At 39.7% G+C, this 62,950-nt stretch overlaps 1 protein-coding gene and 1 long non-coding RNA gene across 2 annotated transcripts; one reads left to right on the forward strand and one right to left on the reverse strand.

Moving 5' to 3' along the window:
* Positions 1 to 19,615: 19,615 nt before the first annotated feature.
* On the forward strand, positions 19,616 to 22,852 carry LOC124260082. The gene is made up of 3 exons (XM_046694331.1): positions 19,616 to 19,985; positions 20,069 to 20,326; positions 22,326 to 22,852. Exons 1-3 carry the CDS (start codon positions 19,616 to 19,618, stop codon positions 22,850 to 22,852), a joined length of 1,155 nt encoding a protein of 384 aa, XP_046550287.1.
* Positions 22,853 to 30,937: 8,085 nt separating this feature from the next.
* On the reverse strand, positions 30,938 to 60,406 carry LOC124260122. Its single transcript, XR_006894002.1, has 4 exons — positions 60,372 to 60,406; positions 33,374 to 33,464; positions 32,129 to 32,275; positions 30,938 to 31,253 (listed from the first exon to the last, which is right to left on the reverse strand). It is a non-coding gene; the product is annotated as an uncharacterized LOC124260122 (long non-coding RNA).
* Positions 60,407 to 62,950: the final 2,544 nt, after the last annotated feature.

Consider the following 62,950-nt stretch of genomic DNA (forward strand, 5'->3'; position numbering starts at 1 on the left):
TAACGTAGTTCCTGGTGCTGTAGTAGTTGTTGGTACTAACGTAGTTCCTGGTGCTGTAGTGGTTGTTGGTGCTAACGTAGTTCCTGGTGCTGTAGTGGTTGTTGGTGCTAACGTAGTTCCTGGTGCTGTAGTAGTTGTTGTTACTAACGTAGTTCCTGGTACTGTAGTGGTTATTGGTGCTTAGGTAGTTCCTGGTGCTGTAGTAGTTGTTGGTACTAACGTAGTTCCTGGTACTGTAGTGGTTGTTGGTGCTAACGTAGTTCCTGGTGCTGTAGTAGTTGTTGGTACTAACGTAGTTCCTGGTGCTGTAGTGGTTGTTGGTGCTAACGTAGTTCCTGGTGCTGTAGTGGTTGTTGGTGCTAACGTAGTTCCTGGTGCTGTAGTGGTTGTTGATGCTAACGTAGTTCCTGGTGCTGTAGTGGTTGTTGATGCTAACGTAGTTCCTGGTGATGCAGTGGTTGCTGGTAGCTAACCGTTGTTTATGGTCTTGTAGTGAATATTGGTGCTGACGTAGTTCCTGGTGCTGTAGTGGTTGTTGGTGCTAACGTAGTTTATGGTGCCGTAGTGGTTGTTGGTACTTTCGTAGTTCCTGGTGCTGTAGTGGTTGTTGCACCTGCAAAGTGGAGAAACACGCATTTTCAGGTGCGAGAAAACAAAGTGCTTCGTTAGGACAATTCCGGAGATAAACCGAACATACGTATATGAATAAGAACTGAAAATACTCAGCTTTTTCCGTACTCGGAGTAATAATGCACATTGCGGCAAAAATCATCAGCTATATATCTTACGCCCGATAGTTAACACTGCATGTCGGAAAGCTCCAGTAAACATCGTTTACAAAGAACGGATGGATATTAACGAACTGTGTATTTTAGTCGAAATGCGTAAAACGAACTACGCTGAAACAAACAGAAATGAGTGGCCCCTTCGAGTAGTTTACCGTAGGTTACTGTACATTATGTACTACAATGATGTAAATTACCAATTGAATGTTCATCTGTGAACTACTCGTAAGACACAGTGGACAAACGCTCTTAGACATGGCACGTCTGGGAATACGGAGAAGGCTCATAACAACGTGTTACGTTATACCGGACAGCAAAAACAAACACGTTTCAGGACATATCACACGATATAGGCATGTCTTCGTTCTGCATTCTCAGCCCGACGGCCCTCATAAAACCATGTTAAAGAATTGGTTGAGACTATTGTAGCGCCAAAGTTGCTGCCTGAAAACCGCCCAGGGCACTTGGACTCTAGAGTGAGTGAGTTTACGTTTGCACGGCCTTTAGCAACATTCAAGCAATATCACGGCGTCTCACATTGTACCCATGTGGGGAATCGAACACGGGACTTCAGCGTGACGAGCGAACGCTTTAACCACTAGACTACACCACCGCCCCTGGACTCCAGAGTAAACATTCATAGTTTTTCACCACACATCAGACCGTTAAACGCATCATTAAATGACGAAATGAAACAGACTTACAGTCAGCCTGACAGCAATAGCCAGGTGTTACACACTCTGTTCCATTCCTACAGTCATTGTTGGTGGTACACCTGACCGGCTGACCCTTCCTACTTCCGGTCAGGTAAACAGCGGGATCGCCAACGATGCACACATCCGGGGCTTGGGCTGAAATAATACAAAACTGCAGTTGGTCACCAGCCCGCACAAAACGCTTCACATTGGGTTGATTATTATGTGGACAGTCACAGCGATTTCAATACATAGTCGACATTTTATATGAACATTCTCTCTAAGAATTACATTTTGGCGAAGCGAGTCGTGGGCAGCAAAAGGACCGTATTTTGTTTTACGGAGTGGTTGGGGGCTCCTGGCACAGTTTGGACTCATCATAAGCACGGTTACCCTCTCTACAGGGAATTCGGGCAGCGAATGGGATTTCTCCCAGGACGCGCTGCCTTGTCGAACCCATCAAGGTTTGGGTTGGTTGTTGTTTTACGCCGCACTCAGCAAATATTCCAGCTATATGGCGGGGGTCTGTAAATTATCGAGTCTGGACTAGACAATCCAACAGAATGAGCATCGATCTACACAATCGATACGGATGACATGTGTCAATCAAATCAGCGAGACTGACAACCCGATAGTCGCCTCTTACGACAAGCATGGGTTGCTGAAGACCAGTTCTTACCCGGATCTTCACAGGTTGAACCATCAAGAATGATAACGAAAGCATCCAACGAGTGATCGAGTGCTACAACCAACTGCTGGAACTTAACTGCAGGCTGAAGCAGGCTGCAGTACTATGGCGGATTATCTGTCAGCTAACACGTGGAATTCCTCGATTGTGACAGGTGTGATGTTTTGGTAGTTGTTGAATGGACCAATTAAGAAATGTTCGAGTTGTACTAGACTGACGCTTAGGCCCTGAATATATCATTTTGATTGTAACAAACAAACTCATTTAAATTGAAAAGGAGCCCAAGGAAAACCAGAGATTAAGAACCGGAACCTGTGGAAATCTAGACTTGCTTCATTTAGGGCTTTAGCACTGCTGGGAGGGCTAAGCTGCAGGGAAAACAATGTGGTTCGGGGACTGTGAGACTGACTAGAGTTGTACATGTACGACCCACCTGTAAGTACCAGATTAATATTGCCGACGTTACATAAATGGTCATCGCTCAATATCACTGGGATATGAGGACACGCATCAAATAATCAAAGAACACTAACCACATACTTACATTCAGACAGACCGATAAACAGATAGACATACAGACTGACCTATGTGGCACTTGTCAAGACACCTAACATCTGTACTCTCCAAGGGGTCTCCACTAACTCGGCATGTCAGCCATCGGGTGCATCGGACGTTCTGAAATATCATTTGCGATGAATACCCTATAGGATGTGTGATGCATTTCTTATGGATGTGGAAAGTGTTTTGTGGCTTCATTTCATCATTGAAACTTTGAAAGTGAGTGAGTGAGTTGGGTTGGGTTTCACACCGCTGTTAGCAATATTCAAGCAACATCATGGCCGGGGACACCAGAAGTGGGCTTCACACATTGGACCAATGTGGGTAATCGAACCCGGGCCTTCCGCGTGACGAGCGAACGCTTTAACCACAAGGCTACCCCACCGCCCCAAACGTTGAAAGCTACTCATTTCGAAACTTATTATGTCAAGTCTAAGCGCAGTAAACGAACTCAAATGGACCACTAATCTTAGCGGATGTCAACAATTAGGCGGAAGTAAGACTGAGGATATGAATTAATTGTCATCAACCTATGCCCACAGCACCTGCCCCCGTGTCTTTGCAAGGATTAAAGATTTTTATTAAATATATAAAAAATTGAGATGACCCCCCGACTCGAAATGTTTCACAGTTCAATACCTACTGACAAGGCCGGACACTTCGGTGCACCCCCACCCGCCAGCTTTGCCGATTGTAAGCAATGTTAATTGTTACCCCAAAACAATTGATACTGATGTTTTCATCTTTCCGTGATACATGAAGTTCATCCTCATGAGTCAACTGTGGATTTAAACAGAATGGCATGTCTGATTACCTGCAAAATGGCTTTGTTTGTTAGTTGTTTAATGCCGCACTCTGCAATATTCCAGCTATGTGGCGGAGGGCTGTAAATAATCGAGTCTGGACCAGACACTCCAGTGATCAACAGCATGTGCATCGATCTACGCAATTAGAATACAACTGGGAATTGACTTTTATGAAACAAGTCAGCGAGCCTGACCACCCGATACGGTTATTTTCATAAAATGTATTATCTTTATACATCATACAATCTTGCCTGTTTGTACGTACCTCACACAGATCGCAGCCAGCCCATGTGGTCGCAATGCCACACTGAAAGGGATGTAATGCATAAAATAAACTAGTGCTCTAAAGAAACTATACACAGCAACCTATTACTGTAACAAAAATGATAAAACCATACTGAGCCATGTCAGGGAGCAAAGGGCGAAACAAATTAACGAATCGCATAAACGTCGCCAAAAAATACCCAAACCAAAACGACTTTTTCTGATGTAACGCGTAATGCACGTACATACTGACAGTATATAACAGCCTACAGGACGCCTGAGGAAAAGAACACAAAAAACATGCCACGTTTGAGGCAAATCGAAAGAAAGAGAGATGTCGGAAAGTCCCAACAAGGAGCTAACCACACCGTCACTGCCAGAACCTTCGGCTGCACCCGAGCAACTGTCATCTCACTGATGCAATGACAACAGGCAATATACGTCGGACAGGCCTAGGAGTGGTCGACCACGTGTGACAACGCCCGGTGAAGATCGCCACATCCGGACAATTCCGGGGTATTTCGAACGCTGTTGTAATCCATTTGGCTATTCATCAAATAATACTTCATCATCTGCATATAATAAGTCTAACAACTTTATAAATATCACCAAATCTTCGTCTTCAATATAATTCAGATTTACACCATTACAGTTTAAAGTAAGTAAATGAGATTCAATATCATTTATGAAAATGGACAAAATTAATGGTGACAGATTCTCCCCCTGTCTGATACGGAAGCGTAGTAGGGCCACGGTGAAATCTGTTTGGGTCTTACTATCTCCTACGTAGTACTTACTATCTCCTACGGAGGACTTAGTATCTCCTACGGAGGACTTAATATTTCCTGTAGGAGATGATCGATATGCGTTTATATAATTAATCTGAAACGGTCGACTTAAATCCCCAGACACGCACACAATCTCCTGTTTCACTGTTTCAATCACTGTGAGAGTCTACAGTCATTCGTTTCCTTCACCATAGAGTCTACAGTTATGTGTTTCCTTCACTATTAGAGTCATGTGTTCAACGAATTGTTACACATTACTGTGTTGGCCCGACTCTTATACTTTACTGCCTTGCGTTCAGTTTGCTCTACTATTACGCGTTGGATATTTCAGAGGTCGTTGCACATGACTCATAATCTGCGTGTACAGACGTGTCTTAGACTATCGGTGGCAATCTATGTGTACGTATCCCCTTATAATTATACAAACAACTATAATGACGATTCTTTGCCTTTTTGAATTTCGTATTGTTTTACGCCGCACTCAACACTTGTCCACCCCAGTCAAGTCAACCTGTGAAGAGCTCTGTCTGTCTGTCTGTCTGTCTCTGTGTGTGAGTAGATGTATGTATGATATATTAAACATAACCATACCCAAACCTCCATAAGTGCAACTAGAACAGGGTCTACGTCACCTAACGCAATACACACACAATAACACTGTATAGTAACACTGCGTTCGTGTCATGAATATTCACTGACTCACATTTCGATTATCTAATGTCCTGCATAGCCAAACATTTCTCAACTAAATAACCATACTTGATAATCCGAACCTTAAAAAGGATATATTAAGTCCTACGTAGGAGATAGTGACCCCCAAAAACATTTCACCCTGGCCCTACTACGCTTCCGTAGTCTGACGCCAGTGTTACATGGAAAGTAGTTTGACACACCATTATCACATTGTACAAATGATTTGATATTGTTATACATTGATTTAACAAGGTTCAGCAATTTACTCTCTATACCATTTTTGTGTGCATTTTTCTCCACAATCCCACTCGCCAAACAGTATCGAAAGCTTTAGTAAAGTCTATGAAGGCACGATAGTTTGTTTCCTATCTTTCAATATTTGCATCAGATTATAAATTATAAATACATTGTCAACAGTGGAGAATGACTCATTAAACCCTGCAACCCAGCTTTGGCAGGTGTTAAAATATTATTAACGTTTAAGAATTCTACAGGCGGTTGTTTCATATTTTAGTGAACAAATTTCCGAAACAACTCGGTAAAGTGATTGGTCGATATACGTTAGGATTAGATTTATCACCTTTTTTCTTATACACTAGCAACATAAAGAAACTGTGCATTGTCAAAAGATTATCCCAGTTGATAAGTACGATAACAATGTCAAAGGTACAGATAAACTTTATTCTACCATGACTTCAGTAAACACTGGATCGTGATTGGTTAATTAAAGTCATTCAGAGGTATATAATCACGTTATACAGGTCTCTGATTTTCCGTGCGCAATCATACATGGTTTACGGTAATGCACTAATTTTGTCTGCCCACCAACATGGCGGACACCAAACAACCTACCGATGCATCGATAAATTACGGCGATTTTGCTGTCGGAAATTACACATATTACATTTATACATATGATAACTTCATTTCAGGCCTGTATGTCTAAGAGGTAGATTCCTTTCTCGTGCTTATGATGTTGCTAGTATCTTGTTCATCATATTGGCAAATGTTTGTACTTAACTGACCTCTCTGCCGAATTCCTTTCATTACTTAACCTGTACAAAGGTACCATCTCCCCTCCGACAAGCTGGCAAGTGGGGTGGGGTAAGTGGTGAAGGTGTTAGCTGAGCGTGTGTACGGTCTGGGTTTAATCCCAAATGTGTGACGGCCTCTCATGATGTCCATGTTATGCTGTAGAGGATTTAATTTGTATGACTGGAACTCACTCAGCCTTTAACACATAACTCTCAGTATTTGTACTGGATGTTTTGCAATACCGTAATGTATATAAAGATGACATGAATGGTGATGGTCACTCAATTAGTCCTTGGGTTGGGGGTTTGTGATACTTCTATCGGCAAATCCACTCAAGAATATTTTTGTATGCTTTGTTTTGGGGCTTAAAATTAGTTATCTCTGAACATGTGTATTTTATACATTTGTAATAGGTTTTGTAGGAGTGTTTTTCAAGATGTGTACATTCCATGGAATAAACTGTGATACATCTAAAAGTCTGGTGTTGCATCATTTAAACAATGAATGATCTCAATCATTCAAGTAAGTTCAGAGAGATATGACAGCAGAATATACAAATATAATCGTACAATATGGAAAAAGGAATATTAGTGAGTGATTTTAGTTTTACGCCGTTTTTAGCAATATTCCAGCAATATCACGACGGGGACACCAGAAATGGGCTTCACACAGTGTACCGATGTGGGGAATCGAACCCAGGTCTTCGGTGGGACGAGCAAACACTTTAACCACGAGGCTACCCCACCGCCCCAAGAGGAATGAGAGACGTGGCAGTACACTATGCAGATAGAATGAGGTCTGGTTGTATTATGTACAGATACAATTATGAGGTCTGGTTGTATTATATACAGATACAATTATGAGGTCTGGTTGTATTATGCACAGATACAATTACAAATACATTTGGGGGATCTTGTATGACATACAAATAGGATACAATTGCCAATACATTTGCAGGATTATGTTGTATAACACACAAATAGAAGACATTTATTTTAGCGGTCTTGTATGACATATAAATAAGATACAATTACAAATATGTTTGTGAGATTTTGTTGTATAACACACAAATATGATTATTAGATCTGGTTGTATGACATACAAATATTATTGTGGCCTCTGTTGTTCTGTTATTTTTTCATTTAAAGTTTTTCTTAAAGACATTGTTTATTCCTACCAGAGCTTGTGGTACCACCGACTGTTTGCATCCACTTATATGGTTGATTTTAGAGGTGGAAATATATTTGCCCATTTCATAAACTGATATTAATTAAAAAATATGAAACCAAAACAGCACATTGTTTTATGTTTTATTAGTATAAAAATATGAATAAAAAACAAAACAAGTAAATTGACAATAAGAGGATGAGTGATGGCCTTCATTGTTGTACTGGAACATGAGCTGGCGTTTAAAGTCAACCTGGATTGCTAATGTAACTTCTTTCAGAGGCATTTTTAGAAGTTGTATAGATGAAGGAAAACCAAGTTCTATGGATAGTCAACTTCTTTATTGCAATGAGTGCGACGTTTTGGTGTAGGTACTAACACCGTTATCAAGCATGTGATACAAAGAGTTGTAACATGTAGAATAACTGCATAGTGTGTATATACAATTGAGTGAGTGAGTGAGTGAGTGAGTTTAGTTTTACGCCGCACTCAGCAATATTCCAGCTATATGACGGCGGTCTGTAAATAATCGAGTCTGGACCAGACAATCCAGTGATCAACAGCATGAGCATCGATCTGCGCAATTGGGAACCGATGACATGTGTCAACCAAGTCAGCGAAACTGACCACCCGATCCCGTTAGTCGCCTCTTACGACAAGATAGTCGCCTTTTTATGGCAAGCACATGGGTTGCTGAAGACCTATTCTACCCCGGATCTTCACGGGTCGTATATACAATTGACAAGGTTGATATATATTGCATTGCATTCTTGAAGAGATAAAAATCCAACGCTTCAACCCCACCATGAACCGGGATCAAGGTTATTTTATCTCCTCAGCCTATCACCACCTAATTAAAGATCACCAGTAATCCACCCATACCTCCTCCAATTGGCTTCTATGCTTCCCGTTGTGCATTGTAATCATGAGCAATCAATGTGTACATCAACCTACACTCTTCAGCTCACATTACCATCTAAGTGTACATCAATTCATCTATTGTATAAACTCATCTTGCATATTGTTTTAATCACTATCACTCTGTACATCAACCTACTCACCATTACCATCTAAGTGTACATCAATTCATCTATTGTATAAACTCATCTTGCATATTGTTTTAATCACTATCACTCTGTACATCAACCTACTCTGCTCTCATCACTAATTAGTAATGCAATATATACCAACCTTGTCAATTGTATATACACACTATGCAGTTATTCTCCATGTTACAACTCTTTGTATCACTTGCTTGATAACGGTGTTAGTACCTACACCAAAACGTCGCACTCATTGCAATAAAGAAGTTGACTATCCATAGAACTTGGTTTTCCTGGATTGTTAATGGTATCTGTAACAGTAGCTGTGACACTTGTAATGGATTGACCATTTGATATTTAGGTGATTAGAGTTGGGTCAAAAAATATATTGTCCAAGAAAATGTTTCAAAAACATCATCATTCAACCTGGTAACAAAAAGTAAATCGACTGACTAAAAAAAATACATTGTTGCATATATTTTTTGTAAAATAATAATTTCAATTAAAACAATGTCTGACTTTTCAGGAGATAAAGATATGTTTTCTCAATACAAAATCCCAGGACACCCATCGCAACCTTCTTTCCCTCTTCTCTCCCTCCCTCTCTCTCTCCCCCTTCCCCACACCCATACATACACACCTGGGAATAGATTTTCGAAGCTCTCTTAGCGCTAAGATAGTCGTAAGTTAATGTTAATGTATTGCACTTACGACTATCTTGCCGCTAATAGAGCTTCGAAAATCTAGGCTCTGGACTTGGGTGATCAGTAATGACACCAACAGCTGGTTGGGTATTTACAGTATGTAGCTGATCCTATTGCCCACCATTATAATTAGTGGTATGCTAGTTGCTCATTTCATCAACCACTGGTATGACTCGCATACAGGCTGCAGCGGAAATATTGCTCACTGCGGCATACAACAACATTCACCCACTCAGCTGCACAAGATAACAGTAAGCATATGATACAAACGCATAAGTTCAACATAAGCCATTTTAGGGCATTAGTAATGACAGCAGCTGGTGAGAACAGTTCAGAAACAAACTATAACAAATCGTCATTTGCATGAATCTGGTAGTTTCAAAGGAATTATGATATAGATTTATGGGATTAAGCCAAGTTCATGAAAGGTATGAGTAATCAGCAGGTAGGCAATATATAATATGAAACTATATCTATATCTTTAATATGCAGATAAGCTAAAAGTTCATGTCAAATGTTAAAAGATGTCTTTGTGGTCATCAAGTTTCCAGTCCACACGTTCCAAAATTTTCTTCCCAAAACATCCCGTGAGTACAGGGGTCACTCCAACCTGAGCCCCATTCATCCGCAGACCAGTTGACCATGGGGTTGGGAGGTTTGCACTGAAAGAAAACACTTGTACATTTATTCACTGCATTTAAATACCCAAGATGCCGCTACAACATGTAAAACGCAATTTTTACGCGTGTTGTCCACGCCGCAATATTCTAGCTATAAGACAATGCCTATAGGTGATCGACGTTGTAAACAGCAATTACAGTACAACCAGAAATTATTTAGAATTTAAAGATTGTAATTTTTTTTTTTTTTTTTTATTTTATTTTTTTTTACTCATTACTCACGTATTAAATTTGAATATTAGCAGAACATAACTCCAGATTCAAAGACAGGTGAACAGTTAGTATTTTGTCAAGTCATCATGGGCAGCAATGCAGGCTTCAATGCGGCGGGGCATACTACTGATCAAAGAAGTTAGAAAGTCGTGGTCCATGCTGTCCCATTATCGGACCACCTCTTCTTTCATTTCAACAATATTTGTCAGATTTTTCTTATTGACACTTTTCTTCATAGGTCCCCAAACATTTTCTATTGGATTTAGGTCAGGGCTATAGCTTGGCCAATCTAATAATGTCATATTTTGGGTTCGAAACCAGGCCTGTAACTGCTTTGAACGATGTTTTGGGTCGTTGTCCTGCTGGAAAATCCAAACATTTCCATAGAACACGTGAGCAGATGGAAGTAAATGTCCCTCGATAATATCTGTGTACCGCTCACTGTTCATATTCCCTTCAAATACACATAGGGGCGTTGCCCCTAACACAGATATGCCATCCCACACGTTAAATTTCGGACTGTACTTGGGCGCTGATACAAAAGTTTTTCAGTTTGTTTGGTCCAGAATTTCAGTGTATTAGGAAACAGCAACACAGAACTTTCATCTGAGAAAATCACATTGTCCCAGTTAAAATGTCTATGCTGTAAGCACCAGTTCAACCTTCGCTCCTTTTGCTCAGGTTTCATGATCGGTGATGGAATTCCTCGACTTTTCTGACAACCCATTGCATGCAGCTCAGTTCTAATTTTCTCCTTACAGACAGCCACAGTTCCTCTATCAATCATATCCAGCCTTAAGTTTTCTAAACTCCTTCGTTTGTTTTTAGAAACAAGACAGTCAATTTTCTGGGCCTACCTGCGCCCCCCTGGTGCTCAATGCCATATCCATTTGCAATATTTTTCAAACACGATAAACAGTGGACAAAGGGATGCTTGTTCTACTTGAAATCACTTTAGCTGATCTGATGTCCTTGTTATAATACTCTAAAATCAACTTCCTCTTCTCTAAATCATCCATACTGAGGATCACTGAAATTGTCGTCTGCTAGCAAGTAAACAAAGGGGGATAACTCTTCACAAACTAGTGAAAAAGGATTAACGGAGTTGTCTCTCTTGAATGAAACCAAGCACTTGATAGCTGGCCAAGGTTGTTTATACTAGAAATCCAATTGAACATATTCCCAAACTTCTCAATAAATTCTGGTCATACTATATGAACACACATAGTGAGTATGGTTTTACGCCGCTTTTAGCAATATTCCAGCAATATCAGTGATGCTGAAAGCAGCGTAAAACCATTCTCAGTCATTGTAAACAAAATTCTGAAGAATTATACTGTAACATTGCTTGGAATACTAACCTGTCTCTTGCACTGGAACGTCATGAGGATGACGTCGGTCAAAGTTCACGTGCTCAAAGGTCTTGAGAGCCAGGAAAATAATTCCAGTCAGCACTACGCCGGACAACATCTCGGTTATCTTAAGGGAAAACCCTACAAACAGAAGGCAAACATAAAATGTTCTTGTCTGTCTATGTCTCTATGCACAGCGTAGGACATCTAGCCAATCAAGAGTAAGTGAGACAATATTAGACAAAGATTCTGTCTAGATAGCTAGTAAACAATTGCATACTTTTAAGAAGCGACTAACGGGATCGTATTCCAATGCACCGGTAAACAAGATATAACTAGTCGTGCAAACAATGTGCACATTCCATTCAGACCACCGGTAAAAAATAGATATAATCAGTCATCCATACAATGTGGACATTCCATTCAGACCACCGGTAAAAAATAGATCTAATCAGTCATCCAAACAATGTAGACATTCTATTCAGACCACCAGTAAAACAGATATTATCAGTCATCCAAACTATGTCGGCATTCTGTTCAGACCACCAGTAAAACAGATATATTCAGTCAACTAAACAATGTAGACATTCCATTCAGACCACCAGTAAAACAGATATTATCAGTCATCCAAACTATGTCGGCATTCCATTCAGACCACCAGTAAAACTGATATGATCAGTCATCCAAACAATGTGGACATTCCATTCAGACCACCAGTAAAACTGATATAATCAGTCACCCAAACAATGTGGACATTCTTTTCAGACCACCAGTAAAACTGATATGATCAGTCATCCCATCAATGTGGACATTCCATTCAGACCACCAGTAAAACAGATATAATCAGTCATCCAAACAATGTGGACATTCCATTCAGACCACCAGGAAAACTGATATGATTAGTCACCCAAACAATGTGTACATTCCATTCAGACCACCAGTAAAACTGATATGATCAGTCATCCAAACAATGTGGACATTCCATTCAGACCACCGGTAAAACAGATCTAATCAGTCATCCAAACAATGTGGACATTCCATTCAGACCACCAGTAAAACAGATATAATCAGTCATCCAAACAATGTGGACATTCCATTCAGACAACCAGTAAAACTGATATGATCAGTCATCCCATCAATGTGGACATTCTAATCAGACCACCAGTAAAACAGATCTAATCAGTCATCCAAACAATGTGGAAATTCTATCTAGACCACCATTGAACAAGATATAATCAGTCCTCCAAACAATGTGGACATTCCACCGAGACCACCAGTAAAACAGATCTAATCAGTCATCCAAACAATGTGGACATTCTATTCAGACCACCAGGAAAACAGATCTAATCAGTCATCCAAACAATGTGGACATTCTAATCAGACCACCAGTAAAACAGATCTAATCAGTCATCCAAACAATGTGGAAATTCTATCTAGACCACCATTGAACAAGATATAATCAGTCCTCCCAAACAATGTGGACATTCTATTCAGACCACAAGTTAAACAGATATAATCAGTCATCCAAACAATGTGGGCATTCCATTTCAGACCACCACTAAAACACACCTGGCTGTTCCTCTCTTTGCACTCCTCTCTCGTAACAAATAGTGAACTGTGTCACTAATGAAAGTTTGTTAAACAACTTTTTCATTTTTAGGACATACAATCTGAAAAAGACTCACAGAGTTGGTGTGACGTTTTGATTATAATCAGCGTTTCGTTGAGTATTATATGTTTATTAGTTTTCGAGTTAGATTGCCATTCATCGGACCGCTTTTGAACCAAACGGACTGTAGTAATAATTTTGCTAAATTGTCCCTACGCCTTACTAACATTACAACTATCAATATGATTATAATACAGCTCAGTATCGATATCTGCAATGGATGGCCATTTATCTGTATAGTCACGGCTTTTGTTCCATAAATATCGCGGCTACATACATATTGTGCATTTTTTTAATTAAGACAATTTAATAAGGATTGTTGTATTTGTTGAGGTTAAACAGCTGATGAAGACAATGCCTTACATTAGAAAAGTCCATGATGCGTCAAGCTAGGTAGAAACAAGAAGACAACTTTTAAAAACTCTTTGTTAGTTTAATTTTAGGAAGTTATGGTAGGGCGGTCAGTTGTCCAACCACTATTCACACTCAACATTTCCTATTCACAATCGATATGCATGAATACATGGGAAAAAAGACACTTACCGATATCTATGAACGTGGCTATCACGATGCTTGACGCATAGCGGATATCTATACGAAAACGATCTTTCACTTTCGGATCGGATCGGACCGCCTCCGTGGTGTAGTGGTTAGAGCGTCTGCCCGGAGAGCGGAAGGTCGCGGGTTCGATCCCCGACCGCGTCATACCAAAAGATGTTAATATATGGTACTTGTTGGTCCCTGCCTGGCGCTCGGCATTAATGGGTACAACAAGAACTGGTCGGCTCGGAGGCAGTATGTGTCTAAGTGAGGTATTCATGCTTCACTGCGGCATGGTATCTCAGTGGGCTAGCACTATAACACCAGCTAAAGTCTGGGCTAGTACAAGCAGCCGCACATACACACACACATGCATGCATGTCGTCATATGAGCGAAATATTCTCAGACACGACGTAAAACCCAATTTCACTTCACCTCACCTCACCTCACCTCGGATCGGATCGGACATGGCTGCGTGACAATGGAGAGAACCATCTCACAGACAGATTTAAAGGTAACAGCTGATCTATTTATACGAGGCTGACTACTGACTCTCGCTGTTTAAGTGTATGATAATGTGTGATTATGACCTGATTGATAACTGCTTCCTACCTAAGAAAATATTCTAACTGTGTTTGTAATTAACATAGAGATTTTTTCTGGGTTACATCTTCTTTTTATTATCGAGTACAACGTTTCAGGGCTTGTTCTGGCCCCATCATCAGGTAAACTGAACAGTAACTGTTAACTCTGGCCGTGACGTCACAATGCTTATGACGTCACAATGCTATGACGACGCAATACATGTGGTGGTTAATAGATACAGATGACATGGCTCATAGAATACATGTTATTATGAATATATAAGATGTCATTTACTGCAAAATTAATGGATCAATTTAGAACTGTGCAGATACTTATACAAAATTGTTGATTGAATTAGAAATGTACAGAGACGTATTTATAAATGTATAGAATGTAAAGTAATAGCAGTGTATACATAGAAATTATGCTTTATACATGGGAACAGTGACGAGGGTAGGGTATTGTCTTATTGTTTTATGTACCATGCATTTGGGAGGTAGACACCCAAATTGGCTTTTCTGTTATTCTACTCTAGTTATACTGGTATAATTGTAGTAGCTATTTGTTTTTACTAGGGACCAGGGTGTCTACCTCCCAAATGCATGGTACATAAAACAATAAGACAATACCCAAATTTAATAAGAAATCATCGTAGCCTCAATCATGCAGTGAGTGAGTTTAGTTTTACGCCGCTTTTAGCAATATTCCAGCCAGGTCACGGCGCGGAACACCAGAAATGGGCTTCACACATTGTACCCATGTGGGGAATCGAACCCGGGTCTTCGGCGTGACGAGCGAACACTTTAACCATCAGGCTACCCCACCGCCCCCTCAATCATACAGCGAAAGGATCTGTCAAATTACTTACTAATTGCAGTTCCGTGGCTTATGGATTGTTGCACATTCTGATTTAGAAATGTCCTCAACAAACAGTTGTCTCAAGTTTATGTTATATGATAGCTTTTCATCAAAATACAACACAATTACACGCTCCGTAATGACATCAGATTCGAGATTCAGCTTGCAACAAGTGAGATATAAACTTGATGAGTGAGTGAGTTTAGTTTTACGCCGCACTCAGCAATATTCCAGCTATATTGCGGCTGTCTGTAAATAATCGAGGATACTGTTGATAAATGTCTTTTACAAAGCAGTTTGTACCCACGGTGCCAAGTTGTTTCTATGAGCTGAGGTAATTATCCGTCACACCCTGACCATTGATACATATATACATTATTCACAGGCTCGACCTAACACTGTCACCACCATTGTTGATATGCAGGACATGTATTACAATCTATATCAAATAATTCAATTTCGGATTGAAGCTGATGGAGACCTGATGATGCAATACCTGAGAAAATTCTATTATCCGTGAAGCAAGCCTTAAAAAATGACAGAAAAACCTACTAATATATGTCATTAACTTTTCGTTGGTCTGGCTAGCTGCCGTTGTACAAAGCGATCTTAGCGTTAAGGTAATCGTAACCACAGGCCCTCCTGTCTTTGCGAGGATTAAAGTTTTTAAAAAATATATATACAAATTTGTGATGACATGCTTCACAGTACAATACATCATGACAAGGGCGGGGGTCATCTCAAAAACAACATTGTTTTAATCTTTCATCCTCGCAAAGACACGAGGGCCTGTGATCGTAACTCCCATATGTAACATAGGCTTATTTTCAAATGGATAAAACATAATATAAGTAATACAGTATATGAGTTACAGAGATATTGCACTTCATGGCCTGAAGACTGAGTTTAAAGATAGTGAAGAAATCAATTGTGCAATTTTATTAGCCAGGTTTATAGTATACAGGTGTAGGGTAACAGAAACAAGGTGTAGTTTTAGAATGTTTGAAAGTGAGTTGAAAATACAATATAAAATATTTTAACAAAAAAAACACAAAATTTAAAACACATGTCATTAACACAGGCTTTAGAAAAAATATTGGATGTTTGAAATACATGCGGATAATTCATGTACACATCTGCCCTGGTAAGCCCGCCAAGTGGCTTCAAACAGGAGTATGTAAAATCTTGAAAATATAAATGGTAATAAAGATGTAGGAAAACAAAATTAACAAAGACTTTCGCGGCGCAAAGGTTGCTTTGTATAACTGCCCCCTGGTGGCGGGAGCATGTGGTCAGATAGTTAGTTGGTCAGATGTCCAACGAGTACCCTGGTCCCACTCTTCACATTCATTATTGACATTCCAAATCTATGAATAAAGTGGAGGGAAGAAACTAACCTTTATCTTTGAACAAGTATATCTCGATGTTTGAACATGTATATCCTGTTGTCCAAAATGAAACAATCTGTCCATGAAATACTAGGTCACCATAGTCCATAAGTCCGATGTCAGTAAGGACGCCTTGGAAAAAGAATAGCCCTGCCACCAAAATGATTTTTGTCAAACTGTCCATGGTGCTTACAATCGAAATTTCCCTTTTGACGGACCCGAAGAGATACGGCCTTATATGCCAGGACTAGGTTATTTTTTTTTTACTAGTCACGTGATAATGCCAAGATCCGTCAGAGATTCCAACTTTCGGCGTGCTGTGCTATTTTCGGATCGGATCGGATCGGATTAGATATGCGACTTTTGTTATATCGCAAGGGGGCATGTTGAGAGACGTAAATGGAACTCGTTCTACATTTCCGCAAAACACGTGACTGTCTCGTTGTTTTATCCCGTTGATATTATACAAGACTCAATATCGGTTTTTATTGGCCTGAGGAAAACAATACCGACCGAGCTTTCATATAATAAATGGAAATACAACTGTTCAATATAACAACATAGCCTACCTACCGGAGACATTATTCATGTGGTGAGTTAATTGTCAATATATGCCATTGAAGATTTAAACAAATTTGATATGTTTGCATTATCGTTTTTTGTTATTCTTCGCTAGTTATACCGGTCTTATTATGGTACCTGTTGTCTCCACTGCCAATCAAGTTAAATATATTTAGTGTAATTTAATATAAAAAGGCGTTTCAGTCACACAACAAGTATCAGATTATTTACATTGCGGATCTGTAGCTTATGAATTGCTGTTGTGGGGTTCATTCAGGAGGGTGCCATATTTACAACGTGTTCACATAACATATTGCAACACCGTTCACGGCAGGTACAGCCTGATGGTCGTCATAAAACGCAAGGGTACCTTAATGGGTTTCTATAAGCCATTGACATCTTCAGTGCTTCAGATTGAAATAGGGACAAATATAACAAATTCTAATGGACTGAATCATATGGTGAATCTCATAATTTCGAATCCTCCAGTGGGTACGATAAGTAAAGCATTTTAATATCTGTGACAGCGCCTTTAAATACACTCGCCTTATTAGCGTAAATATATCATACGCCGATTTTAGAAACATTCCAGCACTTTCAGGCAGGAGACACCAGAAAGGGGCATCCCACATTATACCCACAAGGGGAATCGAACCCCGGTCTTCGGTGTGAAGAGTGAACACTTTAACCGCCAGGCTATCCGAATAAGGGCTTCTGCAGGTAAATCAATCATCAGAATACTCGAGGAGGTAAAATTAGCAAAGCCTAGCTAGCAATTTTGCATATCAAATCAGCATTGAGAAAATGAAAAATTATTGTATTAGTAATAAAAGATTGGCGACCACCAGTAAAACAGATATAATCTGTCATCCATACAATGTGGACTAGTACATTGTTTTGCTGTTTTTATTTTTACTTTTTTATTTTAAAGAATTAAACCTCTTTGATACAACTAAAAGAAGGAGGAAAAACATATTTGTTAAAGACATACGAGTATTCTAATGTAATTATTACCAGCTGTTCACCTTATATTTCCAATTATGCTAATTTTCTAAATAGGGTTTAACAATCACAAAAAGGGGAATTGTTTTATTGAATATGCAAATGAAAGTTTAAAATTTTCAGCTACATTAAATCCCAAAACGCATTCTCAAGAATGACTTATGAAAATATTGAATATTCGTGTAATCTTGCTGTCATACCCCTGGTGGAGTTCTAAATAAATTCGCTGAAAAAAATATGAATGACCAAAAAAAAAAGTCAGACTAAAATATCCCCAGAGATGTAAAATATAAGCCCAATGTTAAAGATTAAAGTTAATCAGTTACATACAAATATACTGAGGAAAATAATAAGGGATCACATGAAAGCACAAGTGTTCCTTGATTTGTTTCCAGCTGTGCGATACAACGCTTGTGAAGAAACCTGGAAGAAAAATAAAGGAACACTTGTGCTTTCATGTGATCCCTTATTTTTTTCCCTCAGTATATAATATTATTGTTTTGAAACTCGTAGCGATTTATAATTACATTTCCTAAAATTGTTGGAAGCGCACGTACAATCTCCATGACAAGATCGTCAGTTCTAAATACACTCAGTCCACAAATGCACGTGCGTGTATTTGAAACTCTCACCGTCAATCGCATGATTCTAATCAAAAACTTCATAATAGACAGAAAATCCTGTTAGCTACGTTCTTTGTACTTTCAATATGACGATATATATTTTTCATGATTTTTTAAACAATTACATTATGCCATAAACGATTTAAGTACTCTGAATTATTTTTATCAAAGCACATTCACGCGCGTTCTGATTGGTTTGTCGTATTTTCGCACATAACAAGCATCGTCACCACTCGCCCCTTTCCGTAACCTCCAAGAAGGTATCGCAATTCGGCTTGTCCCGGAATAACACGAGTTGGTCACGAATGCGATAGGGGGACGAGTCTGCTTGGAGGTTACGGAGTGGTGACCACCAGTCATGACAGACCACCAGTAAAACACACCTGGCTGTTCCTCCTTTGCACTCCTCCCTCGTAACAAATAGTGAACTTTGTCACTATTTTAATGATAGTTTGTTAAATAACTTTTTTATTTTTAGGATATAAATTCTGAAAAAGCCTCACAGGGTTGGTCTGGTGTTTTGATTATGATCAGCGTTTCGTTGAGTATTATATGTTTATTAGTTTTCGAGTTTGATTGCAATTCATCGGTCCGCTTTTGAGCCATACGGACTGTAGTAATAATTTTGCTTAATTGTCTGTCTATACGCCAAACTAACATTACAACTATCAGTATGATTATAATACAGCTCAGTATCATGAAATTTCTATCGTTTGAGCTGGGTGAATTAGATAGAAATTGATTTCTCTTTAGGGACAAACCAGATAAAAGGGAAGTAATGCATGGTCTAGAGGGCGCTGTCAGATATGTCTATAAATGTGACGTCATAGCGCGGTAAGTTCATTCTCGGCTGCGACACCAGTACTGAACATATTGATTTGTCACATTTTGTTCCACGGGTATTCTGTTTTCTGACCATGTCTGAACAGCCGGATATTAATGAAAAGTTGGATAGTATTTTAAAGAAGATTGAGGCTTCTAAAGCAGATATTTTCCGATCTGTTGACGCAAAGTTTGCTGGTCTGAATGAAAACTACGCTCGCACGTGTCAAGAACTTTCTAAGTTGAAGTCTGAAAAGGATTTTGTGTGGAAGCACGAGGGACACAGAATTCAGTATTCTTTTAACTCAGACACAATCGACGGTTTAAAGCAGATGAAATTTGCTTTACAATACGGAAAAGCCGATTATCTAAGTGAGCTTTTGGAGTCTGAGATCAACAGAGTTGAGAAGAGAAACAAACTCATCAGGATTGCTGATACGTCCGAGGGAGGCTGGGAAACAGTACGTGAATATGAAGCTAACGTTCTTGCTGACAACTCTGACGATGAGAGGAGGATTTCACGCGCGGACACCAGGGCCGTTAAGAAGCTCGAGAAAAAAGAAATCGAAAACTTTCCGATTCGCACCTTATTCCAGGCCATCAGCGACTGTCACCCAGTCTACCCTGTGTTCTGGCGTTAGCAGTCTGTCTTCTCCTTCCCAGCAGCCCTTTCGTGCTCAGCGACGAGGCACGTGCTTCGCATGCGGAGACCCAACACACTGGAGGAGAGACTGCCCGTCTGTCACCGGGAGACCTCAGCGAGACAGCAGGGTCGTTGAAGACAGAAAGCTCAACGCCTAAACACGGTAATTGTGAACACTTCTTATTAACTGATGACTTTTACGAATATGAGCAAGGTTGTGCTGAGATTAGAGTAAGAGGTCGTCTTAGAATGTCCTGTGAATTTTGGCGCGAAATCGGTGCTACTGACTTTGTTTTGGATGTGATTGAAACGGGATATAAGATTCCATTTTACTCTACGCCCCCCAGCTATGGAACTGAGAAATAACAAATCTGCCATTGCTCATTCCAATTTTGTTTGTGACGCTATCACGGATTTGCTACGTAAAGATCTTATAGTTGAATGTATTGAACCTCCATGTGTGGTGAATCCTTTATCTGTTTCCATTCAAGCCTCCGGAAAGAAAAGACTAATTTTGGATTTGTCAGTTGTCAATAAGCATGTGTATAAACTGTCAGTAAAGTATGAAGATTGGAAAACTGCTTTAATGTACATTAATGACAATGATTGGATTGTAAAATTTGACATACATTCTGCATACCATCATTTGGAGATATTTCATGAGCACACGGACTACCTTGGATTTTCCTGGGAGTGGCCATGTGGTAGAAAGTATTATAAATTTTTAGTTTTGCCTTTTGGACTGACTTCTGCCCCTTACATATTTACCAAAGTTACTCGACAGTTGGTCAAGATGTGGAGGCGTGAAGGTATCCGCATTGTCACATTTTTGGATGACGGTATCATGTCTGAAAGTTCACAATCGAAGTGTGATGTGGTAGCTAATAAGGTTAAGAGTGATTTAATTAGATCAGGCTTTGTTCCGAAAGCAGAAAAATCCTTATGGTCTCCATCACAGCAATTAGAGTGGCTAGGTTTTTGCGTTGATACTTCTCTGTTCACACTGTCTGTGCCTGACCGGAAGATACAAAAGGTGAAGGACACTATCAGTAGTTTGTTATTTTGTTCAGGTGTCCGGGTTCCAGTCAGAAAATTAGCTTCAATTGTGGGTCAGATTGTAGCAATGAAACAAGTTATTGGCAGTGTATGCCAGTTGATGACTAGAGCCATCTCTTTGGATATTTTGAATGCACAGTCTTGGGGTGACAAGATATATTTATCACAGCAGAGCATCCAACAGCTTCGGTTTTGGGTTTCTAATATTAGCAACTACAACATGAGGTCGTTGTGTTCAGATAGTTCCCCTAGTCGGATCGTGTACAGTGATGCCAGTAGCACGGGGTACGGGGGTTACTGTGTTCAGTTTGGAGGTAGAGAGTCTCATGGAGTGTGGTCAGAGGAGGAGATGAAGATGAGTTCGACGTGGAGAGAGTTGAAGGCTGTAGCTATGGTTCTCGAGAGTTTTCTGACTTTTCTAAGTTCTCACTCGGTGAAATGGTTTACAGATAACCAGAATGTAGTCACGGTTGTCCAGAAGGGAAGTATGAAACCGTATTTGCAAGTAGTAGCCATGGATATCTTCAAGCTTTGTTTGCATCATAGCGTGCAGTTGGAGGTGGAATGGATTCCTCGTGAAGAGAATGAAAAGTCTGATTTTCTCAGTAAGATAATTGATACGGATGACTGGGGTGTATCTGAAGAGTTGTATGAATGGATTGATGCCAAATGGGGTATCCATACAGTTGATCGGTTCGCTTCTTACTATAATAAGAAAGTCGGACGTTTTGATTCTCGTTACTGGAATCCAGGGTGTGAGTCTGTCGATACTTTTACTGTCGATTGGAGCGGTGAGATGAACTGGATTGTTCCCCCTGTCTACCTTATAGCCAGGGTATTGAAGCATATGTGTAGGTGTAAGGCTAAGGGAACATTGGTTGTTCCTAGGTGGTACTCGGCTAGCTTTTGGCCATTACTTTGTCCGAATGATGTGTTCATATCGGAGGTGAAAGATGTCTTACATCTTCCTGTGGTCAAAGAGGCATATGTGCCTAGTCGTTGTGGTGGTGGATTGTTTGGTGTTGTAGATCTGCGGTTTCCCATGTTAGCATTGTATGTTGATTACAGTGAATGATTTAATCCATATATTATTCCTTGTGTTTCAGGTATTATCAATTGTGTGTACCATGATGCTATCAGTAAGCTGCCTGCGAGTCTTAAGAGTGAGGTGTCGTCTTTAGCAGATCTATTAGATGATGCAAGGGCAGCATCCACTTCTAGAGCGTACGCTTCTGGTTTTCAGCGTTTTAAGGTTTGGGCTCAGTCGCATGGGTTGTCTGTTGTTATCCCTATCGCTCCTTTGTATTGTGCATTGTATTTGCTGTCTCTTATACAAAACAGTTCAAGCATTTCTCCTATAGTGACCGCATTTTACAGTATACGATATGCTCACGTTATTGTCGGTATACCTAGCCCCACCGACAACACCCTTGTGAAAAATGTTTTAGAAGCAGGCAGGCGAAGACTTTCCAAGTCAGTTGTCAAGAAAGTTCCTGTGACAAGTGAACATGTAAGAGCTTTGTTCCAAGCATTCAGTTGCAAAACATGTTTAAAGGACAGTAGAATTGTTACTATGGTTGCTATTGCATATTGTGGCTTTTTTGCGATCAGAAGAGTTGCTGCATATACGTAGATCAGACATTGTATTTCATGAGCACCACATGTCCATTTTTTGTGGAGAAGTCCAAGACAGATGTTTACCGTGACGGTGCATGGGTTGTCATAGCATCTACAGGTTCTGAATTTTGTCCAGTGGTACAGTTGAAAAGTTATCTGAAATTAGCAGATATTTCCGATAACTCAGATGAGTATATATTTAGATCAATTTCGGTGTGTAGTGACCGATATAGATTGAGGCAAGTTGATAAGCCACTATCTTACACAAGATTGCGAGAGTTATTTTTGGAGGCACTTACTCCTCTGGTCCCAGATATCTCCAAGTATGGACTGCATAGTTTAAGGGCAGGGGGTGCTACCGCAGCAGCCAACAGTGGCATAGCTGACAGACTGTTTAAGCGACATGGTCGCTGGAAAGTGAAAAGGCCAAGGATGGCTATGTAAAGGATGACTTGCTTGCGAGATTGAGTGTGTCGAAGTCTCTTGGTTTGTAATTGTGACTGCTTGAAATAAAATAATTTCAATCTTCCCCTTTCTTTTTGTCTCGGCAAGTGTCGCAGGGGACTTACACTGATGTTTGTTCTTTTATCTGGTTTGTGTTGGTGGTAGAAGGAGAAATGAAATTTCTATCGTTTGAGCTGGGTGAATTAGATAGAAATTGATTTCTCTTTAGGGACAAACCAGATAAAAGGGGAGGTAATGCATGGTCTAGAGGGCGCTGTCAGATATGTCTATAAATGTGACGTCATAGCGCGGTAAGTTCATTCTCGGCTGCGACACCAGTACTGAACATATTGATTTGTGACACTTAAGGTGCTGCAAGAAGAGATGATAATGAGAAACACTGCTGCAGTGTTGTCATACCTACCTTGTAGGTGGAGATGATGTTACAGTAGCATCTGATGTCTACAGTGATAATATGCGTACTTTTTTCTTCTAGGGTGCAAACGTAGAAACTGCCTTGCAGGAAGGTCAATCTGCTTGAAGGGTTGTTTGCGTGGAACAAGACGGTGAGGCGTAAATCATCACTGTGATGTGATGTACCGCGTACAGTTTTAATAAACGCCTCGGCAAGTGTCGCAGGGGACTTACACTGATGTTTGTTCTTTTATCTGGTTTGTGGTGGTGGTAGAAGGAGAATTAAGCAATATTCCTGCGATTTCACGGCGAGGGGACACCAGAAATGGGCTTCACACATTGTAACCATGTGGGGAATCGAACCCGGGTCTTCGCCGTGACGAGCGAACGCTTTAACCATCAGTTTACCCCACCGTCCACTCAATTATACATCAAAGGATCTGTCAAATTACTTACATTGCAGTTCCGTGGCTTATGGATTGTTGCACATTCTGATTTAGAAATATGTCCTTAACAAACAGATGTCTCAAGTTTATGTTATATGATCGCATTTCTTAAAAATACAACACAACTACATGCTCCGTAATGACATCCGCTTCGAGATTCAGCTTGCAACAAGTGAGATATAAAGTGAGTGCTTGAAGAGTGAGTGAGTATAGTTTTACGCCGCACTCAGCAATATTCCAGCTATATGGTGGTGGTCTGTAAAACATCGAGTCTGGACCAGACAATCCAGTGATCAACAGCATGAGCATCGACCTCCGCAATTGGGAACCGATGACATGTGTCAACCAAGCCAGCGAGCCTGACCACCCGACCCCGTTAGTCGCATAAACTTGAAGAGCTTCCAGCAGTTTACACCAGCTCTGGAACTAAGCATAGGAGGATACTGTTGATAAATGTCTTTTACAAAGCAGTTTGTACCCAAGGTGCCAAGTTGTTTCTATGAGCTGAGGTAATTATCCGTCACAGCCTGACCATTGATACATATATACATTATTCACAGGCTCGACCTAACACTGTCACCAGCATTGTTGATACGTAAGACATTTATTACAATCTATATCAAATAATTCAATTTCGGATTGAAGCTGACGTTCATAAGCTGATGGAGACCTGATGATGCCATACCTAAGAAAATTCTATGATCTGTGAAGCTAGCCGTAAATAAATGACAGACAAAAATACTATTATATGTCATTAACTTTTCTTTGGTTTGGCTGCCGTTGTACAAAGCGATCTTAGCGTTAAGGTGGTCGTAACCACAGGCCCTCGTGTTTTTGCGAGGATTTAAGTTTAAAAGAAATATATTTACAAATTTGAGATGACCCCTTGAGGACGCCATGGAAAAAGAGTAGCCCTGCCACCAAAATGATTTTTGTCAAACTCTCCATGGTGCTTGGTGTCGAAATTTCCCTTTTGACGGACCCAAAGTGATACGGTGTTATATGTCATCACTAGGTTCTATACTAGTCACGTGATAATGAATACTTCTCGTAAACGCGTTCTCTGCGCCGGTCCAACTAATGCTAGTTTTTAGTAGTTGACACAAGTCATCGTATCCCATTTGCGTAGATCGATGCTCATGCTGTTGATCACTGGATTGTCAGGCTCAGACTTGATTATTTACAAGACCGCTGCCATAAAGTTGGAATACTGCTGAGTGCGGCGTTAAACAACAACCAATCCAAATCACGTCGGGATGGAAATTTAGGGTGGGTGTGAGACGGGAAAAACACTGAGAAACAGCCTTAGATGAAAGCCACACAATTACTCACCCTTGGCGACATGCGAGTCCTCCGGGTGGTCAGGCTCACTGGCTTGGTTGACACATGTCATCGGTTCCCAATTGCGCAGATCGATGCTCATGCTGTTTATCACTGGATTGTCTGGTCCAGACTGAATTATTTACAGACTGCGGCAATATAGCTGGAATATTGCTGAGTGCGGCGTAAAACTGAACTCACTAACTCTTCCGCAAAGATACCCCTATTCGTAGACATCACAGTAAACATGTTATGTGCGACAATGGAAACCTAGGCCTATTGGTTCCCGTCCATAACCTTTATGACACGAAGAGTGAGTAAGTTTGGTTTTACGCCACTCGTAGCAATATTCCAGCAATATCACGGCGAGGGACACCAGAAATGGGCTTCACACATTGTACCCATGTGGGGAATCGAACCCGGGTCTTCGGCGTGACGAGCGAATTAACCACTAGGCTACCCCAAAGCCCTACAGATGATGAAGTGAGTAGGGCCAAGCCTAAGTTATTGTTACTTACAGATAAAACAGTAATGATATCAATACGGTTGCCGATGATATATCCAACATGTTTATTCATTCAGCTCAAAACATATTCGACCTTCACCCTATGAAATCATCCATCCAAGGCAAAAAGCGTGCAAATCGCCCCTGGTTCGAAAAGCAATGTAAGATATATCTAGCACGTGAAAAGTACTTGCAAGCAGTTTAGGAAACAGAAGTCAATTCAAAACAGACATCATCTTATTAATTTGGGCTCCATGCCTCAAGACAAGGAGACCTATTGTAATTGTTCGGATTATTATTATTATTTATCATTCCGCCGTTTTTGCACCAACCATAGCACCTAAACCAGTGCACAGAATCGCTTCTAACACAATTACCAAGGTGCCCACAGTGCTGAAGTTGTTACCGCAAAAATCTCAAGGTTCAAGGCCCAATAGCAAAGGGCAGATAATTCAAAATTAATTCCAAAAGTTCATAGTTTAACAGGAAATATCTCCAGAATTAATGGTTCCAAAATTTCCAAATGTCTTGAACAGATGCGCAACCAAATTCCCAACACGGACGGGTCAAGTCGCTAAAATGCATCGTTTGACAGCTATGGCTTTTTTAAGTTTCTAGTCACATATTTTAACAGTTTTCTGAGTAGTTTGTTCCCAAACTGTTCTGAGCTCGAACGATGAGACCAGAGCTTCCAAACTTTCCATAACTAATATCCAGTAAACATTGTAGAATCACGTATGCAGTTTATGACTGGGGTTCTGGAGATTCCAGAACAGTACCTGTTTTGACTGTAGACCTAAGAACAACGGGGGCACGGTCTTTTAAAGAGGGAATCATTTCTTCTCCGGAACTATTTCTAAGGTACGGGACCCAAGCAACATTGGCTGTATTTCAGAGATCCGCTCGCATGTCAAAAACGTGTACGTGTAACTGGTTGTGTTTTTTCGATTTCCAGACCTCAAACATACTTTAAACACCAGTAACTCTGCAACCATCCATCCGATTTGGACCAAAATTTGCCCCTGCTTGTATGCTAGCAGTGTCCATTGCTCAATCCAATTACAAGAACATAACCCTTAAAACAACTGAGGGACAAGTAGAATTATATTCTGCTGACTGTAGTTCGTTTCTTGTACACATCACTCTGAACGTTTGAAATATACATGTACGTAGTTTGTTGATATATTTTTGGGGTAGCTCTGTGGTGCATGTTAAAGGCATCACCGTTTGGTTAGTTTTCTTTACTTATAAGCACTAGAATCTCTGAACAGTCGTAATTCCAATTATGCAACTGGATTCTCTGGTTCATTCATCGCTTGGTTGTCTGATTTGTTTTCAAGCCAACGTCTAATGGGAAGAAAACAATTGTGCGGCTTCAGACAACAAATATTTCCAGTTTTAACCACATTTTATGAATGGCCTGTGCCACGGTAGGACAGGACACGTTCAACACTAATTTTCAGTGATCCATTTCACATTATTTTCACATCTATTTCCCCTTTACACCAAATGGTGTCAAGATAGTCAAGATTGGGTATTTTTAGCACTGATGTTCCATGTTTGACATAATGTTTAAGAAGCAGCCTTAAAATACCTGAAATGTTCCCATAGCTGCATATCAATGGACGAGGGTCTGGTGTAAAATAAAAGAATGTCCTTGGTAATTTGTGTATATATTCTTGAAATAAGTCACTGGAAACGTTTGTTATGTTGTTTAAGATAGTCTTACGTTTGAATTCTTATAATGTGAACCTTGCATCTTTTTCAGCTAGATAAGTCATGGAAATTTCTGTTTTTCTGACTGTTTGAGCAAAGGTTTCCTCTATTTTGAGAGTCATTATCCCAAATAATATTCTTAAATCCAAGAAAATATCCTTTGTAATGAATTGATCAAAACTTCCAATACTTCCAGGTCGATGATAATTCAATTTTAAAGTTATTGAAGGAACATGTCCTATTACTTGAAGTGACATGATCCATACAAGATAACCATTTACTATTTTTTAAGAAATAGGTGACAGATGGTATCTTGCTCTGAAACTGTATCATGTGATCTCAGTCACTGGATTGCCTAGTCAGAATTTTATAGTCGACTGCTGAAGAGGTTTTTCCGCTTCGATTCACAGAATTCCTGTATTTCCCAAACCAGTAATTTGACAATGAAGAAGTTCTAAATGGCTAATTGAGTTCTGAGGGGGTTTCGCCCAAAAGGATCATGGAGCACTATATCGCTGCTCGTAGTCGTAGCTATATTTGCAGTCGTAGTTACAAGAAAACTATTAGAAAGTATACTTTGAAAAACACAAGTTTGCTTGCAAAATCAATTTGATCCAATATCAGTAAACGACACTCGTTCACATTGGAAGATACAACGGGAAAACGATAATTAAAAAAATGAGTGAATGAGTGAGTTAAGTTTTACGCCACACTCAGCAATATTCCAGCTATATGGCGGCGGTCTGTAAATAATCGAGTCTGGACCAGACAATCCAGTGATCAACAGCATGAGCATCGATCTGCGCAATTAGCAATTTTCAAGATTTACTCCCACTTTGCCAGTAGTTGATCCGACCACAGTTAACGAATATCGGATTATAATTAACACCCTAATTAGCAAGGTCATGCCTGGCTGGTTATTGCCAGTTTCTGAGCGTGTTGAACCATGAACAGTGTTCACCACCTGCAAAACAATTTTTGTCAATAAGTGTTCATAATTTGCAGCTTCAATTATCAATTTCTTATGCTGTCTCCCACTTAGTGGGATTGTAAATATTTGTATTGTGTTTGTATTTGATTAACCTTACATTACATGATTATAAGTTATATATGGAGCATTTATTTATCTGTAACTTATAACACTAATCATCTGCTTAAAATGATAGAAATGTTAAAGAAACATTACGTGACTATAAGTTAAATATGTATAATTTCTTTATTTTTGTACATCTGTAACTTTATTTATAACATGAATCGTATATATTTTTGTAAATTTTGTAAAATGAAATAAATTGGCAAAGTCTTGAACCCCACTAATTCCCTAATCGTAGTGTGTTGCAGTTGACACGGTGGAAATAGGCATCATAACCTGAGAAACCATTGTTCTGTTACACCCACTTGGGCACATATATCGCTGGTGTTTAAATGTCTGGACATCCGTTCTGGAAACTTCGGGAGTTGATTTGGGATGTATGTCCCTGTCTTGATATGTCTGGACATAATGGGTGGCCCCTTTACTGTGCAGGGGTTCCGTTTCGTGGCCTCTGCATAAACCCTATGATCGTGTGTTCGAATCTCGTTTTGCCCCCATTGTGTTTCTAGGTTTGTCAGCACCAAAGAATTTCTCGTTGGTTTCACCAAAGTGGTAAACATCTATTGGTGAGGCAGCGTAAAACCAGACTTACTTCATTACTCCAGACACGTCTCAATCTTACCGTGTTGCTAAATTTATAATATTTACTGAGTCAAAAAAGAAACTTCACAAAATGTAATTTGAAAAATAATAAATAATTTTTCTCTGATACATCTATGTATCCGAAATGGGATCCCTATCTTTCGACTCTAGAAAAACGTTAGCAAAACCCACTCAAACCCATCCATTCGTCGTGCAAATGACGTAAGTGCCAAATCAGGTTTTGCGCGTGCAGTCGATCACGTGATCTTCGCATCGAAGTTTTCCTAATTGAAAAACCACTTTTAAACCACAGTTCTAACGGTACTTGAAATGCCACGATTGTCAAATGTGCAACGTAAACGTACCGTTGGCATGTTGCAAGCGGGAAGATCAGTTATTGACGTCGCAAGAGCAATGGGATGCAGCCGTCGTACTGTGTATGACTTGCGAGGTCGTCTACAACAAACTGGCACCACTTCTGATCGCCCAAGGTCGGGTCGTCCACGTGTGACGTCACGAGCAGAAGACCGTCAAATCGTCCTACGTCACCTACGTGACAGATTTCTGCCGGCTACACGAACCAGGGCTGAGATGTTTAGAGGTCGACTGTCCTCACAGACCATTCGAAATCGGTTGCGGGCTGCCAATCTCCATTCTCGACGTTCATATCGAGGGCCAATATTGACGCCGTTTCATCAACGTCAGCGTCTGCTGTGGGCCCAACGTCATCTCCGATGGACCCAGAGAGACGGGAATCGAGTCGTCTTTAGCGATGAATCCAGGTTTACCCTCAGATTCGCGGACGGCATGCATAGAGTCTGGAGACGACGTCGTGAACGGTATGCCCAATGTTGTGTACAGGAAGTCGACAGATTCGGAGGCGGAAGTTGCATGGTGTGCGGTGTTTTCTGTGGGAACAACCGTTCCCGACTTCTGGTCATCCGTGGAAACCTCACAGCTGCTGCTTACCCCGACCAGGTGCTCACCCCTGAACTCGTTCCTTTCATGGCGGCTCATGGCCCAGGTCTACAGTTCCAGCATGATAATGCTCGGCCGCATACCGCGATGTTGATGCGAAATTTCCTTCAAAACGCTGGAATCAACGTCATGGACTGGCCATCGAGGTTCCCTGACCTTAATCCAATAGAGCACTTTTGGGATGCACTTGGGAGAAGGCTTCGTGGTCTTAGGAACCAACCTCAGAATTTGCAGGAACTTGGCGCTGCCTTGCAAGAGCGATGGCGCAGAATCCCCAACCACGTGTTCACAAGCATCAGGCAGTCGACGAGGAGACGGTGTTTGGCAGCGGTGAATGCGCGGGGCGGCCATACACGATATTGAACTGAGAAATTTCGCATTTTTATTCTTGTGACTTGACATTCTGTATACCCATGTTTTGGAACGGCGGTGTAGCCTAATGGAACTGATTATGGCACTGTCAGTGTATCGAGTACATCACACAGATCTCAGCAATGAAATAATAACAATTTAACCATCTCTGGTTCTTTTATAGTGGCCTGAAGAAAGAATGTGAAGTTTCTTTTTTGACTCAGTATACAAGACAAAAATGAAAACATCAGCTCTGTGTATCACCAAACATGGAACATTTTATTTGACTTACTGAGAAGCAGTGGTTGTTGGTGCTAACGTAGTTCCTGGTGCTGTAGTGGTTGTTGGTAGCTAACGTAGTTTATGGTCTTGTAGTGAATATTGGTGCTGACGTAGTTCCTGGTGCTGTAGTGGATGTTGGTGCTAACGTAGTTTATGGTCTTGTAGTGAATATTGGTGCTGACGTAGTTCCTGGTGCTGTAGTGGTTGCTGGTAGCTAACGTAGTTTATGGTCTTGTAGTGAATATTGGTGCTGACGTAGTTCCTGGTGCTGTAGTGGTTGTTGCACCTGCAAAGTGGAGAAACACGCATTTTCAGGTGTGAGAAAACAAAGTGCTTCGTTAGGACAATTCCGGAGATAAACCGAACATACGTATATGAATAAGAACTGAAAATACTCTGCTCTATCCGAACTCGGAGTAATAATGCACATTGCGGCAAAAATCATCAGCTATATATCTTATGCCCGATAGTTAACACGGCATGTCGGAAAGCTCCAGTAAACATCGTTACAACGAACGGATGGATATTAACGAACAGTGAATTTTAGTCGAAATGCGTCAAAAGAACTACGCTGAAACAAACAGAAATTAGTGGCCTCTTCGAGTAGTTTACCGTAGGTTACTGTACATTATGTACTACAATGATGTAAATTACCAATTGAATGTTCATCTGTGAACTACTCATAAGACAAAGTGGACAAACGCTCTTAGACATGGCACGTCTGGGAATATGGAGAAGGCTCATAACAACGTGTTACGTTATACCGGACAGCAAAAACAAACACGTTTCAAGACATATCACACGATATAGGCATGTCTTCGTTCCGCATTCTCAACCCGACGGCCCTCATAAAACCATGTTAAAGAATTGGTTGAGACTATTGTAGCGCCAAAGTTGCTGCCTGAAAACGGCCCAGGGCACTTGGACTCTAGAGTGAGTGAGTTTAGGTTTACACGGCCTTTAGCAACATTCAAGCAATATCACGGCGTCTCACATTGTACCCATGTGGGGAATCGAACACGGGACTTCAGCGTGACGAGCGAACGCTTTAACCACTAGACTACACCACCGCCCCTGGACTCCAGAGTAAACATTCATAGTTTTTCACGACACATCAGACCGTTAAACGCATCATTAAATGACGAAATGAAACAGACTTACAGTCAGCCTGACAGCAATAGCCAGGTGTTACACACTCTGTTCCATTCCTACAGTCATTGTTGGTGGTACACCTGACCGGCTGACCCTTCCTACTTCCGGTCAGGTAAACAGCGGGATCGCCAACGGCGCACACATCCGGGGCTTGGGCTGAAATAATACAAACCTGCAGTTGGTCACCAGCCCGCACAAAACGCTTCACATTGGGTTGATTATTATGTGGACAGTCACAGTGATTTCACTACATAGTCGACATTTTATATGAACATTCTCTCTGAGAATTACATTTTGGCGAAGCGAGTCGTGGGCAGCAAAAGGACTGTATTTTGTTTTACGGAGTGGTTTGGGGCTCCTTGCACAGTTTATCATATGCACGGTTACCCACTCTACACGGAATTCGGACAGCGAATGGGATTTCTCCCAGGAAGCGCTGCCTTGTCGAACCCATCAAGGTTAGGTTTGGTTGTTGTTTTACGCCGCAAATATTCCAGCTATATGGCGGCGGTCTGTAAATAATCGAGTCTGGACTAGACAATCAAAAAAGAATGAGCATCAATCTACACAATCGATACGGATGACATGTGTCAACCAAATCAGAGAGCCTGACAGCCCGATAGTCGCCTCTTACGACAAGCATGGGTTGCTGAAGACCAGTTCTTACCCGGATCTTCACAGGTTGCACCATCAAGAATGATAACGAAAGCATCCATCGAGTGATCGAGTGCTACAACCAACTGCTGGAACTTAACTGCAGGCTGGAGCAGGCTGCAGTACTGTGGTGGATTATCTGTGAGCTAACATGTGGAGTTCCTCGATTGTGACAGGTGTGATGTTTTGGTAGTTGTTGAATGGACCAATTAAGAAATGTTCGAGTTGTACTAGACTCACGCTTAGTCCCTGAATATATAATTTTGATTGTAACAAACAAACCCATTTAAATTGAAAAGGAGCCCCAGGAAAACCAGAGATTCAAACCTGAGGAAATCTAGACTTGCTTCGTGTAGGGCTTTAGCACTGCAGAGATGGCTTAGCAGTAGAGAAAATAATGTGGTTCAGGGACTGTCAGGGACGACTCGCCTGTAAGTACCAGATTAATATTGCCGACGTTACATAAATGGTCATCGCTCTATACCACTGGGATATGAGGACACACATCAAATAATCAAAGAACACTAACCACACACCTACATTCAGACAGACAGATAAACTGACAGATAAACAGACAGACAGATAGACATACAGACTGACCTATGTGGCACTTGTCAAGACACCTAACATCTGTACTCTCCAAGGGGTCTCCACTAACTCGGCATGTCAGCCATCGGGTGCATCGGACGTTCTGAAACATCACTTGCAATGAATACCCTATAGGATGTGTTAAAGCAAGCATTTCTTATGGATGTGGAAAGTGTTTTATGGCTTCATTTCACCACTGAAACGTTGAAAGTGAGTGAGTGAGTTGGGTTTTACGCCGCTTTTAGCAATATTCAAGCAACATCACGGCCGGGGACACCAGAAATGGGCTTCACACATTGGACCCATGTGGGCAATCGAACCCGGGCCTTCGGCGTGACGAGCGAACGCTTTAACCACAAGGCTACCCCACCGCCCCAAACGTTGAAAGCTACTCATTTCGAAACTTATTGTGTCAAATCTAAGCGCAGTAAACGAACTCAAATGGACCACTAATCTTAGCGGATGTCAACAATGAGGCGGATGTAAGTCTGAGGATATGAATTAATTGTCATCAACCTATGCCCACAGCACCTACCCCCGTGTCTTTGCAAGGATTAAATATTTTTTTTAAATATATAAAAATTTGAGATGACCCCCGACTCGAAATGTTTCACAGTTCAATACCTACTGACAAGGCCGGACACTTCGGTGCACCCCGACCCGCCAGCTTTGCCGATTGTAAGCAATGTTAATTGTTACCCCAAAACAATTGATACTGATGTTTTTATCTTTCCGTGATACATGAAGTTCATCCTCATGAGTCAACTGTGGATTTAAACAGAATGGCATGTCTGATTACCTGCAAAATGGCTTTGTTTGTTAGTTGTTTAATGCCGCACTCTGCAATATTCCAGCTATGTGGCGGAGGGCTGTAAATAATCGAGTCTGGACCAGACACTCCAGTGATCAACAGCATGTGCATCGACTACGCAATTAGAATAGGATTGGGAATTTGATGAATAGAAAATGAGAGTTCTACACCAGCTATCGATGGAGCCGAGCTAATTATAGAAACACGTCATTACAAGGTGTGGTGCCATACACGGGCTATGTATAGTACAGGGAATCCCTTTTGCTAAATATAGCGAGAGAGGCGCCAGCTACGAATGTGACCGTGATTGTTTTATCCTGTCTGAGGTTGGCAGTTAAAACGCTTAGACTAAAGACAATGACAAGCTATGAATGGGATAGCTCTTTATAAATCTTCATAGGTAATGGTTTGATGTTCTAACAAGACAAGCAGGACTATATTATAGGAAAAAGAATGTTATTGTAAACCCGATTGAGAGAGAAACTGGACCACAGGGGCATGTCACGCTTAGAAACAGCGGTAGAAAGACATATAGGTATATAGACCTATGTAGTACTAGGGTAGGGTCTATATACCTATATCTTGTAATGTGTGTAGTATGTGTGTAGCATACTTTCTTGTAATGTGTGTAGTATGTGTGTAGCATACATTCTTGTAATAGGTGTAGTATGAGTGTAGCATACATTCTTGTAATAGGTGTAGTATGTGTGTAGCATACATTCTTGTAATGTGTGTAGCATACATTCTTGTAATGTGTGTAGTACGTGTGTAGCATACATTCTTGTAATAGGTGTAGCATGTGCGTAGCATACATTCTTGTAATGTGTGTAGTATGTCTGTAGCATACATTCTTGTTATAGGTGTAGTATGTGTGTAGCATACATTCTTGTAATGTGTGCAGTATGTGTGTAGCATACATTCTTGTAATAGGTGTAGCATGTGTGTAGCATACATTCTTGTAATGTGTGTAGTATGTCTGTACCATACATTCTTGTTATAGGTGTAGTATGTGTGTAGCATACACTCTTGTAATGTGTGTAGTATGTGTGTAGCATACTTTCTTGTAATAGGAGTAGTATGTATGCAGCATACACTCTTGTAATGTGTGTAGTATGTGTGTAGCGTACGTTCTTGTAATGTGTGCAGTATGTGTGTAGCATACATTTCTTGTAATGTGTGTAGTAGGTGTGTAGCATACATTATTTTAATGTGTGTAGTATGTGTGTAGCATACATTCTTGTAATGTGTGTAGTATGTGTGTAGCATACATTCTTGTAATAGGTGTAGTATGTGTGTAGCATACATTCTTGTAATGTGTGTATTATGTGTGTAGCATACATTCTTGTAATAGGTGTAGTATGTGTGTAGCATACATTCTTGTAATAGGTGTAGCATGTGTGTAGCATACATTCTTGTAATAGGTGTAGCATGTGTGTAGCATACATTCTTGTAATAGGTGTAGCATGTGTGTAGCATACATTCTTGTAATAGGTGTGTAGTATGTGTGTAGCATACATTCTTGTAATGTGTGTAGTATGTGTGTAGCATACATTCTTGTAATGTGTGTAGTATGTGTGTAGCATACATTCTTGTAATAGGTGTAGTATGTGTGTAGCATACATTCTTGTAATAGGTGTAGTATGTGTGTAGCATACATTCTTGTAATAGGTGTAGTATGTGTGTAGCATACATTCTTGTAATAGGTGTAGCATGTGTGTAGCATACATTCTTGTAATAGGTGTAGCATACATTCTTGTAATAGGTGTAGCATGTGTGTAGCATACATTCTTGTAATGTGTGTAGTATGTGTGTAGCATACATTCTTGTAATGTGTGTAGTATGTGTGTAGCATACATTCTTGTAATAGGTGTAGTATGTGTGTAGCATACATTCTTATTATGTGTGTAGCATACATTCTTGTAATAGGTGTAGTATGTGTGTAGCATACATTCTTGTAATAGGTGTAGTATGTGTGTAGCATACATTCTTGTAATAGGTGTAGTATGTGTGTAGCATACATTCTTGTAATGGTGTAGTATGTGTGTAGCATACATTCTTGTAATAGTGTGTAGTATGTGTGTAGCATACATTCTTGTAATAGGTGTAGTATGTGTGTAGCATACATTCTTGTAATAGGTGTAGTATGTGTGTAGCATACATTCTTGTAATGTGTGTAGTATGTGTGTAGCATACATTCTTGTAATAGGTGTAGTATGTGTGTAGCATACATTCTTGTAATAGGTGTAGTATGTGTGTAGCATACATTCTTGTAATAGGTGTAGTATGTATGTGTGTAGCATACATTCTTGTAATAGGTGTAGTATGTGTGTAGCATACATTCTTGTAATAGGTGTAGCATGTGTGTAGCATACATTCTTGTAATAGGTGTAGTATGTGTGTAGCATACATTCTTGTAATAGGTGTAGCATGTGTGTAGCATACATTCTTGTAATGTGTGTAGTATGTGTGTAGCATACATTCTTGTAATAGGTGTAGTATGTGTGTAGCATACATTCTTGTTATAGGTGTAGCATGTGTGTAGCATACATTCTTGTAATAGGTGTAGTATGTGTGTAGCATACATTCTTGTAATGTGTGTATTATGTGTGCAGAAGATACATGTAAGTTGCATGTGTATGAATAATTCATATTACCTTATAAATAAGTTTATGCAAATGCGAACTTGTAAATATCCGTGTGTGTATGCATGTATATGGACAATTGTGTATGGTTTGATGAAAGCATTTATGTATACAACGGCGAGCCTATACGTTTGGAAGTGAATGTATAGATTGTGTAGATATATAGTTAGCCAGCTTGTAATTGCTTACCTGAAGATTCTCCGTTGTCCCTAGTTTTTGGGTTGTTCCTCCCATAAAGGCGCATCTTGTCTTTTTGTTTCTTTTATTAAGCCATATCATGGTTATGGCTTACTTTATTTTCCTTTCTATTTTCTTTTCATTGTTTCACTCAAAATCATGTTACACAGTGTCAGTTGACCTATACCTACATCAAATTACAACAAACGTATTTACATGTATTAGTTACTTTAGTTCAGTTTGTGTGTGTCTACCTCCATGTAATCACCCACTGGAACCCACTGTCCTACCTGATACGACTATATGTATGATATTTGATTATGGCTGATATTGAGCAGTACAGACAGGCAGTGGGTTCCTTTGCTGCAAAACTACAGTCAAAATCTGCAGTCCGATTTATGAAATCCATACACAGTTTTAAGTTCTTGTGTCTCTACAGCACCCAAGTATCTGTAATTGCCTCTCTCATCCTTCTCTGCTGTGGCGATATCCATCCGAATCCTGGGCCGAAATATTTCAGAGACCTTAAAATAATACATTTGAACGTACGCAGTTTGAAAGACAAAACTGATTTACTTGACGCAGAATTTCGATCTTATGACGTTATATGTCTTACTGAAACCTGGTTGCATGCAGACATTCGTAGTGTTGATATAACAATACCTGGATATCACCTACCATTCAGGAAAGATAAGCAAACGCGTGGTGGCGGTGTCGCGATCTATGTCAAAAGCAACTTACACGCCAAGCATATGGACAACCTTGACACCCCCGGGCTCGAGGCGGTGTGGATACAGATAAAGTGTAAACACCGTTGTTACCTAATCGGATCCGTCTATCGAGCAGATAAGAGCGCGGGGTACTGGGATCTGATTGAGGAATCTGTCGGTAACGCCGTCGACCTGAACATGTATACTATCGTTGTCGGTGACTTTAATATAGACGTCCTTCGGGAAAATCGAACTAAAATAGATAACCTTCAATCGATGTATGACCTTAAACAGATTATATCCGAACCAACTAGAATTACACCACATTCAAGTACCCTGATAGATCTGATTTTTGTTTCGAATATTAAAGCTGTAAATGACTCGGGAGTCCTTGACCCTATCTGCAGTGACCATTGTCCGATATTTGTGACCATCAAACAACCAATTCCCTCCTTATAAATTATAAGAGGAAAGTTTATTACTATTCGTTAGTTGATACTGTAAGCATGAACAAGAGTGTCGATGATATTGATGGTGATATTTTATTTTCTTCCAATAATATAGATAAGATTGCAACCGATTTAACATCCACAATAATGAAAATCTGCGATCAACATATACCAAATAAGACTGTCACTATTAGACCTGCAGATCCGCTCTGGATGACGAGCCAAATACGTTCTTTGATTCGGAAACGTAATCGCCTACATAAAATTGCAAAGAAATGTAACCATCCAACGAAGTGGGCTAACTTCAGATCAGCAAGAAATAAAGTTACTTCCGCTATTAGAACTGCTAAACAAATTTTCGTTTCTAAAATTGAAGACTCTGTTAACACCTCGATCGGTACGAAAACGTGGTGGCGTCTGACGAAAGGGTTCATAAAATCACGTAACAATGACAATCAATTTGGGACAATTATCTTTAACGATACAATCTATAATGACCCTGAAGAAATCGCTAATGTCTTAAACAATTACTTTATCGCTCAGTCGACTATTGCTGATCCAAATCGAGATTTGCCCGATACCGAGTTTCCTTGCAGCCCAAAATTAACTAACATCACTCTAACCCGCGATGACGTCAGAGATATTTTAATGTCACTGGACACATCAAAAGCGACCGGTCCGGATGGGATAGGAAATAAAATACTTAGATATACCGCAAATAGTCTAACATCCATACTTACGAAATTATTCAATTTGTCCCTTAGTCTGTCAATTTTTCCCAGTCCATGGAAAGAAGCATCGGTAATACCTATTCACAAGAAAGATAGCGTACATGACTGTTCTAACTACCGCCCTGTCGCACTCACATCTTGTTTATCGAAAGTCTTTGAGAAATGTGTATTTAAATATGTATTCAATTTCCTAAGAGATAACGACTTAATGACAAATTTACAATCAGGATTCATGCCAGGAGACTCCACAACAAATCAATTAACCTTTTTTGTACAACTTTATAGCCAAAGCTCTTGACGAAGGAAAAGAGGTTAGAGCAGTCTTCTGCGACATAAGTAAAGCCTTTGATAAGGTCTGGCATAGAGGAATTATTTATAAACTGAAAACCTATGGTATCCAAGGCGAACTATTACAATGGTTTGAAAGTTATTTAGAAAATAGAGTACAACGGGTCGCAATTAACGGCTATAAATCTGACAAGAAAACTGTACTAGCTGGAGTACCTCAGGGCTCTGTCCTTGGACCACTTCTTTTTCTGATATACATCAATGATATTGTATGTGATGTTGACAGTAACATTCGTCTCTTTGCGGATGACACCTCATTATATGTTATCATAGACGATCCATCAGTTGCTGCTACCTGTCTTAACAAAGATCTAGATAGAATTTCACAATGGGCCCGTAAGTGGCAGGTTACATTTCATCCAAATAAAACCGAAACTACTCAGTTCTCACGTAAAACGAAACCGTCTCTAAAACCGAACCTATTCATGAACGGAACAATCATAAAAGAAGTCAAAAGTCATAAACATTTAGGATTAACACTCCAAAGCGATTGTACGTGGAATGATCACACTAATGATATTGTACGTAAAGTTCGCCCTATGATCAGTTGTCTGAGGAGTTTTAAATACCGATTATCACGTAAAACGTTGGATATTATGTATAAATCCTATATCTTGCCAATATTTGACTATTGTTCGCATATTTGGGATAACTGTACTTCTGAGCAATCGCGTACATTAGAAAATTTACATCTTGATGCTCTGAGAACTATATGTGGTGCCGTCCGTGGCACAAGTCATAACAAACTTTATAATGAAACCAAATCTCAGTCCATGCAAGATAGAAGGAATTGCCAGATGTTAACTTTTTTCTATAAGATGTACAACAACCAATTGCCAAAATATCTTTGTGACCTGATTCCAAACTCCGTCTCCGGGAACTACAAACTACAGCTTGAGGAATAACTCTGAAATACAAGGAATTTACAGTCGCACTGCCTCTTATGCTAAATCCTTTTTACCTGCCACAATAAATTTATGGAATGCCCTACCAAATTCCAAAGCGTCATGTAATCTCACAGAATTTAAAAACCTAATTACAAAAAACTGAAAATAAGATTTACTTTGACCTTAATTATGGCACTCGTTTTTGCCAAATCGTTCACTGCCGCCTCAGGCTCGGATGTAGCGACCTAAACGCCGATAAGTATAACAGACATTTAATAGACAGCCCTTGTTGTTCTTGTGGACATCAGAGTGAAAACGCCCTACACTATTTCCTCACTTGCCGTAACTATACTCGGATAAGACTTAATATGTATTTTTACACTACCGGTTATAACCTGGATACCATTCTTAAGGGAAACAAAGAACTTACTCCCTGTGTAAACCAGAAAATAGTTGAATCCGTCCACGATTATATAACCAAGACACAACGCTTTAAATTTACTCAGGAAAATAACTAAATTTACTCAACAACCTTCTCATGATTGATTTATATTTCTACAATGGCTTGTGAGACACACACAACTGTAACTCTCTAACTTATGACTACTTAGAGAATAGTTGTATTTCATTATATCTGTATATATTTATACATTTTAAAATATTATATTTATGCAATGGTCAGTATCGATGACGTCAAATCCTCCATTTTCATGTTGTATTATATGTTGCATGGGAGCGGTGTTAATATAAGCAGCAATGCTTGTTCACCAATCCCAATTCATCTTCATGAATAAAAATATGTTTAAATAATACCTATATGTCTTTCTACCGCTGTTTCTAAGCGTGACATGCCCCTGTGCAGGTTGAAACGTGAGTGGTATGTGAAGTGATGTTTTCACCTAAGCAGTTATCTCCCTTTCCTGTTTAATTTCTATGCGATAACTAATGTTCATTTATGCTGGTTGCATGGTTTCTATACAAACCGGTCGACAGCGTTGGCGGGTTATTCAAACTGCTGTCAGCACGGAGTAAGGCCTGACTGACTGACTGAGTTTGGTTTTACGCCGCTTTTAGCAATATTCCAGCAATATCACGGCGGGGGACACCAGAAATGGGCTTCACTCATTGTACCCATGTGGGGATTCGAACCCGGGTCTTCGGCGTGATGAGCCAACGCTTTAACCACTAGACTACCCCACCGCCCCCAACGGAGTAAGGACCGCGAGGGAACTCCCTACAAATACTGCAGGGTGAAAGAAACATTTTGAAAGGTAAGTGAGCAGCACCACTGCCTAACCAACACATTTTTAGAATAATATCAATCATGATTAGGTGAATGGGCTTGTTTAAACTATTGCACTAGCACGCCTATTATACGTTATTGTAAAAGTTACAGTATAGAAGTCATGCCGTTGTATATACTGATAAAGTGGACAGTATTTAACACACTACCTCTTGTATTACAGAATGTCAGAAAAACAATGGTTTCTGGACAGTGTGGATTCTTTGTCTGATTTAGAGAAATGGGCTGCAGAGAATGAATTGATAAATGATGCTGATGTGAATTTAAAACGTATTGAACTGCTTGCAAATAACATTAGCCATAGGGAAAACGCATAGGCGCTCGACTCTGATATATTTATAAGTATGACCTATATGTATAAGATATAAGAAGGTGTGTCAGTAAATCGAAACAAAATGGCGGCCCGGCTCGGCTCAGCTCTGTTTCGGTCTGACAAACGCTTCCATCGCTTTGACCGTTGAATAAACTGCACAATTTATACTCAGTTGACCTCTGTAAAGTACCTTGCGTATCACAAACCTGGTGATTTTATTCCCATTTAAAGCTTTCAATAATGCCCGGAAGTAAACAAATCTCAGGCTACAGACCCGCACCAAATGGTAGAGCGAGTCTCTGATTGGATAATATAGTTGCACGTTAAAAGAGGTGGGAAAAAAAGAAGACGCTATCCAATCAGACACTCGCTCTACTATTCGGTGCGGGTATGTAGCCTGAGATTTGTTTACTTCCGGGCATATGTCCTGACTTCGTCCTGATTTACTGACACACCTTTCTTATATCTTATACATATAGGCCATACTTATAAATATATCAGAGTCGGGCGCCTATGGGAAAATGTGACACCCTCTCAAGCACAGCACACTTGTCATACATGCAGGAAGACATTCACACAGAAGAGAAATCTTCTCTGCCATGTTAGGACAGTGCACAACGACAAGAGATATAACTGTGAGCAATGTGTAAAATGTTATTCCCGCCTGGATGCACTTCAAAGTCACAAATGTGAAACTACTCTGAAGAGGAAGGGAAGTGAAACAGCTACAAAAACCTTGGCGAAACGTCCCTGTCTGCAGCCTAAGAGTGACAGCAACATTCCAGCCAGATATGCTATCTGTATTTGGTGTGGCATTACAAACAAGCTATTCTGCATGAATTGTTCGCATTCAGGTCGCGAGTGCATGCGTTGCCACCGTCCTCTCCCTGAGCGCTTCTACAGTGAGCGTGTGGACCAGCGTGACGGCTGTGTGAGACGTCGTCAACGTTATGAAGCAAGGCAGGGCAATCAGACTGGTGGAGGTCAAAGGTCAGCACTGGAACGTTCACTGAGGACAACAACAATCACCCCCAGTAAAGCTAATAATGTGGATATCCTACAATTTCTAGCAGATGAAGAGACAAATATTGTTGATATCCTTCAGGATTTTATGTCAGAAAAGATAGGTATGAAGTGGTTTCTCACTCTTAAGTTGAAATATATCAAGTATGATGAAAATAATCAAAGTCATTTGGCTGAACCTGTTCTGAGAAGTACCAATTTTGGGTGAGTAACCTATCAGAAATTAATGAGCAGTTAGCTGAAGCTTTCCAAAAACTGTACACACCGTCTCAAGAGTTTCAAGCCGAGGGCAGTGGATGGATTTTAGACCACATCATTCATCTTGAGGTGAATACAGCTGAATATGTCCCTTTGTCAACATCCAGTTACATTCCTTTACCCAAAAACTTGAAAAATAACAAAGCTATTTTGAACATCCAAAACAATGATCAGAAATGTTTTGTCTGGTCTATTCTTGCGGCCTTGCATCCATTGCCATTTAAATGAGCATGCCAATAGAGTGTCAAAATATGTAGGATATGAATCAGAATTGAATATGTGTGAGATTGATATGCCCCTCCCTCTTTCTCAAATTCCCAAATTTGAAAACCAAAACAATATTTTTGTGAATGTTTTCGGCTATGATGAGAAAGATGGAGTATTTCCACTTCATGTCAGTAAGCACAGGCGTGATAAGACAGTAGATTTATTACTACTGAGTCAGGAGGAAAAGAGGCATTTCTGTTTGATTAAAAACTTTAGCAGACTGATGGGAGACAGAACAATGGAGCTGCTTTCTATTGCAGACACTGTCTTCATGGGTTCACCCAAAGGGATCTGTTAGAGAGTCATACCCCCTATTGCTATGATCATAACATACAGAAAATAAAAATGCCTGAGGGAGAAAAAGCATGGGTAGCTTTCAAAAACATTCAGCTCCGAGTGCCTTTTGTCATTTATGCTGATTTTGAATCTATGACCAAACCAGTGAGTGGGTGTCAGCCTTATCCAGACAGCTCCTTTACTTCGGTCTATCAAAAACATGAACCCTCTGGCGTTTGTTACAAAGTAGTTTCAACTAATCCAGACTATCACCAACCTGCCATGGTGTATAGGGGTCCTAATGCCATAGCTCATTTCATTGATTGTTTGTTGAATGAGGAAAAAGCTATTCAAGAAAAGTTGAAAGAAACCTTTTCCATCCTTATGACAGGGGCTGATGAGATAGCAGTTCAGGAGGCTGACACATGTCATATCTGTCGGCAAGCATTTGATGTAAAGTCGATCAAAGTGAGGGATCATGACCATTTGAAGAAAACCAATAATTATCGGGGTGCTGCTCATCAAAACTGCAATCTTCAGTTGAAGTTCAAGAAAAGTATAAGACATCAAGAGAAAACGAATAAAGGAAAGAAAGGGAGTGAAGCCGAGCAATTCTTCATGCCGATAATCTTCCATAACTTGAAGAATTTTGATAGTCATATCTTCTTAAAACATTAAGACAAAACCTACAAAGGAAAACTGGAGTGCATTGCGCAAAATTTGGAGAAATATATTTCTTTATCATACAATGGATAGTGTTCTCGGCAGGATAAAGCCAACGGATATTTTCGGTATCCGTTGGGGTCATATTCGGATATCGATGCATATTAGAGAGGTCATATGCAAATTTCAGGGACTACTTTCACAGTGTAAACAAACATGGCGTCAAGGGTCGGCGGTCGTGTCCGGATTAACGGCCGTGGTTACGGTACTGTCAGGGCTTTGATCCCAGAAAATTCATGCCTGGTTTTGATAGATGGAGTAGATTACAAAGCGAAGATAGAAATTGATAGGCTTACGAAGATACCAAGTTACCAACATCAGTTCCCCGACCGACTGTCAGTGTTAGCGAGAGAACGGTGCAGAGTGTCACGCTAACATTAAAGCGTATTTGGTTGTTCAAAAGGTTAATTGAAGGTTTTTGAAGTTCCACGTGAGTTTGTTGTTAATTTTCAAACGTAAGCTAAGATTTGTTGACAACAATACGTGCTTTAGCATAAAAGCTGACTGGGAACTAGATGACCGCTGAGTGATCAGGAGAAAATTATGTCATCGGGCTTGTGACGTAACGTATTACTCCGCACATATTTGTGACGTCATAGACATTCCACGAAGTTTAGTTTCATGATTTGTGGCATTTGAAATCGCATTTTTCTAAATTATCAAGCAAAAATGACATTGTATGATAAATAGGTTATCACACTCGTGTGTTTTGGGATGGTTAATAGCCTGCATTAGGAATAAACACTATGTTTTTAGCTCGCCAAGGCTCGCTAAATACAATGATTATTCCTAATGCAGGATATTAACCATCACAAAACACACTCGCGTGATAACCTATATTTCTCGTTGGGCAGATTAAGATTTATTAACTCTCTTCAATTTCTTCAAACATCCCTGGACACTTTGGTTGGCAATATGGTAAATGACTGTTCTGATGAGATTCAAAATAAAAAAGGTTATAAACTTGGATAAATGTGCCACTAAATTCAAACATTTATTCTGGGAATATGCCAATGATGAACAAAGGAAATTACTCTTGCGAAAGGGGGTTTATCTATATGACTTCATCAATGATGAATCCAAATTTAGACTGAATCATCTCCCAAAACAGGAGGACTTTTACAATAGGTTGAGCGAGAGCTCTATTTCTGATGAGGATTATGCTCATGCCCAACAAGTTTGGTCAACTTTTCAACTACAAAACTTGGGAGAGTACCATGATTTGTATATGAAAACTGATGTTTTACTTTTGGCCGACGTATTTGAAGACTTTAGAGACATGTGTCATGAAAACTATGATCTAGGACAGTGCTCACTATTATACTCTTCCTGGGTTTGGATGGGATGCCATGTTGAAAATGGGTCAAGTGGAGCTTGAACTCTTGACAGATATAGAAAAACATCTCATGCTGGAAAGAGGATTGAGGGGTGGCATATCTTTTATATCAACAAAATATGTTTCCAGTAATAACCCTCTTATGAAAACCAGATCGTTTAATCCCAATGATCCCATAAGCTATCTCATGTACTGGGATGCTAACAATCTGTATGGGTGGGCCATGTCTCAAGCCCTACCTGAACGAGAGTTTTAGTGGATGGAGAATGTAGACCAAATTGATGTTATGAATATCCCCCTGGCTGCCGAGTTTTTTTTCAGGCGCACATTTTCATACAGTTTGAAAAGTGAACGTTGTGCGAGAATTGCTCTCGCGTGGTCCTGGATCTACGTAAGGCTATAAAATTACACAGAAATGTAGAATATTAAATTTCCTATCCGTTGGTATAAATATAAGTGCAACTACCTTGGCGGTTTGAGAAATAGACCTTGCTAAATGTTGTCCAAATTTTTGTTATGCGTTAAAAAACAGTAAATTTCTCCGCTTTTTATCGCGCACCGATAAAAGCACTGTGCTACGAATTTTTTTAATGGGCCATCTTTACGGAAAGTGTGAGCGAAGGAAATACAGCCTGATATCTGAACGACATAAGTGTATATGAATTGGGTTTATGTGCTTGTGCATAGCGTTATACGCTCAACATTAAAAATGACTCGCAATAAATGTCAAAAATGTATTTTCTTCTATGACGTCAAACGACGAAAGAGAGGTCATACACGTATAATGATAAGGGGGCATAACTCCGTTATGCGTAACACTAGGTCAATGTAACTCAGATCACTTGGAGAAAATGTGTTGTGGATACGGACGCTATATTTTCGTTATTTTATATTCTGGTGAACCTCACTATTCCAATTCAAAGTTCCCCAATGAGAACGGATGCGCTTTGGTAGTTTCACAATTTATAAGAAAAGATGACAACGTATTACATTTGAAAGCACGTAATAGCGATTTGAATGGCCCTATCCGATATATAAGTTAGTTCTTAGATTCCCATATTCTCCTGTTTGTGTAGATGTAATTTGACTAATTTTGCATCGTTATTACCAGAGTACTAGCCATATCTTCAAATGTAACGAAATTGCTGAAAATAATACAACATTTTACTTGACGTCATCGCTTGTTTTATGCATTTTGCGACGTCGGAAAACGACGACATTGGTATGCTGATTAGTATATATCTCACTTAATTTCCATTAATTGTATAAAAGGTCTAGACTTCTATGTCAGAATTTTACACTCTTTAGACAAAACATAAAATGACTGATTTTTCCATTTAAATAGTGTCCTGAATATATCAACAATTAGACAGTTTGACAGCGTATCTTATTGTGACCAACACGCGCACCTGTTTGGCATCAATTTAACGTAAATAAAAATAATATTTCACAACACCCGAACATTTTGTTTGGGATAAGAATTTTGTTTGTTTATGATTATGAAGCTATTTCTCTTCATACGTATGCAATGACAGATGCATAAAGATAGCTTTTGATATATGGAACTATATATTAGAATATGGATATAAGATTTGTCCGAATTAACACATGAGATGGTATATATATTTTTCAACAATTTTCCTATGAGTAGTTAGAGTTTGATATCCTGTCATCACAATATTATTTAATCGAATATGAATTGAATATATTATCGAAAACAATGATAGAGAATCATAAAACGTTGCCAACAAACGCGCACCTTGCCGATCTATATGCATCATTCTTTTGTCTATAAAACGACACAAAATTATGCAATGAGCAAGACAATTCCTTTAAATATGTGTGCATGTACATTTCATACCATATATAAATAATTGTCATTAATATTATCAGTTTTGCGTATAAGGTTGAATCATATCACCGTTCATTAACCTGTTCATATGAAATTGCAATATTAGTCCAAATAAATTGAATATTGTACATCATAGGAACTAAAGTAATTGCAGTTATGGCTACGTTTGATCTTCTAACACTTGTGTAAAGGTTTAAAATATGGTGTATTGCAATAAATATGTCACTTTCTTATGTAAATATGATTCAAACAATCAAAAACTTTCAAAGAATAAAACACCGTAAACCCTATATGCATGTATGATATGATATTGAACAAGGCTAAATGTAGATACTGAAGTCAGTTTCATGAAAAAGTATCCGAACTATGCGCAAAATATACATCATAATACTGACAGTGTAATCGGAAGGATATGACGATTGTGTTTACTCTTGTTCAACCGACCTTCACCTCAAAGAAATTGCCTAATATGTACAACAATGTTGACGTATGACATCACTACCGCTGACCGATTTCTTACAAAATGGCGGCTTTGCTGACAAGGGTACACAGGATTTTGCGAGGACCCTTCCACTGATTCAGGGATCGTTTGTACATAAATATGAGATGTAAGTAATCAGAATGATTCTGACTATCTGTGTATTGTTATATGTTTTTATCTTTTTCACTATACGTAAGAGAAAAGGACAGAAATGCAGATAATTACCGTTGTCGTTCTGCGTGATTTGGCGTCAGTCATGGCGTCACGCTGCACGGAAACTTTGACAATTTCTTATGAATTATCAAATCATTGCATTGTATCTATTTATAATTTCCTATTTCTTGCTACGATACTCTTTCCATGTATATTCTAAAGGTATTGAGCCAATCGCAAGCAATGAATAGACGGATGAATGTTGAAAAATTTCAGAAAATGCTACGCAGTGTAAAATCGGAATTTGTCTTTGTTTACATTTCACACAAACGCAGTCTTTCAAGCACAGCGTTCGTTTTCACACCCAATATGTTTCGTCTCATTTTATCTAGACAGTTATTATTGGTGACACAGACCAGTTTCAAATTGATTCTTAAATGTATGGGGAATTCAGTGATGCATTTTTCGAAGCTGAATATGAAATATACGTGATGTAATAGGCGTCTCAATACCGGCCTTCGCGAAACGTGATTTTGTAAACACTATCCAATATGGCGGAAAGCGCTCTACGGCGTTCGTGTAAGTGCATTTTCGAAAACATCCCAACCGATTCTAGATTCATCGGCAACGTTTCAGAATTATAATTAGCGATTTCATGTAAAACTGATATCAGTGATCATAAATATGTTATTTTTGAAATTCAATACTCACAGTAATTATCCGATTTTCACATTTCAAAACATACAGCAAATAACGCTGTGAATCGCGATTTCATACTGTGTAAAAAATGTCGCCATTTTCGATGAAGCCTATTTTGTAAGGTCATTTTCAGCACTTGAGCTTTGTTTAAAATAATAGTGGATGGTATCAAGAAACAGGGAATTTCCCGCAGAATTCGAAACTGTGAAGTGTATTTGTGTGCGTGGGATATTTTGATTTTTATTCGACTTGAAATTGAGGGTTGAAGGGGAAGGACATATATGTCCCTGTGGCATCCAGGGGTTATTTATCTATGCAATATTTATGACTGAACACCTGTTCTACTTTGGACATTTTGTGCGTATATATATATAGATGCAAATTTGTGTAGAAGAGTTCACAGTTCATCATTATCTGTATCATCATGCTCAGACATGTCAACAAGTTCTAAATCTTCAGCCTGGCTCAAGTCCACATGAGAGAGAATATCTTTCACGATAGGTTTCATCCACTGAGGGATTTTAGCATCCATTTCTTTGGAGTCCAAGTCAGGGTCCAGAGCTGTGATTTTCTCCAATATAGGCTTGAAGAGGGGTCTGTACTGATATGCACATCTATGAGAGTTATCTCCCTTGTATTGTAATGAGGGTTAAATGAGTAAAGCAACATGTCCGACCTGTACCCACGACGTCTCTGTTTATTCAAATCTCAAGATACACAGAACGCTACAGGGTCCATATCCAAAATAGCTGGCATAACGAACGGCTATCGCAAGTCTATCAAGAAAGGTAGTTTGCCAGCATTTCCGCAGTTTCTTCTCAACCCATCGTTCACTCTTTCCTTTATCCTCAAAGTCCTCCTTATTCTTCCAGGGCCCACTTGCACAGACCGATCTTAGCGCTACAATTATTGTAAATCCTTAAGATCGCGATCTTAGGCTTCGCTTACAATCGCCATCTACTTGCACAAAGCAATTTTAGGCTAAGATCATTGTAAGTTACAATCAAAACTTACAATTGGTCCGGACCAATTGTAAGGAGCTAAGATCATTTTAGCCATTTTAGAAATGGCATTCAAATTAGTGTCTGTTTCAAGCAAATAATCAGCTTTACGTTTGGAGATTGCATTTATATTGCATAAAACTGTGTGGTTCGCCTCGACACTTCAACAGCACGGAGAATGCACAACCGATTTAACGTCGGATACATTGTTATTTACTGTAGTGAATCACATAACTATCGAGTCTATATCACAAAGTACTATTCCCACCCGATTCAATGTTGGAATAAGAGTGAAACAACATACCTTCTTGATAATCAAGGAAAGGATAATAGCGAATGGTGTCCACGTGCGATTAACAATGGCCGTGACCTTTTCATTAACTCAAGAGCAGATAATTTTACTTTATACGCAAGATGGGAGTGGTTTCCCTTGACATATGCCGTTGCCGTACAATCTGCCATGCCCAGCAACATACTGATATCTCTTTTCGGCCATGGAGTGATTTTGTCTTAGTTTATCATTAAGTAAAGTACAATTAGATACAAGTTAACGTGCAAAATCAAGTTTCTTTCTCATCCATAAATCTAAATTTGATTATGCAATTTAAATATATACAAGTAGTCATCAAATAGGGATATACACATGATGAGGCATTAAAAATTTATGTTTCAAAAGAATTTCACTTTAAGAAACTTATTTATCAACGCAATAGGGTTAAATAAATAATTAATATACTGTGAATACGTATTTAATAACTACCCTTCCACTGATTCAGGGATCGTTTGTACATAAATATGAGATGTAAGTAATCAGAATGATTCTGACTATCTGTGTATTGTTATATGTTTTTATCTTTTTCACTATACGTAAGAGAAAAGGACAGAAATGCAGATAATTACCGTTGTCGTTCTGCGTGATTTGGCGTCAGTCATGGCGTCACGCTGCACGGAAACTTTGACAATTTCTTATGAATTATCAAATCATTGCATTGTATCTATTTATAATTTCCTATTTCTTGCTACGATACTCTTTCCATGTATATTCTAAAGGTATTGAGCCAATCGCAAGCAATGAATAGACGGATGAATGTTGAAAAATTTCAGAAAATGCTACGCAGTGTAAAATCGGAATTTGTCTTTGTTTACATTTCACACAAACGCAGTCTTTCAAGCACAGCGTTCGTTTTCACACACCAATATGTTTCGTCTCATTTTATCTAGACAGTTATTATTGGTGACACAGACCAGTTTCAAATTGATTCTTAAATGTATGGGGAATTCAGTGATGCATTTTTCGAAGCTGAATATGAAATATACGTGATGTAATAGGCGTCTCAATACCGGCCTTCGCGAAACGTGATTTTGTAAACACTATCCAATATGGCGGAAAGCGCTCTACGGCGTTCGTGTAAGTGCATTTTCGAAAACATCCCAACCGATTCTAGATTCATCGGCAACGTTTCAGAATAATAATTAGCGATTTCATGTAAAACTGATATCAGTGATCATAAATATGTTATTTTTGAAATTCAATACTCACAGTAATTATCCAATTTTCACATTTCAAAACATACAGCAAATAACGCTGTGAATCGCGATTTCATACTGTGTAAAAAATGTCGCCATTTTCGATGAAGCCTATTTTGTAAGGTCATTTTCAGCACTTGAGCTTTGTTTAAAATAATAGTGGATGGTATCAAGAAACAGGGAATTTCCCGCAGAATTCGAAACTGTGAAGTGTATTTGTGTGCGTGGGATATTTTGATTTTTATTCGACTTGAAATTGAGGGTTGAAGGGGAAGGACATATATGTCCCTGTGGCATCCAGGGGGATATACCACCTGATGCTGATATCGGCTATATCCTTGAGGTAGATTTAGAATACCCCTCTCATTGCATGATCTCCTCAATGACTATCCCTTAGCCCCTGAACATTCTAGAGCGACAAGGTCACAGCTTGCAATGGTTTAACATTGGTTTGTACTTGTCTATGAAGTAGTGTTCTTTTAAAATTCGTTTTACTTTGTCCTGAGTGAACATCTAGATGTCTGTGCGAAAGGAAACGATGTTAAATTTACAATATTTCCTTTTTATCAAGTTCAAAATTCGGACAAAGTAAAACGAATTTTAAAAGAACACTACTTCATAGACAAGTACAAACCAATGTTAAACCATTGCAAGCTGTGACCTTGTCGCTCTAGAATGTTGTCCCTATTATGACGTCACAATATATATGTAATGACGTCATACTGTAACCGCTACAATCTCCCTGAAGAGTAAAGAACGAAACATGTTGGAGAAAAAGGCATTCTGTTTTTATTTATCTATGCAATATTTATGACTGAACACCTGTTCTACTTTGGACATTTTGTGCGTATATATATATAGATGCAAATTTGTGTAGAAGAGTTCACAGTTCATCATTATCTGTATCATCATGCTCAGACATGTCAACAAGTTCTAAATCTTCAGCCTGGCTCAAGTCCACATGAGAGAGAATATCTTTCACGATAGGTTTCATCCACTGAGGGATTTTAGCATCCATTTCTTTGGAGTCCAAGTCAGGGTCCAGAGCTGTGATTTTCTCCAATATAGGCTTGAAGAGGGGTCTGTACTGATATGCACATCTATGAGAGTTATCTCCCTTGTATTGTAATGAGGGTTAAATGAGTAAAGCAACATGTCCGACCTGTACCCACGACGTCTCTGTTTATTCAAATCTCAAGATACACAGAACGCTACAGGGTCCATATCCAAAATAGCTGGCATAACGAACGGCTATCGCAAGTCTATCAAGAAAGGTAGTTTGTCCAGGGCCCACTTGCACAGAACGATCTTAGCGCTACAATTATTGTAAATCCTTAAGATCGCGATCTTAGGCTTCGGTTACAATCGCCATCTACTTGCACAAAGCAATTGTAGGCTAAGATCATTGTAAGTTACAATCGAAACTTACAATTGGTCCGGACCAATTGTAAGGAGCTAAGATCATTTTAGTCATTTTAGAAATGGCATTCAAATTAGTGTCTGTTTCACGCAAATAATCAGCTTTACGTTTGGAGATTGCATTTATATTGCATAAAACTGTGTGGTTCGCCTCGACACTTCAACAACACGGAGAATGCACAACCGTTTTAACGTCGGACACATTGTTATTTACTGTAGTGAATCACATAACTATCGAGTCTATATCACAAAGTACTATTCCCACCCGATTCAATGTTGGAATAAGAGTGAAACAACATACCTTCTTGATAATCAAGGAAAGGATAATAGCGAATGGTGTCCGCGTGCGATTAACAATGGCCGTGACCTTTTCATTAACTCAAGAGCAGATAATTTTACTTTATACGCAAGATGGGAGTGGTTTCCCTTGACATATGCCGTTGCCGTACAGTCTGCCATGCCCAGCAACATACTGATATCTCTTTTCGGCCATGGAGTGATTTTGTCTTAGTTTATCATTAAAGTAATGTACAATTAGATACAAGTTAACGTGCAAAATCAAGTTTCTTTCTCATCCATAAATCTAAATTTGATTATGCAATTTAAATATATACAAGTAGTCATCAAATAGGGATATACACATGATGAGGCATTAAAAATTTATGTTTCAAAAGAATTTCACTTTAAGAAAATTATTTATCAACGCAATAGGGTTAAATAATTAATATACTGTGAATACGTATTTAATAACTACCCAGATAGCATTCAGACGTAGGCCCAACGTTGGGCCAACGTCCGAATGCTATCTGGGTACTCTCTCGAAATATTATTTAATACACGTTATTCCCTGCCATGCATTCTTTACAACACTTCTGTAGCCATTATTTTATTGTATTTTATTCTAGGATATATTTAGGATTTTACCCTTCCCCCCCTAAAAAAAACAGCTGCGTATTAAACAATGTCTCATTGACAACCATTGGCAAATCATACATTTAGGTGTTATATCAGAAGGAAATACTGTTTAAATTTGTTAATTTAAGTTCCATAATTAAGTCACTAACTCAAATTTATTCATGTATTTTTTCGTATTTCAGTATTTTCATAAAACATGGAAAGGTATTTCTGTGGTTGCAATATCACATTGTCAGTTCATAAATCAAGACAGTTAGAATGTAGAAAAATATATGCTATCGTACACGTAATCGGTTCCTTCTAAGATTTCTGGGACTTTTTCATGAAAATTCTGCAAGGTGCGATTGAGGGAGGTATGTATTGTGTGCTGGGACCAGTATCACTTTTTATTTACGCAGCATGCTATGCGCACTTGCAGACTAGACGGGAGTCGAGTTTCAGAAATTCGTACCTCCACCGTTGAAGAGTTCGATCTTAGCTAAGATCGCGATCTTAAATACATGCTGTCTTACAATCGCTCTAAGATCATCTACAGGTGAGTTGAATAGAGTCACATAGTGAGAATTCAGAGCTATGTCACGTGACTGTTTCCCTTGTGGAAACAGATTTTGTAACAGAAGGAAGATAATGACATTCTTGTGATGAGAGGTTCGAGTAAATAGCTGAGAAATGTGTTTGTCATCCTTAGCTTCAGACATCATGTCATCCAACACCATCATGTTGTTATTTCTGGCATCAAAGTAGGTATCGTCAAGTACATTGTAAGGAATTCCATTCACAAACTTCACATGGGGCAACTGTTCACTGATCACCTGGTACAGGGGCTGCCCATTGGGTATAGCACCAGATAATGTGATTAGGTGCTGGCTGTATACATCCCTTTGTGAGAAGGTTGCATATAAACATAGATTTGCCACTGCCAGTAGGGCCCACGACAACTGCATTAGAGGGGATGGTAAACTTGAAATGTAACTTATCATTGAATTGATTGCGGTTTCGCTGTTGCTTATACATTGAGTTATGCGGCAGCAGTGGTAATCGCGTCTGCGGCGGCAATGGTAATTGTGTCTGCGGCGGCGGTGGTAATTGCGTCTGTGTCTGCGGCGGTGCTAGTGGTGGATTTTCATAATCATTAGTTGAGTTGAGTTGAGCTTTACGTCACATCGGCATTTTTCCAGCCATATAGTGACGAGAACAAGTTTGCATTAGTAAACATTGTAAGTACACACTCGGAGTGAGTTTTATTTCAAAGACATTTATTTATTACATTGTCATTCAAAAGCAGAAAAAGTCATAGCATCAAATTTAAAGGCAGGCGGTTTGTTACGTTTCATAGTTACAATTTATGGTTGTTACATTTCACAGTTACAATTTATGATACAGATGAACTTCCCTCAGGTAGTTCAGTATCAGATGGGGCGCTCACGCGTGAGAACAGATCTTTTAGGTTTGTTGCATCATAATGTGAGTCCCTTGCAGGCGATAAGTCCACGCATTCAAGCAGAATATGCTTGACGGTGATCACCTCATTGCAAGAGACACACATGGGGGGGTCCATCCCCATCCGTTATCAGCAGATAGTCATGTGTAAATCGACTGTGGCCAATACGACATCGTCGTAGAATTACCTCATCGCGTCTTGACTGACAACCCAAGTAGGTATAACCAATTGTTGGCTTCAATTCATGGAGTTTGTTTCTTCCTACTTGAGTGTCCCACCTTTTTTGCATCAGGTCCCGAGTATAGCTTTTGATAGTGGGTTTGAAGTCACTGTACGGGATTAGCAGTGGAGATAAGGGCTTTTCAAGAGCTGCTTTTGCTGCAGCATCGGCCTTTGTGTTACCTGCTATGCCGACGTGACCCGGCAACCAGCAGAGGACGATGTCATATTGGCCAGTAGAAAGGTCGTTGTACAGTTCTAATATGTCCAGGATGATTGGGTGACTTGAAGTCACGTTTAGAAGTGCTTGAAGGCAGGATAATGAATCTGTAAATACGATGAAGTTTTTGGACTGATTTTGCTGTTGAATGTAGGTCAAAGCTGAGAAGATAGCTTTGGCTTCAGCGGTGAAAATGGAACTGTTGTCGGGGATCCTAGAGGAGACAGTCTTGGCTCCGATGACTGTAGCGCTGGCAACTTGGCCATCGTCCTTGGATCCGTCTGTGAAAATGGATCTGTGAGTGTTATACTTCGTACGTAACTGGTTGTATTCCTGTTGGAACACCAAGGGATTTGTTTCAGACTTTTTTGAGTTTGGTGAGGGTAAGATCGACCTGTGGTTTCACCATTTGCCATGGTGGTGAGGACAGAAGTCGGTATGGTGCAATGATGTCGAGATCAATTTTAGCTGCAGATATGTGTGGTTTGATCCTGATTCCAAGTGGTGGAACCAGGCTTGGCAGTTTAGGAAATAAGTTTTCATAGAGCGGGTTGAAAACACAATTGTATGCTGGATTGGGCTCATTTGAACGTAATTTAGTGATATACTGCAGTGAGAGTTTAATGCGGCGTTGTTCAAGGGAAGGTTCATTGGCCTCTGCATATAGACTGTCTACCGGAGAGGTCCTAAAAGCTCCCAGGCAGAGCCTCAGTCCTTGGTGGTGGATAGAGTCTAATTTTTCTAAATTGCTTTTGCAGGCTCCACCGTAGACAATGGAGCCATAATCTAGTTTACTGCGAACTAATGATCTGTACAAGTGAAGTAGGGTGGTCTGATCCCCTCCCCACTCTGTATTTGAAACTACTTTTAGCAAGTCTAGAGCCTTCAAGCACTTGGTTTTCAAATATTTTATGTGTGGTAAGAATGTCAGGTGGCGGTCGAATATGAGTCCAAGGAATTTGGCCTCTTCTACTACCTTGATGGGAGTACCATCTAAAGTTAGGTCTGGATCCTTGTGTGGTTTGTATTTACGACAAAAATGAATACAATTTGTTTTGGATTTTGAAAACTTAAAACCATTTTCATTGGCCCATTTTTGGATTTTGTTAAGGCAGAGTTGTAGCTGCCTTTCTATTGCGTGCATGTTCTTACCACGACATGAAATATTGAAGTCATCCACGAAAAGGGACCCATCAAAGCAACTGTTTAGAACGTTAGTGAGGCTGTTAATTTTGATGCTAAAAAGTGTGACAGACAGGATGCTGCCTTGGGGGGACGCCCTGATCTTGGTGGAAATAGTCGGACAGTGTGGAACCCACCCGAACTTGAAATTGTCTGTTATTTAAAAACCGAGATATGAATTGAGGTAATCTACCCCTCAATCCAAACTCGTGTAAATCTTTTAGGATACCATGTTTCCATGTTGTATCATATGCTTTTTCTAAGTCGAAAAAGATAGATACTGCATGTTGTTTGTTGACAATGGAGTTTTTGATGAATGATTCTAGACGCACCAGATGGTCAATGGTACTTCGGTTTTTTTTCGGAAACCACATTGGAGGTCACTGAGGAGGTTATTGGTCTCCAGGTACCAGATTAATCGATTGTTGACCATGCGCTCCATGGTTTTGCAAACGCAGCTAGTTAGTGATATAGGACGGTAGTTTGAGGGATCAGTATGATCGCGGCCAGGTTTTGGTATAGGGATGATAATGCCATTGTGCCACGAAGGGGGGAAAGTGTCCGGATGTCCAGATGTCATCAAATATATTTAGGAGTGTTTCCAAGCCTGAGTCAGGGAGGTGTTTCAGAAGCTGATAATGGATTTCATCAGCTCCTGCCGCAGTGTCGTGAGCCTGTCCTAGGGCAGTACTTAATTCATGGAGGGAGAACATTTCGTTGTAATCCTCCCCATTATCAGAGTTAAAATTGACTGGTTTCTTTTCTTGTTGGGTTTGATATTTCTGGAACCGAGGGTTATAATTTGATGAGGAGGAGTGGTTTGCCAAAGTTTCACCGAGTTTGTTTGCAATCTCAGATTTATTTGTTAGAAGGAGTCACCATCTTTCAGGTGGTGAACTCCTGATTTTGACCCTTGCCCTTGATCTTTTGAATCATGTTCCACACCTTGGACATGGGTGTGCGGGAGTTGATTTTGGACACATATTTCCTCCATGAGCGGCGTTTAGTTTGTTTGAAGGTACGTTTTGCCCTGGCATTTGTCATTTTAACAGCATTCAGGTTGTGCACTGTAGGATGTTGTCGGAAATATTTTTCCGCCTTCTTCCTATTTTTCCTAGCTTGTTTGCAGTTTGTATCAAACCATGGTTTGCGTATGTGCGGGTTTGCAGAGGACTTAGGAATACTTTTGTCTCCGATGGCATTTAGGATGTCTGAAAATAGTTCCATGGGGTCAGGAACATTCCTGAAGTTGTCCGGCTTAAGTTTTTCTGAACATAGGGTTTGGAATAAAGGCCAATTGGCCTTAGTAAAATTCCATCTTGTTGATGGTGGTTCATCCGTGGGGTTGATAGGAGTAAGAATTGTTGGGAAGTGGTCGCTTCCACAAAGGTCGTCATGGACCGACCATTCGAACTCATTTAAAAGATTAGAATCTGTAAGTGATAGATCGAGAGCAGAGTATGTTCCAGTGGCAGGGTGGAGGTAGGTGTTTGATCCATCGTTGAAGATGCAGACATCATTATTTGAGAGAAACTCTTCAAGTATCTTTCCCTTACTATTTGTATCAGTACTCCCCCATAGGGGTCATAATCATTAATGTGCTTATGTCTCCTGTGTCTCAGCATAACATCCTTCCTTGAAAACAGTCTCTGACAATCTGGACATGTTGCTTCAATGGTGGTTCTGTATCCAATGAGAAGTGCATCACATCTATCCTTATTTATACACCCTGGAGGTCCTGCTCTGGGATCCAGCTGTTGAATTTCTTAGGATAACGCATCCATTTAACATACACCTCTTTTCTACCAGCTCTCTTCCTCTTCTTCAAGACTTTTTCAACACGCCACAGGGTGTCTGCAGACTTATATACTTTCTGAAGTTCAATTGCATAAAAGGTACCAGTGATAGGATCCTCAGCCATATCCTTGACTTTATAGACTGGTATCCCATCCCTGTAGTATCGTCTGCTAATAATGAATATTTCCTCTGTCCATTTCTCCTGATAGTCACGTTGAAAGACATGTCTCAAATGTGACAGTCGCACCTGATCCCCTACTTTGAATTTAAAGGCTTTCCGTCTTCTTTCATTCATCTTCTCTGCTTTGGGTTTGACTTGTTTCTGCAGTGGATCAATGTACTGTTGTTTCCAAACTACTGATTCATTGTTCACATCAATATCAGCTGGTGATTGTTCATTGAACGATCTATGAGGTCTTTGGTTATAATCATTCACCAAATCCTGCAAAACGTTAGGATAACGATACGATACGTTTGTTTGAAAGTAAAGTATCTGTACATAGTCGTCTTTAGTGTTCGTATTACTCTCTCTGCATAAGAAGCCTTGGTTTCATTCTGTGTGACATAGTAGGTGATACCCCTGTTTGCTAAATATGATCTCACTTTCTTATTATCAAGTTCACGACCTTTGTCAGATCTTATAATTTGTGGTAGAGTAGCACGAGCAAATATCTTCTTCATGGCCTTAAGGACTGCGTCTGGTGTCTTATTATTTAGTGGTTCCACAAACAGAAATCGTGTAAATACGTTAATAGCTATCAATAAGTATTTTACACCGTCATTGTCAGAGGCTATATTGGAAACATCAGCCAGGTCAATATCCCACCGGTCATTAAAACCAGTTGAGACCACTCTGTTTCGCTTAAACTTATACCATACAGGGCACTGAAGTGAATAGGCATCTTGAGAAGCGAGCCACTTCTTGATGTGATGTCAGCTGATGTCAAATTTCCCTTCCCTTCCTTATAACTTAGTTGAACCCCAGAAGGAGGGTGGGTGTTTGGGATTAAAGTAAATGCTGGACAAATACTCTTTCCATCCTTCAGCGGGCATGGTGAGAAGACAAATGTTATAAAAATAAACTGCATATGTGTTAATAAGAAACCATGTCTCATTCAGTAGTGATCAGTTTACATAGGCTATGACTAGCCGACTGTGTGACCTAGTTTCTATCTCACTGTACGAGCAGTACTGTTGTGTAAGGTCCATAATGGTTTGTTTACACAGGTGACTACCTCGTCTCGCTATATGTGTGAGCTAGTTCCTCTCACCCTTGCATTTCACTTACTACCTAGTTGGTATGAAAAGATGTATGACGTTGATCTATGTATAGACTTTCCCAGTTATTGTACACTGAAATATAACAGTCCATACGTTGATATCTCTTTTAATATGTTAAGTATTGCCTCCAACAACTTGCGAGGGAGTTTTCCTGTTTACATACATACAGTCACGTTCGGTCTATGACAATCTCACTACCACCCAGACTGTGTCGTTATTCTGCTTCTCAAACAAACCCCGTCTCCTTGCTTGACTATGGTCATTAAACAATTAATTATGAATAAATGCTGGAATACAAGTCGTCTCCCTAATCGTAGGCACAAGCCAGCTCTCGCTATCCTTAGACTTGGGGAACTTCATTTCTAAAAATAGCCTGGTGTATTGCAACCACACCTTGTAATGACGTGTTTCTATAATTAGCTCGGCTCCATCGATAGCTGGCGTAGAACTCTCATTTTCTATTCATCAGGAATTGACTTTTGTGAAACAAGTCAGCGAGCCTGACCACCCGATTTTTCATAAAATGTATTATCTTTATACATCATACAATCTTGCCTGTTTGTACGTACCTCACACAGATCGCAGCCAGCCCATGTGGTCGCAAAGCCACACTGAAAGGGATGTAATGCATAAAATAAACTAGTGCTCTAAAGAAACTATACACAGCAACATATTACTGTAGCATAAAAATTCACAAAAATATAAATGAAGTGATAAAACCATACTGAGCCATGTCACACACGTACAGACCCATCCTTTCCTGGAACACACGTACAGACCCATCCTTTCCTGGAACACACGTACACACACATCCTTTCCTGGAACACACGTACAGACCCAGACACGTACAGACCCATCCTTTCAGGGAACACACGTACAGACCCATCCTTTCAGGGAACACACGTACAGACCCAGACACGTACAGACCCAGACACGTACAGACCCATCCTTTCGGAGAACAAAGGGCGAAACAAGTTAACGAATCGCATAAACGTCGCCAAAAAATACCCAAACCAAAACGACTTTTTCTGATGTAACACGAACTGCACGTGCATACTGACAGTATATAACAGCCCACAGGACGCCTGGGGAAAAGAACACAAAAAGCATGACAAGTTTGAGGCAAATCGAAAGAAAGAGAGATGTCGGAAAGTCCCAACAAGGAGCTAACCACACCGTCACTGCCAGAACCTTCGGCTGCACCCGAGCAACTGTCATCTCACTGATGCAATGACAACAGGCAATATACGTCGGACAGGCCTAGGAGTGGTCGACCACGTGTGACAACGCCCGGTGAAGATCGCCACATCCGGACAATTCCGGGGTATTTCGAACGCTGTTGTAATCCATTTGGCTATTCATCAAATAATACTTCATCATCTGCATATAATAAGTCTAACAACTTTATAAATATCACCAAATCTTCGTCTTCAATATAATTCAGATTTACACCATTACAGTTTAAAGTAAGTAAATGAGATTCAATATCTTTTATGAAAATGGAAAAAATTAATGGTGACAGATTCTCCCCCTGTCTGACGCCAGTGTTACATGGAAAGTAGTTTGACACACCATTATCACATTGTACAAATGATTTGATATTGTTATACATTGATTTAACAAGGTTCAGCAATTTACTCTCTATACCATTTTTGTGGGCATTTTTCTCCACAATCCCACTCGCCAAACAGTATCGAAAGCTTTGGTAAAGTCTATGAAGGCACGATAGTTTGTTTCCTATCTTTCAATATTTGCATCAGATTATAAATTATAAATACATTGTCAACAGTGGAGAATGACTCATTAAACCTGCAACCCAGCTTTGGCAGGTGTTAAAATATTATTAACGTTTAAGAAATCTACAGGCGATTGCTTAATATTTTAGTGAACAAATTTCCGAAACAACTCGGTAAAGTGATTGGTCTATATACGTTAGGATTAGATTTATCACCTTTTTCTTATAGATCGATTTAATTATTCCCGTTAACCATGATTCTGCTAAAACACCCTTCTCAAATATGACCGCTTCCGTGGTGTAGTGGTTAGAGCGTCCGCCCGGAGAGCGGAAGGTCGCGGGTTCGATCCCCGACCGCGTCATACCAAAAGACGTTAAAATATGGTACTTGTTGGTCCTTGCCTGGCGCTCGGCATTAATGGGTACATCAAGGACTGGTCGGCTCGGAGTCAGTATAATAGTGTCTGAGTGGGGCATGGTATCTCAGTGGGCTAGCACTATAAAACCAGCTTCAGTCTGGACTATAGTACTGTCGGAAATAGAAAAAAACTGTATTTTCTCATTTATCTCTACAATTTATGTAGTTGATATGTGCAAGTGTGAAATATCTGTAAAACTAAGTTCGGCCTAACTACAGTCACAGTGGGAGGGAGATAGGAAACGTAGAAAATGGACTTTACTGAGATGAGCAGTGCGGGTTTTTCTAAGTCCAAAACGATTTATTTGGAACAGACCATGGCTTTATGCAAATTAGTGTGCGACGATATTGTATTACAAAGAACACTTTTTAAATGCCCAATTTGAAATTAGACGTAGCTTCATTATAAACGATAGCTGGCGTAAACAATAACTTTAATGCTGAAACTATTAAGGATGTAGCTACCATGGACTCTCACTGTCACTATAAAAAGAAACAGATAGGAGGGTTCGTCAAGAAAAACCTGGACGGGTATCGCAGACAATCGTTGGGGTCGGGCTGGGGATAGAGATATCAGCTAAGATAAGATCATCCTTTAGGACAGTTATCCTGGGGAAGTACATGGCACGTCATAACTACAAATTACTTCCAGTCCTTTTGATCTTCGCGATCGGGTGGTCATGCCACCTATATATACTGAGTCAAAAAAGAAACTTCACAAAATGTAATTTGAAAAATAATGAATAATTTTTCTCTGATGATACATCTATGTATCCGAAATGGGATCCCTATCTTTAGACTCTAGAAAAACGTTAGCAAAACCCACTCAAACCCATCCATTCGTCGTGCAAATGACGTAAGTGCCAAATCAGGTTTTGCACGTGCAGTCGATCACGTGATCTTCGCATCGATGTTTTCTTCATATGCACGTGTTTGCATTGGCCTCAAGAATTGAAAAACCACTTTTAAACCACAGTTCTAACGGTACTTGAAAT

Source organism: Haliotis rubra, unplaced genomic scaffold (assembly GCF_003918875.1).
Source record: "Haliotis rubra isolate DU_JTF1 unplaced genomic scaffold, ASM391887v1 Scf75, whole genome shotgun sequence".
Taxonomy (NCBI): Eukaryota; Metazoa; Mollusca; class Gastropoda; order Lepetellida; family Haliotidae; genus Haliotis; species Haliotis rubra.

What these genes read in the sequence shown, in the direction of transcription:
- LOC124260082 (XM_046694331.1), top strand. Translation starts at nt 19,616, where the DNA reads ATGTCTGAACAGCCGGATATTAATGAAAAGTTGGATAGTATTTTAAAG. An exon ending in GGGAGGCTGGGAAACAGTAC is followed by an intron (nt 19,986 to 20,068) that starts GTGAATATGAAG and finishes GCCGTTAAGAAG; the next exon opens with CTCGAGAAAAAAGAAATCGA. An exon ending in AAGCTCAACGCCTAAACACG is followed by an intron (nt 20,327 to 22,325) that starts GTAATTGTGAAC and finishes CTTGTGTTTCAG; the next exon opens with GTATTATCAATTGTGTGTAC.